Raw genomic sequence first — 72089 nt, forward strand, 5'->3', positions numbered from 1 at the left:
AATAAGATCTCACCTTTTTTCACACCGAATACAACACATCCTTTATGCAAAGAATCCGAGCACAACTCTTACCTACTCCGAGCGCTCACGTCTGTTCGTTACTTCACTTTACTTTCCACAAAGCTAAAAAGACTTCCGTTAAAAAAGAAAAAAAAAAACATGTCACCAAAAAAAAACTAAAAGCACCATCTTAAAGCTTTTTTCCCCCCCAGAATCCTGGGATATAAAGTGTCCACTGTGTGTATCCTGAGGTAAAAATGTAATGTGGCTATTTGGAAACCAATACTATTCCTGGACCTCAAAGGTGTCATTTGTCTGAGGTGTTTTTTTTTTTTTATTCACTTTGGTATGGTGTCCTTGTATTTTCCATAGGCATTACTAAGCTAATTTAGGATTAGTGAAGCAATTTGCACTTGAATGATTCCACAGACATAAGTGGAGAGAAATAGCGCTTTCTGTGTTTGGAGAAGACTGATTTGGTGCGCACTTGAAGACTAGTGCAGCCTGAAGTAGAGGACTCTGGGGTATGATTGGGGTCAGTTCGGGGCAGTTAGAGAAAAGAATAAATTACAATGAGTTCAGCAGCGCTCAAATAAGCAGAACGTAATCAGTAATTTGCCGTGCTAGACTATATAGTATTTTGTAGTGCAGTATACTGTAGCATTTCTTATCAGAACACTATTCCCAGCCAAGCACAACATAAAATCACAGCTTCTCCAATATTACACCACTGGCCTTCTTTACTGTCGTGACTTCAATATGTAAATATATGCCCAGGTAACGATCAGGGTCCTGACACTGGTGCGAACTGTCAGCTTTTGAACATGGACGAGTGAAAATGGTCGACCGCCTCCTGTATGTTTTTTACAGTGTGTTTTGCACCTCTGGCTTTATTCAGCACTTGTCTGAGCCAATTAAGCATGTTGAATAGACTTCAGACACCATTTCAAGAAAGCGTTCCAGGATTGGTCGCTGAACAGACCAAATATGTACCAGAGAATTGAAAAGGAGGTGAGCAAAGCATGCAGATGCCCCTTTCAGGAGGGCTCACATGCTGCTCATTTGCTGGCTATATTTGGATTCTGAGAGTGAATTCTGAGTCATGCAAAAACTGTAATCGGTGCTTTGGAAAAACTATCCATCCAAAGTTGCAATAGTTTTAACAGTTCAACTTTTAAAAGCTTACCCCCCAGCATTTATATAAGGAATATGATGGAGTATGTAATATAAGTAATATAATGGAATATGTAATATAATATATGTAATATAATGGTGCTTTTAAACTTGGAGAAGATTAAATTTAGAATGCAGTGACCTGTTGACTATTTATTAACCATACATTTTATATATAGAATGTTTGTGGAAGAGGACCTTCCCCTGTGGTGCCTAGCTTCAAATGTCTTTTCAGCCCTCACGCTCTTTGTCTGTCTGGTAGTTTGGAAGTTGTCAAATGACCAACTGGAAGAAAATAGGGACTTAAGGGGAAAAAAACTGTATGCTGTTATGCATCCTGCTTTAATACCGGTAGATGATCATTTACATGCTATTTATAACAGTGTCCGGTGTACAGACTGCTTTCACTTATAAATAAAAAAAATTATATAGTTGCGCAATATAGCGTTTTTCAACACAACATAGGCAATATGAGGAACTAAATTTTATGTCATTTTAACCAACTAAACGAGCACGGCTAAGCAAAAAAAATAAAAAATGTGTCACATGGGCAAACAAATAATACTTATACATATGTTCATGTGATTTTATGGTTGTTTCCAGTTGTTTCTGCAAACTAAAATCAATAATAATTTGAGCTTTTAGTGAGTTGTACATTTTTGCATTCTCATATAGTAAGTGTTAAATTTGTGTTTTTTAAAAAGTAATGATAATTTTATTTCTACCTGACATATCTGGCAAACCAAATGCCAAGTTTAATGTCTGATCCGTCCTCCATTGACACACACTGGAAATATCTGTATAAGCATTTTAAAATTTGCATCCCAGCAATATTTTTTTTCTTTTTGTACCGTATTTCCATTCTGCCCTGTTTGGCAATTGTTCCCAGGTGTCACTTGGTATGGTGCCTGAGATGTGTCCTTGGTAGTTTTAGTTTGGTGTGTTTAGGGTAGATCGCAGAAAGCACTACCAAATGCACTAATACTGTATGAAGGGAAAACAACAAATAAAAACCCCATGCAGAGGAAAAACAGAGACAAAGCAGTAATACAAGAAGAAAAGATGCATTCAGACACCTCGCTCAATCAGAAAGGAAAACAGCCTTCTTAGCTCGCTGAATAAATCTCTCAGCAGTTTATTTACTGGAGTCCAAATTCAGTCCAGTCTTTACTGTGCCAATCATAAATCTGTTAGCTGGGAAATGGCAATGCATTGCAGACAGCACTCCCTCACCTTTAAACTACATTATGAAGACATGAAAGCTTCAAACCTTTACTATTTTATACACACTTCCCAATAAACATTTTCTTTACTCTGTTAAATACTTTTCGATTACAATAGCCACATGGTCCGCTGTTATTCCAACATTGGAGAATAAATACATCATTAACCAATAAATGCAATAATTTAAATACCACTAATGCTTCAGAAATGTATATGCTGATAAGTAGGGGAAAATAGTAATATTTACAATTCAAAAGCATTATTTAGGATTAACATCATGGCATGACCTGAGCATCAGTCCTAAAGATTTCTAATCTTTAACAAGAGGAAGGACCATGTTTGATATTTTACCACGAGCTCAGCTCAAGCTAACCTCACTGTGCTGAACGTGTGTAATTAATTTGATGATGCTTCTGGCACTCTTTGTTGTTGTTGTTGTTTTTTCTCAATACACAGCGAAAGGACACAACTGGAACCACATGACTTGAGAGCAGGACTGTATGATTCTGCCAGATTGCTCATGTTCCACTGTTCATTTAAGTCCATCTGGACTTGTATAAACACCGTAGGTGTTAATTTAACACACCAAGGATTCTGCTGTGCAAAAATGATTTTTTAAATTAAAATCGTGCATGATGCTGAGATTGTAAAGGAGTACAGACCCGTCTTGCAATCTATTCAAGAGTAATCTCTTCTTTGGGGATGTGCAGGTCCAAGTTGTATATTATAGGTTTGATATGCTGAATAATTTTTTGCATTAATGTGTATTTTTTGAATACCATGACACGGATCTGACACATACGCATTCGACGGGGTGGCATACTGTAAGTGCTGGCAAGCTACACATTATATATTAACTTAGAAAGCTGCATGTACAGTACTGTATATTTAAATTCCAGCTCATTTATGTACCTTTAATCATTAGTTTAAGTAAAAAAAAATCCATGCTCCCAAGTGAAAAAAGACAAAATAAAAGTGTAACAGATAAGGGCACCACTTTAGCAAAAAAAAAATTATTAAAAACTTTTTCTGAAAGTGAACAAAAATTGTCTTAATGCAAGTTCTGATGAACTTGCAAAGAGTGTGCTTAGTGATTAAAAGATGTCAGTTGGAGAGAATTATCATGCATCAGAGAATATACACTGATCAGCCATAACATTAGAAACACTGGTGACAGGCGAGCATAAGGAACTGAGCAACTTTAAAAAAAAAAAAATAAAAAAAAAAACTTTGATCCAAACAGGATTAGTCCATCTCCAAAACAACAGATCTTGGGGGGTGTTCCAGGTAACTAGTGGTTAGTATCTACTCAAAGTGCTAAAAGTGATCCAACAAAGGACGATCTGTCATAGATTCCCTGGAAGAAGGTGATTTTTTTGTTTGTTTGTTTTTACATTATGTGGGCAATCGGGTGCATGTGCGAGTACCCGCGGGACAGATGGCACCAGGGTGCATTATGGGAAGCTGGTAAGATACTCTCTGAGCGATAGACCTTGGATCCTGGCATTTGACACGATCTACACCCTTTCATGGTAAAAGTATAGCAGTAGCCACATTCGGCCAGATAATGCATCCTGCCACACTGCAAAAAATATACAGGAATGATTTGAAAAACATGAGCTCATGAGTTTAAGATGTTGACTTGGCCTATAGATTCCCAAGGTCTCAATCTGATCAAACAAGTCTGATTCATGGAGGCACGACCTTGCAACTTACAGTACAAGATTTAAAAGGTGTTTGTCTTGCATCTTGGTTCGAGACACTGCAGCACACCTTCAGAGGTCTTGTGAAGTCCATGCCCTGGTGAGTCAGTGCTGTTTTGGCAGCACATGGGGCGACTACAGAGTTTTAAGCAGGTGGTTGTAATGTTATGGCTGTTCGGTGTGTGTATAGTTCTGATACTACAATCATATTAAAAATGAAAAAACTAACAAAATCAGGATTAGTTTTATTTTGTTCTCAGTGACTTACAAATCTTACACAACCATGAATTCTATATGTGATGTAGAAAGATTTGGCATTGAGAATTATAAATCTACAAAAAAAAAGATGCATAAACTTTTTTTTTAATGCAAATCTCTAGTCGCTTGAATTAAAAACCGTGAGGAGTAAAGAGCGCGCTTTGTCCCGTACCTTTGCCGTAGTTGAAGTGCAGTCGGATGGACTTGCCCTGGTTGATGTGCAGGTAGGTGAACCACACGGCGAAAGTAAGCAGCACCAGTAACAGCAGCAGCTTGAACTGCTTCCTGATTTTCTTCACCGGGAAGCGCAGCATCCTCGCAGCGGGGAAGAAAAAAAATCAAAACGGACAGCGCGCGCGCTCACCTCCGCCACACCGGGCTCGTGCTCAACGACATTCCCCGCCGAGGAGCGCCGCGTCAACAGGTCCGGCTCTCAGCGCGCGCTGGGGTTCTCTCTCTCCCTCTCTCTCTCTCTCTCACACACACACACACACACAGCTACGTCCGTCTGAGTGCTCGAGTCATTTTGCCCGCGCTGGAGATACTCGAGGTGAAGATCCGCACTGGTGACTTTTAGATTTGACCGCGTCACCGGGGGACAAATAACGGACCTGGTGCGTAAAATCAAAAGCACTTCATAGCGAGCCTCCAGACTCGTGTGGAAGTGTTAGTGCGGTCGCGCGCTAATCCGGAGCAATCCTCTTTCTGCGTGGCCTCGCTGACTCTGATTAAACTCCGATCATGACTCGGGATCACAGAGCACTCGCACCTCCAGCACTTCTACATCCTTCAGCTCTCTTTCTGCACCGTTAGGCCACAAAGCTGCTCCTCTTACAGCGCTCTCCAGCTTCGTGCGATCTTTTAGTGCAACACAGTTCCTACTATTGCACCAATAAATGTTTAAACATGACTGTCACTAAGTATCTAACAGCGTCGTGAGAAACAAATACAGGCTATAAACACGGTGTACACACTATCTGCGCTGGATGTTGTGTTACACACATACACACGAGATTTTTTTGTCTTTTATTCCTGCACACTTCCATTGCAAACCTCATCCAGTTCTAATCCCCGGTTTCTCCGGGACAAGCAGATGCACTCATTACCCAGGTGCGATCTCTCACCCCGGGTGCTGGGTTAAACACACACACACACACACACACACACATACAGTGATATGCACAAGTCAATGGATCCTATGGGAACATTAGCACGGTGGGAATCGCTCGTGCCTAGCTCCAACTCTCGGCAAGTGCAGAATAAAACGCGCTGTTTTTGTCAGTTTGTGGCTCGACATCATCGCGGAGGTGTGCACGCGCCTCTCACACGCGCTTTATCTCCATTCCCCACCTAACATGTTTCACAACACTCGCGCATCCGATATTTACAGTAACCTGTCAAACACACCACCGGAAACGAACGCACGCTCCTCTTTCGCGAGAATAGGACTGCTACAAACACCGCGAGCTCCGTTTCCAGTCGCGCGCTCGTCTCCTCCGCTTCCTTTCCTTCCGTCACGAGTCGCAATTTAGGAAAGTGCCTCCGGCTCCTGCGGCTCGTTTTCAAAGAAATTCATTTATTTGAATCCTCCAAAGCCAAGGAGCCTCCACTCCATTCCCAGCATAATCTGATCTCCTGCTCCCGTTTCCGTCGCTCCTCACTTGAGCATCCATGACGCTGCCGGGCAACCGAACTTGGGCGGGGCCGTGATGAGCTATGACCTATCATAGGCCGAGCTGCGAGCGTCACCGGAGCAACGGACCAACGGCCCAATCTCAAATGTCTTTTCAGGTCCTATCTAAGTGAACTACTCAGGGCATAAATGTACCGGCGCCTGTGTTCTGTGTAGTGCACTATAAGTGGAATCCGGCGCCATTTGCAATCTTCTCAACGGTATGTTTACTACAGCACCTGTTAATAAAGAAAAGCAGCTCAAACTGACAACTTTGTCAAAACACAGTACATCTGTAGTTCTTGCATTGTTAATGTGTTTTAGAAGTAAGTACAGTTCAATTTAATAATTATTTGCACCCATTTATTCCAGGTCCTTGAGCTGTTTTTCCATCCATCCATCTAGGAACCTCTTTAGTCCAAATATGGACTGTGAAGGCCAGTGATGATCATTGTATTTATTCACATTATTTACGACCCTTGTAGGACCTCCGGTCAACATTCACACACTATGGGCAATTCGGGGCCACCAGTTAATCTAATCTGCAAATCTTTGGACTGAGTGAGGAAACCGGAGTACTCAAAGGAAACCCGCCAGGCACTGGGAGAACACGCAAACCCAGGACGGGAATCGAACCCAGACCCTGGGAGTGCAAGGCGACAGTGCTAACCACTACGCCACAGTGCTGCCATTAGCTGTTATTATAACACTGTTGTTAATATTATTATTATTGATGTTGTTGTTGTATACTTTTGTGCAGGCTTTGTGCATTTTTATCATTTAAAAGAAATGTGCATGTATGTGTTACATGTTACATCCTTTTTTTATATTCGGTAATCACTTTATTCTCATAAACTTTGTGGTAGATCCTTTGAACATTGGGCATTTTGGCAACTTACCACCTGCCAAAGGATTTTTTGGTACTGTATATTTTTGGCAGTGAAAGGAAACCAGTCCAGAGGAAACCCACTCAGACCTGTCAAAAACATGAAACTTCACAAAGACATTACAAGCTCAAGATCCAAAACTCTGTAAGGTGTCAACACTATATTATTTCTACCTTCAAATTTTTACATACATAATAGTTTGTTCTTCAATCCTATTAATATTGACAACATCATTGTGCTATTGAATATTGTAGTATTACATTTAGGCATTTGGCAGACGCTCTTATCCAGAGCGACTTACATTTTTTAAATCTCATATACAGTACATCTGAGCAGTTGAGAGTTAAGGGCCTTGCTCAAGGGCCCAACAGTGGCAACTCTGTGGTTGTGGGGTTTGATCCTGGGATCTTCTAAAGTCCAATGCCTTAACCACTGAGCTACCCCTGTAGTATTGGTAATTAAAGTAAAATTACAAATATATAAGGAGGCAGAGTCCAGTGAAGAGAATATTATTAATTAGTAAGCATTTTAAATATATTGTTTCTTTTATAGGTAAGCATAAGCATATAGGAAGCACAATAGTGAAATAAGCCATGACACCCAAACTCAACTTAAATCACTCTCTGAGTCTCTGAGATATTTCATAAATCCCAACCTTTAATACAGACTTAATGAACTACAGTGTACAGTATTTAGATCATGTTAATTTTATCACAGAAACATTGAAGCTATTTTTAGAAACTATAGAGAACTGCATAGTGTGACATCATTATCATCATTTACAGCATTCGTTTCTTACCTAAGGAACATGTTGTTTTAAAAAAACAATTTCTACGATTAAAAATCAGGTGTTGCCATTTTTTATTGTTCTTTTTCTCTCAGTTACCCACGCAGTCCCCAGAAACCTAGACTGAACTTAAATTATTTACTGAGGGGACAGTTTGAAGTGTTTTGATCTGTGCAAGGCCTGTGTGTTAGGTCACCTATCTCTCTTTCTGCGTCAAGCCACCAATCACTCAAAACTTTATCAGTGATCCTGACCACTTCTGCCCTCCGATCAGGTCTGATGCGTCCTTGTGCTCCCCTTCTGGTGGGAGTTCTCATCACACGAAGACGACTACCTGCTGCTGAGTCAGGCTCCATATGCTCTGCCTATTTATTTATTTGATAACTCAGAACAGTTTTACTTAATAACCACTAAAATGGCTTGGGTTACCCTTGAGTTCCTAAAATGGCTTATGAGGGCAATCTCCTAAATACTTTGAGGACTAAAATCATTGGCGGAATTTGATATCAGTGGTGGGGGACAACATTTTTTAAACTGATATCAGTACACAGTCCAGCTACTGCATGGTATGTACTGTATATACAAAGAACAGTAACAGAGAATAGAATATAGTGACAATCTTGCCATAAAAACAGTTAAAACAGCACACCAAATAATTTTGTTCATCACATTGTGCTGTATCACACTCACACCTGATTTGTTGCAGGGGATTTGTCTTTTACACGTGACAAGTCTGTTACAAGTAAATTTTTAGATTTCAGTTTACTGTATATTATACTTTTAGGCTTTCATTTTCCATGTAGTCTTTTAAGGCATTTAGTATGCCCATGTAATAATCTTATGTTAAAAAGAAAATTATTAAATATGCATACTCACTCAATTATAAATTTTAGTGCAAACACACACTAGTGTGTCATGTCACAAAAAATGAGCACTGAAAAATGAATTAATTACTTCCATTATTTTATAAAAAAGAATATATAACCGCAAAACAGGATACTGAATTAAGAATGTTTATGTTTTCATCTTAGTAAACGAACAAATTTTTAAAACATTTAATCATTAATTTACATACATATCTTCTTACACATTTCAGACTCGTTTACCTCATTTGCTTTTGTAAAGCTGCTTTGTGACAATGACCACGATTAAAAGTGCGATATGTGCTCGTATTCCAAAACATGCATAAATCAAAGCAAATTTTCCCATTAGAAATAATGAAAACTCAAATTATTTATTCCACAGCCCCAAGACATGAATACATAAAAATAATAAATACAAAATATAAAGTAAAAATAAAACTTTTTTTTACAGCAGTGTTTCTGTGTAGAGCAGAGTGTGTGTCTGAAGCCGAGGGGGGGTGGGGGGTGTAAAGATGAGAGTGTGTGTGTGAAGGGGTATGGTGCCAAATTACACGCGACCACACACATAATGACAGAGAGGGAGAAAATGGATTTTTAACCTCTTTAATAAGACTTTCTTTACCTTTACATGCGCTCACACACGTGTGTTATAAGAAACAGTACATGCGCATTGTACACACACGCTTACAAACACAAAACAAAATATGTTTTGGATGCACACATGGTCAAAGTGTTATAGTAAACAGTACATGCGACATGGATGTTGATTGTACCAGTGAGAGACGCGCACTAAGACCGAGCTGGGGATATTACCCAAAATTTAGCAGTGCAAGAGAGAGAAAAACCCTTAGCTCAGTTGTGATCACGTGACGCTCAACTTTAATACAAGAAATGCATGCATAATACATGATACTTGGTACTCGTAAAACAAGACTTGTTTGTTTTCCAAGTCACAATTTATTAAAATTCTTTGCTCGCCTTGCAAAATACTCGCAAACTGCGTTACTCGCAATTCGAGGTTCCACGGTACAAATAAAACTGAACTGAAAATTTAATAAAACTGAATTTAATTGAATTTTCCCAGCCCTAATATATGTACAACAAATGTTTTAATTGGACAAATTTTAGACTCCATGTACTCATGTTGTTGTTAGTCCTTAGGCTGCTCCCGTCAAGGGGTCACTACAGCAGAACATCTGATCCGCACAGCAACTTGGCACACGTTTACATTTACATTTAGACACTTGGCAGACACTCTTATCCAGAGTGATAAACAAACGTGCTTTGAAGTTTCTGTCATTACATCAATATCCTTACTAGGTTACCATCAGTCAAGGAATTTTATTTTGGGGGGTGGTTGGATTAACTCAAACATCTGAGAAACACATAGGTCTTTAGTCGTTGCTTGAAGATCGCTCGGCTCGACTCGGCTGTACCAACATCTAGAGGGAGTTAATTTCACCACCTAGTTGCCAAAAGAGAAAAAAGTCCAGATATATGTCTTCCTTAATCCCTGACTAATGGTAGGACCAGCCAAACAGTGCCAGAGAAATGGAGTGAATGTGGTGCAGTCCGAGGTGTGATTATAACTGTGAGGTAAGTGGGTGCTGGGCCGTTTTTAGCTTTGTAGGCAAGCATCAGTGTTTTGAATTTGATGTGTGCAGTTACAAGAAGCCAGTGGTGGGAGTGGAGAAGTGGGGCAGTGACGGAGAATTTAGAAAGGGATTGGGTAAGGCTTAGGTTTTATGCCGGATGACCTTTCTGACTCAACTCTTCCATTTTATTCGGGCTTGAGCCATTCTCAGCACTGGCTGAGAATCAAACCCAGGCCTTCCGCATGGTATGTGAGAAACCTACATACTGTATCTCAGCCAGTTGCACTTTTAACCTCAAAACACACAGCTATTGAAGGAACTCATTTATGATTGTACTATCTGGTATTACCCAAACAGTTCCCTTTTAAGTCTTTCAAGGTTTGCTCCGCCCATTCATCTCAGGACGTTTTTCTTTGCCATCATTGCCTTCAGCTTGCTCATTATGGATAATGTAATTTACATTCAGAATTTTTCTTCCAATAAAGCTGCTATGTGCCAATGTTAGTTTTTAAAAGATCTATGCATTCCTCATGAATAACCAGTTACTCATTGACTACACAATGTCAAACACAATTAAGAACACTTTTTTTTTGCATCTTGTGCTTATTATGAAACCCATTCTGATACCACAATGAATACTTTTACAACATCTAATAGACAACTATCGACAAATCAATTTCTTTGCTTCCTGATTTGTGCTACAGCAGCAGGTAATATTTTTTGGTGAGATTTTTTTTTTATTATTAAGGTGTGTTTAAAGCTGAGATGTGTGGTTCTTTAGGGCCTTTCTTTGCTACCAGCAGTAAATTCAGACAAAATAATATAACAAATCTCACTAATAGGCACTAACTCAAAATGAAGCCAGGTAAGATGCATCTGGAAAAAAAAAACCCACATCATTTAATACTGAAGAGAACTGCAAATTAAAATCATGTAGATTAATTGAGAGAGAGAGAAAATGCTGACACATCATTGAAGGAGTCATTATGTAAAAATTGCCTTTGTTACAAAAGATATTTTAGTCGCTGGTTATATAGATTTATGATGTTATATGGGAAATAGAAGTGCATGTTGTGAAAATTCAGATGCATAAGAAATAATAACTGACTTCAGCTACAACAGCAATGTGTCAGAACACAGCCCTCTTTATAGCCATCCTAGTTGATTTATTTTTTTAAGAACATTCCTTACATACTGTTTAGAGCTTATGCTAAGCCAGACATCAATTTTAGATTACGCTGTGTGAGGAAACAGAAATAGCATCATGTCTGATCCACTCTATTAGCCTCTGAATTATTGTTTATTATGAATTGTATGACTATGTGAAGCTGTCAGTATTTTCTAAGATATTGAGGGGGGAAAGTAAATAATGCTAAGTAGGGAATAAAACAGAACAGGGTTTGCTGTCATAGGAAAATAATCAATGATGGTGTTGTGTGACAAGATATTTTTAATAATAGCAGATTGTGAATTGTCTTATTCTGCTGATGCTATATTAATAAGCCAATGTCTATAATTGGGAAATATTTTAAGGAATTACATCATATATTTTATATACTGTATTTTTTTTGTGAATATGTTAAATAATTATATATTAAAATATAGTTCTGTTTACAGAAAACTACATTACATCAATAACCAGAGGCATCATGTCTGTTCAACAGGAGGAGGCATGTGCCCATTAAATTTCTTTACTTTACTGTACATGGTTGTGGAAATTATTGAATCTATTTTCAAAGTAGCTGTTTTACCAACTTTATTAAAAAGGGGTTTTTGTCTATGCTTATATTCTAATTTGAAGTCTGAATCATGCACACAAAAGCTCCTCACTGTTTAGGGTATTTGGTTCACTTCAATTGGACTATGAGCTGAAAGAGTAGAGAGCGCTTGCCAGCATGACTGTATAAGTCAAGCAGAGATATTATGAGCTGATACACAACTGTGGTCACGTTGAACGGTATGAATGACAACACTATGACTGTGTGGAAATTATTAATAGTTTCAGAATTTCTATTTGTAAAGTTTCTTATTCATCAATAATCAACTCATAAGTGATTAACATTAGTGTTAAAGTTAGCTTGGCTTGATGTTCTTTGCTCTCATTAAGTTATTTTATTTGTCAAATAAAACTAACACTGAGGAGTAAATATATTCTTCAACAGAAGATGGAAAAAAGTTTTGTTTTTTAAGAAGAGGGATGAATTAAATAGAGTAAAAAACACTATTTGAGAAAAATGTTGAGAATGTCATTTAGATTGGTAAAAAGTCATACTGTTGTCATGTCATGAGCTGAGATTGCTTATTCATACCTCACACTGACCACAGTGGTGTATCAGCTCATAATATCTCTGCTTGACTCCTACAGCCATGCTAGTGTGAGCACATAGTAATATTGTTTTTTTGTAATACACAAGTAATACAACTTTTTCTGCTGTACCCATTGGAGAATCAACTTGGCCTTGTGCTTTAGATCATTGTCACGGTGTAACATTCAAGAGCATTCCTTGTGCATGTAGAATGCAAATTTTCTGCAAGTATTTTCTGATAAAATGCTGCATTTATCTTGACATCAATATTGACTAACTTTCCTGTGCCACTGGAGCTCACACAGCCCCAAAACATAAGAGATGCACCAGCATGCTTTACAGTAGGGTTGGTGTATTTTTAACCATAAGTATAGCATGTATGGTTGCGACTTTAAAGTTAAATTTTGTTCTCCAGAAGCCGTGAGGTTTGTTTAGGTGCTGTCTGGTGTACTGCAAGCAGGCTTTTTTGTGGCATACTGTAGGCGCAGTAACTTGACCATGCATGTCATTTGTGTTCATGTACCTCCCTATTGTACAGTACCACTTTTTTTCTAGAGCAGCCTGTATTTCTTCCAAAGTTGTTTCTGGGTTTTTCGTTGCATCCCCAACAATTCTTTTAGCAGTAGTGGGTGAAATCTTTTTTGGGCTACATGACCATAGCATAGTATCAACAGAACCTTTTATTTTTCACCTCTTTACTAGAGTTTGAACAGTACTGACTGGCATTTTCAAGTGTTGAGAGATCTTTTTTATATCCTTTTCCTGCTTTATAAAGTTCAACTACCTTATTACACAAATCCATTGGCAGTACTTTTGTCTTCCCCATGGTGCAGTGTCTAGCCAGGTCAGTGCGCACAGACACCAAGTACAGTTGCAACTGTACAGTGTGTATTATAATTATTATATTTATTAATACACATTGTATTATACTGTAATTATTATGTGTATTATAATTCCAAACAGGTGTGGAAACTTCTCTTCAATAGCCATTTAAACCTTTGTGTGTCAATCAGTGTGTTTATAATGTAAGAATATGTAAACTTCTGATCAGATTTGTTTGGGTGATTTAAGTTATCATTAGGTTTTAAAAAGATGTCAAACAACTATGGATCATTAATGATGTCACATCATCCTTATATAAAAAATATTTTGCATTATCAGCCCTATTTTCCAAATAAAGGATATTAATTTTCCAAATTAACTGTTTATCAGTTCCTTTCAGGGTATGCAAACTTTTGAACATAACAGTATGTACAAATGTTTGAGAAGCAGCCACTACAGTTAAATGTTAAACTGATATTAGTTAGCAGAAAATAGCTTTATGACACCAATTAGCCAAAACAACATTTTGTTAGGGCTTATAATGTGGTGACTATTTGAAATCCTTATCCTGTCCTGTGTGTTTTTATTTCTTTATGTCCCAAAGCGTCCATCACCTTGGGAGACAAGTGTTGCTAACATGACAGGCCTGGATGAGCTTGCTGTCCAGCCCAAGTCGATTTTGGCTCTGTAAGTAGTACTCAGGATGACATGTCTAGTTGTCATCAGTGTTATATTTATTACAACAAGGGAGCAAAGTTAAAACTGCATGGGAAAAAACGAGAAAGAGAGAGAGAAAGGAAGCGACTGTCTTGCACTATGAAAGGTCAATTCTACTTCTGTGGTCACAAGCTCTGCTTTTTGTATATCCACTCCACTCAAGGAGAATCCTGTTTCTCATTGTTTTCCTCTCTCTAAAGCAGGTGTGGTATTACTGTAATCTTGCCGACCTCCGATGAAATGTCAGGCGGATTATGAATTTGGACATGTTTAAAGCTGAGGCCTCAGAAACACTGGCGCACCAACAGGTGCAGCTTACAAGCTACTTTCCCTCCATGGTGACACTGAGCTTCCTTGATTAAATCTTTTTAATTAATCTGGTACTTTAGGTAATTACTATACTTGAAATGCATGCCTGCTGATTGGTTTCTACTTCCGTTTGTGCTGAAACCTAAACTACCAGATTAATACCTGTACAATCTTAAGCATATTACTTGGTAACTACAATGTAATAATCTTGTAACTACTCTGAAACCAATAGGAAGGATGTGTAATTACAAAGGTCCTGGGAATGTTGGATAATAGAGTGGCACCTGTACTAATTTTTATACAAAGAAGATAATAACAGTAAAAATATAAAGATGGATTCACAATTGCTATAGACCTCAGTTTTACTTACCTTGGAATTTCTTTTCATGTTTTCACTGGTTGTTTTCGCATGTGGTAGTGAATGTAAGATATAATTGTCCTTAGACTGGATGTGAGGATTCTACTACTCATTAGTGGTTTCTCTCTTTCTCTCTCTCTCTCTCTCTCTCTCTGTATGTACAGTATTTGTGTATTTGTGTATATTTATATAACTTAAAAATCCTTTATGTTTCTCCATGTCAGAGCGATGTTGTGCTACAATATAAAATCAATGTCACTGTACCATTCTTACAGTTAATTAATTAATGAATAAATTTATTATATTATTTCTGTATTATGTAACATTATCTAGTTTTAATAGAAACACAGTCATCGAACAAACACACTTGTGCTTCTATCTTCAAACATGGTTGGAGAACAGTATTGTATCTACCCTAGAGATCTACAGTAGGAGCTCAAAGACATCTAGAATACCATCGCTCCCCTTGCACAAGCTATAATTCTGTCATCTTTAAGAACATTGCTGTTCCTTAGAGAAATTGCAAGTTATCAATCAGCCACTGGAATGTACGGCACTCGAGCTTGCCCATCTCTCTGAATCACTCTGTTTAAGGCTCTTTCTAAGTCTAATTACAGATGATGGTCTCTACACAAAGAGCAGCTAAAGCTTTTAAGAGCTTTTAAATGATTACTAATTTACTTTAATGATTTGCCATCCCTTATTGTGTTTTAACATTCTATTGTAATTTCATAGACATTATCAATCCTGCATTTTACCATTACAGATGAGTGCAGAATAAGGGGAAGGAATTGATACCCCAGTGCTTTTGAATGCTTAATTCTGATCAGAGAGACAAAGAGAGCTTTGTGATTGCTAGATAGTATGACAAGTGTAATTTTATTATTGATAGAAAAGATTAAAAGGATGCTGGTGGAGAAATGACTCTGAATTTATAGCATGGTGTGATAACAGAAATGCGCTTCATAGATGTTTCACTTTAAAAAACTTTAAATATGGACAAATAGCCTTTATAGAATGTATACACTTTTGTTTCAATTCTATACACAATTGTGTGTTCAGACAATATTTCTTCAATAGTTATTGAATTAAATTGAAATTATTTAGATTACATATTCCAAGTTAATTGTTTACATGCACAAAGAATTTAATCAAAATCTATTTTTTATACAGTATGCATAAAGTGGTTCTGCCTGCTGTAAGGCATTTAATCTGCCAGAAATATGAGCGAAGAAAAACTCTGAGGTTAGATCAGGCTTGCAATCTTTTCCTTCAAATCTATTCTTCAAATCTCTTTTACAAGAAGTTAATCTAATTTATCATTAATTAAATACTACATTTGAAAAATGAGCCAATCAGTGACCCTACCTCAGGCAAAAACACAGGTGTCAAAAAGTAGTTCTCACTGAGTTTACAGATTGGAAAAGAAAGCCAAATTTTCTTCCAGGAAACGTATCAAGTCACATAATTTTACCCCTTACCTGGCGCAAATGTGCAGGAAGTATATAATTTCAACAAGAGAAAAACTGTTAGATCAAGTGTTTCCATGGGTATTATCTTTCTAATGATCATGAAAGATTATCAAAGGTTTACAATCATATCTCTCATTACCATTGAAAATTTGGGCCAAATTGGGTCAGACTGTTCTAACTGAGGTGTTTACATGTTGCATTCTTTTCCTGATTGGCGTATTATTCTCATTATTAGTGGAATATTATGGTCCATTTAAGTGTCTATGAGTGTATTGTAGGATTCCTCCATATTTCATTTAATCACTTGGATTACAACTGCTAGTACTACTACTACTTTTACCACTGCTACTACTAATAAACAAATAAATATCACCATCAGCATTACCACCATCATCTTAAAAAATCATAAGAAAGCAAATAAAACTGCATATTTAGAAGACACAAAATGCAGATTTTTTTTTTATTCTGAATACATTGTGGATACCAAACTTTCAGCAATGTATTATATGATGTTATTTAAATACTTTAAAAATATCAATCATTACAGTGATAGGTTTTTTACTACAGTACATCTAAATGAAAATAAAATTTCTTTAAACAAAGGTTCTATAATGAATTAACATTTAATAAAAGAAAAAAATAAATAAATAATGAAGTGCTTGGTAGCAGTCCTGAAATATCACGCCTGCAGTTGCCTGGATGCAGCGGGTAAAGATGTGAGATAGGTCAGAAAATGTCAATGGTTCACATGGGGATGCTGTACTGGCCAGGGTCACACTCACATGCCTTATATGTGCAGTAGCTAAACTGACCTGTGCTGAAAGAAGAGCAGAAGCTAAAGCTTTGCCATCCCAGGCCAAAGAAATTAGAACAACATTGTGCTTGAATTTACATCGTTAAGACACAAATATTCTATCAATTTGTTCAGCACAAAGATCTCCGTGAAACAGGTATAAAGTGCTGTTGTATTGCATGGGTTTGGTGTTGGAATTGCAAAATGTATGAAAAAAGGAAATTAAGTTCAGATAGAATGTGAACTGAGCCTGAATATTCAATGCTGATTAGCCTGAGGCTGAAATAAATATTAATATGCGTATGTGACTGATGTCCTGTGTCCTTTTGGATTTGCATAGAAAATGGGACGATGATAACATTTAGCATCCTTGGCTCAAAGGGGTAATTAACTCATTTAGGTGGCTGTGTTAATTGCACAAAAGAAACAAGCCATAAACAAGTTCTGTTTTGCCTAAATCCATTCAATTAGTCTAACCCCTTGCATGTCATAAGACTTCAAAGGCAAACAAGTGCACTCTGACGTGCCCTTGCTCCACTTTAACCTACCCTTTTGGATAGGTTCTGTGACAGGGTGTTTTAAATATTCATTATGAGAGTGAAAGAGGGAAGAACGGAAAAGCTTTCACCCTCTTGTCAGGGTATCACAAATTCAAATCCTGACAAGGCCACAGCTATCTGTGGATGGGAGTCTGAAAGAGCAAATTTACCATGATTTCTGGGTGGAAGGAAGAACACATTACTCTCTCACCTGTCAATGACAGTAACACACCCTAATTATAGGCATGTATATATGAGATAATGTAGAGTCCATAGAAGAGGCTGTGTTGTAATGGCTTGGCCTGTAATGTACAGTATCATGAGCATACAGTTGGCTGGTTTACATATTTCAGAGGAAAAAAATCCTTCCGTATTAGCCTTCACCCTTGGTAGTTGTCATATGATAGCGAAGAACTGGCTGGTGGGTTGGAATTGGCAGTTGATCAAACTGGGTGCAAAAAATGTTTCAGGGGGTGGGTGAGGTTGGGAGGCTTGCATAAAAGGCTTACGTAAGGCTAAAAAATAGTTCTATGCAATGTCTGTGTCTCAGTCCAGAGCTGGAGGAATTGATACAAGAAATAGCTAAGCAAAATTGAGCCATGATTCAAAAGACAGATGAGGCAGTCTTCCACAATTGGTTATTTGTCTGTTGGCTGCAGAAATCTGCTCCCTGCTATTGAGTGTGAGATAGGCAGAGAGTGAGACAGGCAAAAAGGGTCAGCCAGTGAAACGACTCATGCTAATGAACGCGGTGCACTTTTACAAATAACAGAGAAAGGTTTTCACAGCATGGAGAATAAGGTGCTGCTCCCAATCTTTCTCTCCTTTTGTTCTTTTTGATTATGCAGTGAAAAGACGATCTCATCTCAAAGCAGGTCAAAAATGAATGTAAAGATTTAAAAAAAGAATGGTGGGAAAATGACACCTGGGCCGTGACAATAGCACATCTCTCTTTTTAAAAATTTTTTTAAACCAAATCTAAAAAGCAATTTTTTTTAATATTATTCTTTATTGTTTGTGTGCCCTTTAATTTAATTTAGTTTTGTATGTATAGTGTTTTTAACACTGGACACTGTTACATAGAGGCTTTACAAAAATTAGGAATAATTATATTTTCAATTCGATTTTTAATTTATAAATCTCTTCCTAACGAGCAAGCCAGATGTAATTGCAAGGAAAAAATCTTCGGGACAGCATGAGGAAGAAATCTTAACAGGAACCTGACTCAAAAGCAAACCTGTGTGATAGCAGATATTATAGATAATTTCCCTTCTATAAATGTTTACCACTGTGCAACTAGGAAATTCATTTTATTTTTAATATGAAGACTAATTTGTTGAAGTTATCAGCTGTTCACTGATAGAGACTTGAATGCAGAATTATTTGTGGCAATTGCATTTCTAAGTCTATCTCAGCAATTGCAGTTGAAAACCATCTTCAAAGTGTCTGTCTAGCATCCACATCCACATATGACTAATCTTTTCTCGTTATTGCTAGTATTTTATCAAGGGTCTTTCCATTGCTTCTCATTTCTTTAAACTGTCACTGTTTATTCCCTTATTCTCGTTCTTTCTCATTTATTTAAGACAGAACCCAGAATGTCTACTGAGATTATCCAGTCCAGTGAAAGCAGAAAAGAGCAGAGCTCAGAGTTCCACATGACCTCATCTCTTGTTCGATCAGTTCAACTCGTCTACGCAAGGGCACGCACACCTCCAAGGTCCTCGGAGGTAAGACCAAAATATAGGAGATCCAGTGTTGTAATAAAGTCACTCACTATCAGGTCTATTTCAAGTCTCAAGTTGTACAGCAGTGTAGCTCAGGATATGTCTAAATCTTATCCTTGTACCCTAGTCGAGCCCAAGGTCCCAAAGCTGATACTAACGTGAAGTGCTGATTAAGGTACTGGATAAGTGTGAAGAGTGGAGGGTCTCTGGTTATCTTAATTAAGTGGGGTAGGCTGTTGTTGTTCTCCAGACACAAGGACTGGGTTATTATGATTTGATGTTTTTTCAGTGTCCATGTTAACATTAATTTAAAAACATTATTTATGAGCCATACTTCTACATAAATATCTTGTGTGATTTTTTTTTCTATAGGAAATGTCTGTTTGTATTCAAATTTCAGAGTATGAACACTGCTATAATGCTCATTTAAAATCCATCCATTTCCTTACACAGTATAATCCCCTGCAGGGCCGCTGCTGGCCAAATGGGTGCCCTAAGCAGAAATGTACTTTTGTGCCCCTCCCCCAAATATTACGGAAGTAAAAATAAAATAATAATAATAATAAAAACACCTACTATAGGGGCCAAAATAGAACTTTATTCAAATAAAAGTAAATACATAAATAAATTGTATCATTTATAAATTACAATTGCAGCTCTACAGTAAAAAAAATACAAACTAAATTTTTTTGTCAATAAAGCAGACAAGGGTTATGATGTCCACATATTTTTGTTGGAAAGATCATGTGAATATTTTAATTAAATGTTTAGTCGATATTAAACAAAGAATTCGATCATCATGTAATTGTAACAACTGCATTTACCAGGCCTTTTGAGCCCTTCTCAGGCATTTCTATTAAAATTGTTATGTAAACTGTTAATTTTGTATTAGATTATGTATTTTAACACTGTTATTTAATGGCACCATATGGTCATTATTAATCAATAATTATAATTGCCTCTGTGTTTTAATATAATGCATTTTAAGTCATTTTGTTAATTTAGATCTGCTTGTATTCATATTAAGAAAGATGCATTAGTCGTGAAATTATTACCGACATTAAAACACATTATTAACGTCGACAGAATAAAATAAAGTTTCACAGGATTACGAACATACCTGAAAGTGATGCACGGACTTCATCTTGGGCTTTTTTTTTCTTTCGTTACTTGGCTCCGGACTGTTAATGTTTTTTTCCCAGGACCAGGCATATCGTTTAATTATTGTACATTTTTGGCCGAATAAGCAGCCATAACAGTGGTGCTATATTATTAAAATTAATTTATTACTATAATATATAAAAACGATTATTTTCACCTGGGAGTTGGTGCCCTACACAGCCTGCGTACTCTGCGTATAGGGAGCGGCGGTACTGATACACTAATGCACTTATCCCAGTGTTTCACAAGTGCTTGTGCACATGGTGCAAGTGATGTTTGTGAATTATGGTGTGTACAGTTCCCACAAACAGACGAGTCTTTTCCCTGAATTGGTGATCCACTGGTGATTAAGTTATCCATTGTTTTTTTTAGGATTAGGTGTTCCACTCACTGAATGTACACAGGAACAACTGGAACTTTACAAGTAATTTATCACAATTCTTGTTTTTACTTGAAGGCACCTTGAAAAATCGAACGTGGCGAGTAGTCAAACAGTAATTTACCAATAGATATTAGCAAAAATCCAGCATAATCATGGATCAAAGACTCATTATGGTGAAGCCAGAAACAAACAGTAGGAAACGTTTCTACTTTTATCATGACTATGGATCTTGAAAGCGCTTTTTTTGTAGAACTAAGCACTAGCTGTCAGTGGAAGATACTGCAGAAATGGACTAGATCAATAAACATTGTTTTGTTGATTTTTCAGATTAATTTGATATTCTTTGTTAGTTTTTTTTTTTTACATCAAACATGGCAGATGTTCAACAAGCTCTGTTTTGCCTAAGTCTGCAATGATTCATTGACTGGGATAATTAGAATGATAATGATAAACAGGCAGCTATGGACTTTTTCTTATTGTATTCATTTACAATAATTAGATGTAAAAATTACAGTGGCTTATGCATATGTGCATAAGGACGAATAAGTATTTAAAAAAATTCCATTTTATATTTCTTGTTTGTACGCACTATTCAAACCATATACTTTTGTCATGCAAAGCAGACAGCAGTGCAGCGAAAGACCTCGGCTGTTATGGAGTCTGTTATTTAGACTTGATACCTATTTCAACTCAGGAAAGTGAGAAGATGTCACAAGTCACATTAATGGAAGAATATAGATCAAATATTCATGCTTATATAGTCCACTTTTATTATATGCATAATGTACAGTTACACTATAATCATTAGTCATATAGTCAGTTATTCTCTAAAATCTATGATAAAAGCTGATAGTGGCTTTAAATAAAAATAAACTGTTTAAATCTCAGGAGAGAAGACAACATAATTTAAATAGTTTGTTATAACAGTCACCTCTAAATTCACATCTATATTCAAATAGACAGCTAATACCTAATGATTTTCTGTCTATTGTCTATTCTATCAGTTACAGATCACAAATAGTGTCAAAAAAGCAACACCAAACGCTTTTCATTCAAATTAAATTCTTTCTCACATATTAACAATCACTTCATCCTACATAAACACATTACACAGGGATGGTGAGAAATATCACACATCGCAGAAAAACAGAACAACATGGCTAACAATGTTAACAGAAAACATTCCCAACACTCATAAACAAGAAACCGATATTCTGCTGGCATTTTGAAAAAGATTATAAAAAGCTGTGAGAACAGCTGTAATTTCTAAGCAATATTTATGTATACAGTATATGTATACTTATACACATATTAATACAACGTGCAAATGCCGGATTCTAATGCTGAGACACAACACAGTATGGAGTTTTCCAAGCAGCATATTTGCCATTAGCACAGTTATTATTATGCTAGCTACTGTAGCATTTGAGACAAGCTGTTTGTTAACAAGTGGTATTATCATTAGCAAAATTCTCAGAGGTTTCAATGAATCAGTCCAGGAGCATAATGATAGACAGTGGGTGTCCTGTAATGCTGTCCTGATTGGGAATAAACCTAATTTTGGAAAATCCTCAACAAGACAGAGTTTATAGCCTGAAACAGCTTTGAACAGTCTGTTCAAGCATGCAGTGAACAACATGTAGTGTCCTCCCCCGACACAAGGTCATAGTCATTTTTTGAGTGTACATAATGCATATTTCATATTCATATATTATTTTTTATCAATTAACATTCATTACCAATATATATTAGCATGTATATACTAGCTATACTAGCTAATATTAATATATGCCAATAACTCTTAATGATGCAATGAATATTTGAGCACTTCTTTAAATATGTATGTACATATGTATGTATGTCAGTTAAATGTTTAAAAAAAGGTATGACTAATTTTACATAACAAATTCACAAGTATTTGTTGTCTGTATTTCCTTAGAACTTCCCAAAGTACTTCATTAGCATTTATTTACTTAATACTTTTAGTATTTAGTAGATATAGTAATATAAAATACTCATTTTAATAATATTATGCACATTAATAATGAGAAGCACTAAAATGCTTAAAAATGTGACTTTTAAAATTAATATTTCATGTTGTGGAAAGGAATGATTAAAAGTAGAGTTCGTAATTTGGAAAGGAACAATACCATATTTTAAAGAGACATTTATCATAAACAAAATGATCAGTGTGCAGATTTTACTTGGACTATTTGCTGTTGCTGAAATGTTAACAATGGGCTTCATTGTGCCGCATGAACAGAAGAAACCTTATAAGGCCTTAGCTTCAGTACTAAAGAAGCCATTTCTGCTGGTCAAAAACACATCGCCTGAAATGCAAGTAGTAAAATTCTTTTTATACAGACCTAGAAGATGTGCTTTTAAATTATACATTAAGGCCATCAGTACACAGTAATGTGGGTCACAGCTGAGCTTTTGAACTGAATTTTATAAGTTACACTACCCAACCAATGCATGCAGTGCTGATCCCAAGCCTGTTTAGAAAAACCAGAGGGTTGGATCAGGAAGGGCATCCGGCATAAAATCTGTGCCAAGTTGTGTGTGCAGCTGAAATTGTCCACTGTGGCAAACCAATCGGACGAATCAACCAGAGACTTTAGTTTATATTCAAAGGTATTTTTGAGCAAGAAAACAACGTTTCTAATCAATCCAATAAGTTACAGTACTTTTAATAACCTATCATAATATGATCTCACAGGGGATAGTGCTGTCTTCAAAGCCAAGGTGTCTGGCAACCCCAATCCTGATGGGACCTGGGCCAGAGAAAGTGGCAAGCAGCTGACCAAGGGATTTTCCATGATGACATCAATAAGCATTATATATTAAAGGTAAGAGACCAGTCAGCCCTATGTATATTAGAGTCTGTTCCGTGTTTCTGGATGCACACAGGAAAATTATTGGATCAGGGTATAGAAACCAAGGCAGTGGCATTTATGACAGTGATATTTTAAGTTTTCGGAAGACGTAAAAGATGGAATGCATCACATAACGTATAATGATGCGATGATACAGTTCTTTATATTCATAATGTCAGCATGTCCCTGACAAACTCATACTGTAGCAGACCAAAGAAATATGGTTTATTAATATAGTGTGATGTCATTTCCCATGTCTAAGACAATTAATCAAGTTCCAATGAAAAATGAATGAGACACCTCGCTGCAATAAAAAAAGATTATGTATTTAGGTTGACACATATTATATTCTTCAACCTCTAAGGAGCATATTACAATAAACAAAGGTTCTTCCATGGGACAATGAGAGAAACCCTGAAATGCTCTTATGCTGAACTGGTTTCACTTTTATGTGGCTATGCGGCTTAGTGGTTGCAGTGGTCACCTTGCACCTTCAGGGTCTGGGTTTGATTCCCATCTTGGCGCCTGCGTGTGTGGAGTTTTCATGTTCTCCCTGTGCCTGGGGTGTTTCCCCCAGGGACTCCGGTTTCCTCCCACAGTCCAAAGACATGCATTTTAGGCTAATTGGGTTTTTCCAGATTGCCCATAGTGTGTGAATGTTGACTGGGGGTCTTACCGTGTTTGTAAAATGGAGATAAATACAATGGTAATCACCATTGGCCTCCACCATTCCTAGTTAGCTGGATGCATGGATTAAGTACACAATAGTAAGAACCTGTGAGTTCAAACATGGTGAAAAGCACATATGAACCACTTACCTTAGCAAGATGCAAGATAGTTCTTTTTATTTTTATTTTTATTTTTATTTGCTCTTATACAACAGTTCTGTTGAATTCTTGGTTTTGTTTGGTCAGGATGTCTTTTAGAATTTTCTATAACAGCATATCTGTCCTGCATGTCTAAATTTCTATAACAGTATACAGTATGTCTTCCAGTAGGTCTTACTGAAAGATAAATCACAGGATTATATTTATGTTCTAAAGTTTTTTTTTTTTTTTGCTTTTGGCATGGGAAAATCTTTAGGACAAGGTCTGTGCTTTTTGGTTTCTTGTTTTGTTACAATGCAACTGTTAGTAGAGTGTAGATTGCAAAGAATAAAACCATTATTATGGGATGTTTGGGAAATTAATCAAGTTCAAGTTGTTAAGAGCAACTGATGTGCTGTAGGATGATTCAGACATTGGGTTAGCTCTCCATTTCCAATTACTGCATGACTGTCTCCTCTACCGGCAGCTGTTTTACAAAAAAAAAAAAAAAAAGATATTTTTTGTATTTTTACAATAGTAGTACAATAGAAAATAGGAGATTTTACATTTTATATTTTTAATTTTTTCCTATTAGCATTTATACCTTCTTACTTTCCTTTTTTTTTTTAAGGTTACAAACAGTTGTGTAAGCATTTGACTGTGTATCATACTGTGTATGGCTGTGTATGTGAAAAATGCAATTTTTTATTTGAATATCTGCCTACATAGCAAAAACAAATCTTACAGTTCTCAGTGGTTGACAAACCTTTCTTACATTGATTGACAGCAATGTGACTGGAACATAGGGTTTAATATCCATATTATATATGCATATTTACAGATGTTATTTATACATACTTATAAAAAATCCCATGTGACGTGTACACATGATTCTTTCCATATTTTTATATGAATAATTAGTTTGCACACATGATCACATATCCGTAAGTCTTCCTTGCCAACTGCTGTCAGACTTTACAACTTACGACTCTGACCACATACGCACAAATGTACAAACACACACATCAAATACACCATGGTAGTTATGTGCAATATTATGACGGAACATGTACAAGTTATAGTAATGTGCAATATCTCTAGTCATGTGCAATACTATGGTGGAATGCACAATTTTTCTTTCTGTCTTGGGGGAACCACCACAACTGAGCAAAGTGCAATTTAAAACATTTAAAATATTATTGTAAATGCCTGTCACTCACTCCCTGTATGTATACATATACTCATTGTCTACAGACATATTACTTAATCAACTTTGCTTACTTATAGTCTAAATATGTTTTTATGTAAATGCCAGACTGTGTACATTTTATACTGTTAGTATTCGATTTTTACTATTTTATTTTATTTTATTTTATTTTATTTTACTTTATTCTTTATTCTGTTGTTTCTTAATTTTAAACTTTGTACTGTTCACTTGCTGCCGTGGCAAAACAAATTTCCCACTTGTGGTACTAATAAAGGTTTATCTTATCTTATCTTATCTTATCTTATCTTATCTTATCTTATCTTGTTCACATGATGTCCAATGTTTAGTTCATATTTGCAATTTTAGGGGTAACATACTGGCATTTTATTTATATTATCGATATCATTATCGTATGTGTTTTTTCAGTACAGGAGAGTCAGCGCCGTTAGTTTTGTGCTCACAGTCTGAAAGCCACAACAACACTTCTATTTAACAAAAAGCATGGTTAATAAATATTTAAAGAAAGTAAATGAGTAGATTTTGCCCTGTGTGCTATTTCCAGTCTTGTGCCTTAAGAGAAGCTTAATTTGCCATTAGGAAGTAATTAAGATGTACATGCTGACATATTCATTGTCTTCCACCATCTGTTTCATGACTGAGAAAAGCCTCAATAGTGCAGAATCAATCCAGAGATGCCAAGCTGCTCCCTGATGGCCATGAAGAGTACTGCAGCTTGTAACTCCAATTAGAGTGTGTTTTTTTTTTGAAGGTCATTATGTCTTTTTCCTCATATTTTCCCTTTCATTTGTCTTATTATATGCATTCATTAGGTTAAAAAAAAACTATTTCTGTAGGATGGTGATGTGTACAAGTGCATTGCATCTAACGACCATGGGGATGCGATTTACTCCATCTCACTTATTGTTGCTGAAAGTAAGTTTGTGATTCAGATACAGCAAGAATTTTGATAAAAACAGGACGATTCACTTCCATAAACGATTCACTTTTATGTTTTTTTCCTCTGTTTTCTTTTTTACTGGACTTTAAGAAAAAGCTGAAGAAACGGTAAAATAAAGACATATGGATTTGCCAGATTTACATTTTGTCCGATGTGCAGATATAGACTTATTTCCAGTCCAGGGAAAAGCTCAGACTGCTTTCCAAGACATGCAAGAATGGCATTATTAATAAAGATGTGCATGTGTTACCTTCTACAGTACCATCTGTTATAATAAATACACGTTCTGGTAAATCCCTGCCAGGGTGAATATGTTGTATGCTTTGCTTGAGGATTTTGAAAAGCAGTAATTATGTGATGCAGGAGTGTAGAGAAGCGAGAGAAGAAGCCTCCATCTGAAGAGGAGATGCTGAAGATTCTGGCTGGAGCTGATAAGAGGGACTACGAGCGCATCTGCGCTGAATACGGCTTCACTGATTTCAGAGGTATCCTCGAGGAAATGAAAAAAAATGCGGACGTGGAAGTGGGTATCAAGCGAAACAGAAATAGCAGAAATAGTCCTAAATGAAGTTCATTTTAGATTGCTCTCCTTTCAAATGGTTAACCTTCAGCATCTGTTGGTGATCCAGTAATACATTTTTTACTTCCAAACCTACAGTATACCTTTTTGTTGTTTTCCCTCTAGATGGATCAAAATGATCCATGTAGAATAATAAGTTGTTTAATATATGATATATTATTATATGCACAAAAATATCAAAATAAACCTAGGGACATATATACACCCCATAAAAAAATCAGGATTTAAAAATACATTTATGTACTATTTACAAAAACCTTTTCTCGTCCTGATGTTTTATAGGCCATAATATCACAAGCTATCTAGCATTTTTAATTGCTGTTGGCAAACAACTTGGAAACAAGCTGCTTTCTCCGTCACAGGTCAGCTTTAAAAAGAGGTATTTTATTATTACATTGTCATATTTTTATTTATAAATTTTTCAGTAGCTGAGCCGGTTTAATCTACTATAACAATTAGGAACAATTTTAAATAAGCATCATTAGCCTCCTCTTTTTATTCCTATCATACAGTAGGACAGGTTTATATTGTATAACATCCGTTGGACGTGGGTTCTGTGAGTAAACATTTAGCACATTAAAGTCTATTGTATAATTTTGCTGCTTTTCTTATCTCCTTAGTAATTCAGTAATGCTTAAACACATTAATCACTGTCTGTTACCAGATGGATAAAGTATTGAACCCTTCGGAGGACGTAACAGCGATGATAGACTTCAGTGTAGCTTTTGACACAATTTCGGAGTTGAAAGATCCAAATATGAAGATGCTTTGGTTTAAGGTAAACCTACATCTGTCTACAGTCTTTAGGCAACTTGTTCATCAGCTTGTTTAGATTTTAAGAAAGAGACAGATATGTAAAACTGATGGATATGATAATTTACATTTTTTGATGGCATATGTCATCTTGTATGGGAATAACAGCAGAAACAATACCTTTGTTTTATGACTTGAATTATTATTATTATTATTATTATTATTATTTACAACAGTAACAAAAGCCTTTTACAAACTGTAGCATGTTGTTTTCATTATAACATACAGTTGATGAAAACAAAACAAAAAAAAAACTGTTTTGTTTTCTTTGTTTGTTTGGAATAGCACAAATGTTAAAATATTCTGCTAAATAATTGTATATGGAATCTGTGTAAGTTTTGTGTGATTTTCTCCCTAATTTAGTGGTATCCAATTCCTCCCCGTCACTAGGGGGCTCCCACATTAAGGCTACTACCACTCAGCCGGGAGGGCGAAAGATTATCACGTGTTTTCTCCGAACCACGTGACACCAGCCGACGGCATCTTTTTGAACTGCCCGCTCACGCACCATTGGGGGCGGCGTAACACACTTGGAGAACAGCGCTATCCGCTCCTTCCACTTACGTGAGCTCACAGATGCCCCTGATTGGCTGTAGAGCCATGCAGCTCAAGTCTCTTGTGTACAAAGTGCTTATGTATTTGCTAAGTTTGTTAAAGTTATTGCTTTGTTAGCTAAGTGTATCCAATGCAGCAAAACAGTAGAAGTGAGAACAGCAACAAAAGAGGAAAAAAGAGTTTGGTGTTGAAAGTGAAACAGACTAAACAGACTACAGATCTACAATTTAAAGTTACCACATTGCTTACGCTATAGTATTACACGTAGTTTTATTGAGTACATACAAAGCACAAGGTCCAGATTGTGTAATGTCCTATATCATAGAACATATTGAGGAGGTTAAGCGATGTATACTGTACCTGTAGTTCATTAATGCTGGGATAAGTCTGCATAGACATCCTTTTTCTTGCTATAAAAATCACAGCAGGTACTGTAGTTCAACTTTAGTGATCATGTGACAGAAAGAAGAGATGGGATTGGCATGTTCAAAGCTTTTAAAGCATATGTAGTTGTTTTAAATAATAATTTGTAAGAATGTGTAAAAATCTGAAACATATATACTTGTAGTATTCTGCTGTCAAACTGTTCACTTGTATCTTCTATTTCAATCTGATATAAATATTCTGTGTTTGGTTCTTTTAAATGTAGTTACCTGTAGATGTTACCTTATTTTTGTCTTTTTCTAATTTTATGAGCTACAAGGAAAAATACTCTAAAAGTCTACCACATTAGTTAAATAAAAGTTTAATATATTCTGTCTGGCCTGTATGTTTGTATAGACTCTCTCTCTCTCTCTCTCTCTCTCTCTCTCTCTCACTGTGTGTGTGTGTGTGTGTGTGTGTGTGTGTGGACTTGTGCTCTTTCTTTCTTTCTGTGTGTGTGTGTGTGCGCGCGCGCGTGCATGCGTGCGTGCATGTGTGTGTGTGTGTGCACACATAACAATTTGTTATTCAGGGCAACGAGCTGCTGCGGATCCAATACTCTCTTGGGAAGTATGAAGTTAAACAGCTGGGTACTAAACACATGCTTTGCATCATCAGTGTGTGTATGGCTGACTCTGGCACATACACTTTAAAGGTTGAAGAAAATATTCTATCTGCCAAGCTCACTGTCACTGGCAAGTGTCCACACGCCACGTCATCTGCAATTGTCTCCTTTCAAAATACAAGAGCACTGTTTAAAAAGTATACTTTACTCAGGTACACATATTCAAGCTTCTTCAACTTATTCTTTCTGACATTTACAAAAAAAATCAAAAGTTATTTTAAAATCAGAAAAACACTTAATTTCAATATTATGCCAGTGTCTGTATTCTACCATTGGTAGATGAACCGCTGAAGTTCCTGACAGATGTAAAGCCTTTAAGGGCAATAGAGAGACAGACTGCTGTGTTTGAGTTGCGTCTCTCTAAGAAGACTGACAACCCTCTGTTATGGCAGTTTAAAGGGAAAGACTTAAAGCGAGATGAAAATTTTGATGTGTGTCTGTCTGACGATGGCCTCACATACACTTGTGCATCCGAGTGATACTGGCGACTATTCCATCAGTACTGGAGATTTGACCTACAGCCTGAAAGTAAGAGTTGTAACATATTTATATCATGATATATAAACATATACGTAATAAGCAATTAAAACCTATAAAGAAGCTAAATTACAAGTCAAGTTTTTGAGGCATCTAAAGAACATACACGTAAAGGAGAAAAGCCAGGCCAGGTTGGAGGCTGAGATGAACTCGAAGGATTTTTATGTGAGGTGGTTAAAGGATGGAAAAGACATCACTAACAACCAACGATACATCTTTCTGAGGGAGGGCAAAAGAGCTGAGCTCGTACAGAGGACTGTGAGCTTTCCGACAGTGAAGAAACACCGTAGTGTGCACTCAGGCGCAATGACACCCAGGAACATACCAGCTCCTTAAATCTCACAGTGGATGGTAAGTAGCCATATCTGATGGGATTAGATTTTGTTTAAATTGAAAATGCATGGATAGATGGATGGATAAGTGGGTGGATAGATGATAGGTCTAATAGATGTTTAATAGATCCTGATAAACTTTACTGTGATGAGTAAAAAAGAAATACACCTTGACGTTTTGCTAAACTTTTTTTTTAAATAAATATTTGCAGAAAGATTTAAAAAAGTGGAATGGCAGACGTTCAGTGCATACAATGACTATGCGTTCTGTGTGCCTTGACAGTGAATATATTTAGGTACTTTTGCACTGGAGAGTGCAGCATTAATAGTTTGTTAATAACTAGTTAATGATGATATTTTTTTCAGAGACGTGTAAAGGGCAGTATCATGTCGCACAAGATTCTGTTAATAGCATTCTTTTTTTCTCTCTTTAATTTTAAACCTATAAACACAGAATTTTATCTTTCAGATTATTCTTACTCCTGTGCTTATTATGATTCTTAATTAAAGTGCCATGTTTTCAACTACATTTTGATTTGGTTTTACAGTGTTGTTATTCCTTACCCATTAGGGGCTAAGATCAATTACAGCCCACCTCAACTTCCAATTTGTTATGTGATCCATTACTTTTTTTAATGAATGAAATCAATGTAGTGCTATATTACATGTGAATCTGAGCTGTGTAAAATTGTCCCTGTAGATCCTCCTGTTATTGATCCAACAATGCTGGAAATGCTATCCAGCCAGCCGGTGACAGTGAAAGCTGGTAAGACAGCCACCATCAGAATTCCTTTCTTGCCCCGAAGGTGACATGGTATAGGGATGGACTGGAGCTTGTGGAAGACTGTAGAACAATGTTCGCACGCAATGGAGCCTCCAGTACTTTGATACTCAGTGTGTTAGAGAAGATAGTGGCGCTGTCATGCTTAAACTTAGAAATGACTACGGCTCAGCTACTGCCAACATCCAGCTTAGTGTAATTGGTAAAAAGCTGACTAAAATACCTGCTCTAGAGGTTAACAGTACAGTGAAACCTTGGATTGCAAGTAAGTTAGACTTGGAGCGCTTTGCAAGCCAAGAAAAGTTTTAAAATTAATTTTTACTTGTTTAATGAGCAAGGTCATGAAATACAAGTAGTATGCATGCGCTTTGTTGAATGAGCTTCTTGTGATCACAACTGAGCCAATGGTTCTTCTCTCTCTTGTGCTGCGGGATTGTCGGTAATCATCACCCCTGCTTAGTGCCAGTGCTCTTATCCTACACAGTAGCCTCCCTCCTCCTTCTCCTCCTCTCTTTCATTTTATTCCAGCTACAATTCTTTTCAAAGGTACTGTGCATGTTATTATGTTTTATTTTTACTTTATATTTTGTATTAATCATTTTATATGAATATTTTTGGGCTATGGAATGAAGTTTCCATTATTTCTTATGGGGAAATTCACTTTGATATATGGGAGCTTTGGATTACAAGGACGCTTCCGGAACAAATTACACTCGCAATGCAAGGTTTAAATGTATTACAATTCTCTTAGGATGTTTAATTAAAGTTGTGAATATACATATGTACTGTATTTCCACTTCTAAACCTCATGAGATTTTCATTAAATTGCCCATACATTTTTAGGCACAACAAATAGGATTTTTACTCAGGGACTACCCATTGGAGTGTTTCAGGTCACCAAATACAGTAAGATCTAAGGATGTCCTTCTTTTGCTCTTTAGACCGTCCTAAACCCCCTCAGGGTAAAATGGATTTTATGGAGTGTAGCGAGAAGTGCATAACCATGAAGTGAAAAGCACCTCGAGATAATGGGGGGCAGAAGGTGACCAGCTATGTTATAAAGAGAAAATGTTATAGGCTGGAAAAAAGTCCTGGACTAAGGTTGGAGAGGTGGGCGGAGAAACCACCACCTTCTGTAATGACAAGGTTGAGAAAGGGGAGGCATATGAATATCGCATCAGAGCACTCAACCCTCAGGGTTTGAGTGATGCTTCAGAAACCAAGCAGGCTCACGCTGGAGAGCCTATTGGTAAGTACCAATGGTTTAATCAAATATTGCTGCATAATTCCAACTGTACGTACAATAAGTCATTGTATTGTTCAGAGCCACCTGGTATGGCTCAGCAACCTCAGATCACTGAAGTGACTAAAGATGAGGTCACAGTGATGTGGACTCCTCCAGCGCAAGATGGTGGTGCTCTTGTTCTGGGGTACATAGTAGAGAGAAGAAAAAAAGGAAGCAGCATGTGAGTGCCTTTCTTTGGATTACAAGGACGCTTCCGGAACAAATTACACTCGCAATGCAAGGTTTAAATGTATTACAATTCTCTTAGGATATTATGTTGTGAATATACATATGTACTGTATTTCCATTTCTAAACCTCATGAGTTTTTCATTAAATTGCCCATTCATTTTTAGGCACAACAAATAGGATTTTTACTCAGGGACTACCCATTGGAGTGTTTCAGGTCTCCAAACTCTGTAAAAAAAATTTCTGTAGGGAGCTAATCCAAGGTAATTTTTTTTTTATTACCCGAAACTCCCTTACCAAATTTCTTACAGACATGTGCAACAGATTCTTTAGAATTTTGCTTTGTCTTTATTTCCAGAGCATCTTCCTTGATTCAATAGGATACAATAAGTTCAGGTAAGGCATAAGATCTGTACTGTATATAAAAAAACAAATATATGAAGTTAGGTGCTTGTTACAAACCTTCAGGAAAAATCAGCTACAGTCAGTATATTATTACACCGTAAAGATAATTATCCTAATATCTTACATAAATATATGATTACAGTATATACTGTAAATACATGATATAAGCCTTTTAAGTGGAAGTAAAGGTTACAACCCATTCTTGTTTTGTCTTGTGTCTCAGACACAAAGTATGCAGTAGGAGGTCAAGTAGAAGACATGGAGTATGAACTCAGAGTGATTGCTGAAAACAGAGCTGGAGAGGGAAGTCCCAGTACAGCATCAAACTCAGTACTGGTCAAAGACTCCACACATGAGACTATATATACCAACAGTGTTAGCGCTATGTTCTAGTACCTCCTATATTTGTCCTCTTTTCTCTTTGTCTTGTTGCCATTTCGCCTTCTCTTAGGTGTCCCAGGCCTTGTTAGAAACCTTCATGTAACAGACTCCTTTAACATCTCCATCTCATTGGCATGGTGTCCCCCCGAGATGGGAGACGATCTCTCTGGCTATATCCTAGAAATTTGTTCTGAACATGCAAAGGAATGGACCAAGTGCACCAAAATTCCCATCACCAGCACCTTATATATTGTTGGCTGCCTGCAAGAGAGGATGAAGTCCTTTTTCCGTATCAGAGCTGTTAATGATGGGGTGTTGGAGAACCAACAGAACTTGAACAAGGAGTTCTGTGCTCCTGGTAATAATGGATATTTAATGGCAAAGTCTCACTAAATATTTTACTTGACATTTTGAAGGTTTTAAGCCAACTAGGTTATTAGATATGCAAGTAGTAAGTACTGCTTTGGTGAGCTAAATGAGTTTAATGGGTTATGTGAAGATACATTGGTTGATGATCTATTGCTTTGTTAGAAACAATTTTTTGCTGTCTTGCAATTATGTACAGAAATGCCAAAGTTTGATCTCCAGGCCAAGGTGAGAAATCTGGTTGTGGTGCATGCTGGATGTGCCCTATGTATTCCAGTTTCCTTCAGTGTAAGTGTTTCTATTCCAAGCACCCATGAGCAATAGTTACTACTTTTTTAAATGTCAGTGTGTTTAATAATGTAGTGCCAGGTTTCAACAAAAGGTCATCTTAATCCAAGCATAAAGTCCTCTCCGCATTGCTACATTAATTAAATAAGGTGTTCAAACTTGGTTCGGGAAGTGTGGACTGTAATGTAACCCAACACAATGCTTTGAAATTGTCTCCTGTATTTTAAGGGCTCTCCTTCCCCAGAAGTGACCTGGCTTAAAGATGACATTGTGCCTAATGGTCGAGAGGTCATCACTAAGGAAAAGTTCTCTATTCTCAGTTCCTGATCAGCTCTTGCCAGCGTTCTGACTCTGAAACTACAGTATCAACCTTCGCAATGACTGTGGGGCGGTTCACTATGACATCACTGTCCATGTCACTGGTACTAGTTTCTATTTTTTGTATATATTTTCTAGGTCTATTTTTCCACACACTGTCGAGGCATAATCACTCACTCACTTTTACTCATCGTCTATACCGCTTAATCCTGTATTCAGAGTCGTGGGGGGCCTGGAGCCTGTCCCAGAAGGCTTAGGACATAAGGCGGGGTACACCCTGGACAGGGTGCCAATCCATCGCAGGGCACACATCCATAGACTCACTCACACACTCATTTACACACTATGGGCAATTTGGGAATGTCAGTTAGCCTAGCCAGCCTACCCTGGCCAGGAATCGAACCCAGACCCTGGAGGTGCAAGGTGACAGTGCTAACCACCACACCACCGTGCCGCCTCGAGGCATTATAATAACCCAGTATTATTATACACATTTTTTTTCTACGTAGATGTCCTTTGGCCTCCTAAGAATTTATGTCTGGTGGAGAATGTCCAAGGCACCGTGACACTGCAGTGGGATTACTACCAATCCCACTGATGAACACACATTACATTATCCTCAAGAAAGACACCAGCACTCCCACCTGGTTCACAGCTGCCGAGGAAATACACAGTTACTGGTCTCTCCAGGAGGCAAGTACTACTTCCTGGTTGTTGCTCGCAATCAGATTGGAGAGAGTGACCCTCTGGACACAAAGGAGCCTTTTACATTTAAGAAGGAGCATGGTAAGACAGCAATAGATAAATAGTAAATATCAAAAATTGGGAGATCAGAACTTGAGTCACTCCAATTTCACAAATTGACGAATCAGATCAAACTATGAAGCTCAATTGTGACATTTTATGATGTCATGACAAATTCTAACTCACTCACTTACTCACTTACAGCATGAGTCTACAGTATACTGCTTTATCCTGTATTCGGGGTCATGGGGTGCCAATCCACTGCAAGGCACACACACACACACACACACACACATGTCTTTGTACTGTGGCAGAAAACCAGAGTACCTGGAGGAAACCAAAGCAAGCAAACTCCATGCACACAGAGACAGGAATCGAACCCTGACCCTGGAGGTGCAAGGCGACAGTTTTAAACACTAAGCCACTGTACTGCCTCCAATTCTGATTCCTAGCTGAAAAATCAGTTGTTGTTACAGTCTGTTATAAATGTTATGGAAATCTGATTTACTTTGGAAATTCTCTAAAATGTGCACTAACACTCAGCTCTTATCACATAAGCCGCCATTTTAAAAGAATAATACCTTGAATAATCCCCATTAAAATATACAGTAGATGTAAATAAAGGTGGTTGCGTGTAAACAGCCTATTTAATTAATTTTAGTCTTTATTAATAATCAGTCAGCACAATAAATCCATGAAAATAATATATAGTCTAATAGATTCTATTTAGTTTTTAAATGTATAAGATAATAAAATGAAAATGACATGAACGTGTACAGTACAGGTATAGTATTAAAAAATCTGATTCATGTCTTGTAAATCTAAACATACTTCGCAGAAAAAAATATTTACTTTAATCATGATTAAAATGTTCCCTTTGCTGCAGATAAAGATAATAATATCCAGCTGGAATGCCTGACTCAGGGTACTGGAAAAGAAAAACCCATTACTTAAGTAGAGTACAAAGGCAACAAACTTATCCGCAAATCTCAAAAAGCACCATCAATTATAAAATCACGAGGGTTTTTTTTTTTTCCCAAAATGTGTCTTTTTTTATCAACAGACAAAATTAATGCAAAATGCTACAAAAATCCAATTTCACAAATCATCAGATTTGAATATCTCATCTATCATATCATGCATAAAATACATCAAACAGAAAAAATACAAGATACAGTAGCCTTGTAGTTCGAGACATAATCAGAAAATCATTTATCAGTAAATTGCACCACAATGTGTTTTCTGACTTGGAAATGCTGTGAGAAAAGCTGCAGTTTCATTTTAATAGCAGGCACCACCACCGCTTTGAACATAATAAAATCCCTGACAGCAGTTTAAAATATAGTGCTGATGCTGAAAGCATTCAAACTAAATTTGTGATTCTGAGCAATAGTTTTTCCTCCCACACTAACCAGTCTCCTAAATTCAAAGTGCTTTATTGCTGTATTCTGAATCGATATACAATACAGTAAGTCTTATTAGTGATATCTTGTTATTACAGATAAATAAAATCAGCATTTGTCAACAAATGCTATAGTTTTCATGGTGTTGCTTTTCCCACAATAATAGTAACCTGTGTTACAGATCATTAACTGCAAAATATTGTTTTGGATGTGACCTTACTGCACGCATGCAGTGAGCAGGACAGCATGATCTGTTAATCATGTAACAGTTCCATCAGGAGTGTTAGAGGAAAAAACCCACATGATCAGCATTAATAAACAAGTAACAAGGGTTTAAGGTGACCACTTATATAATGGGTGAGCTTACAGTACGTTTAAACACCTGGAGGGAAATGTAGTGAATATTCCCTCTGACCTAAAGCAGGCCTGAATCATTTAGACAGCTGTGGACATGTTTGAAGGTGTCGTGTACTGTGTGTACGGTGTGAATCTGATGGGACATTTTCATGTGATGTATATTTAAAACAATACTATATAATGGTCATAAGAGGGCAGCATCTTCTCTGTGTGAAGATGAGCAGCAGGAGGATGTGATGTTTTGACCAATTTATATGGATGCAAATTAGCATCATAATTATTTGAACTATAGCAGCCTTTAAAACACATTTTGAGATTTTATTACTGTTGAATAATTAATTTCAAAATTGAATTACTACAGAACTTCTTAAACTGAAAATTTTTTTTTGTTCTCAATGGGGTTCAGATCAGGTGAACAAGGAGGCCATGTCATTAGTTTTTCTTCTTTTATACCCTTTCTTGCCAGCCACGCTGTGGAGTACTTGGACGCGTGTGATGGAGCATTGTCCTGCATGAAAATCATGTTTTTCTTGAAGGATGCAGACTTCTTCCTGTACCACTGCTTGAAGAAGGTGTCTTCCAGAAACTGGCAGTACGACTGGGAGTTGAGCTTGACTCCATCCTCAACCCGAAAAGGCCCCACAAGCTCATCTTTGATGATACCAGCCCAAACCAGTACTCCACCTCCACCTTGCTGGCGTCTGAGTCGGACTGAACCCTCTGCCCTTTACCAATCCAGCCACGGGCCCATCTATCTGGCCCATTAAGACTTACTCTCATTTCATCAGTCCATAAAACCTTAGAAAAATCAGTCTTGAGATATTTCTTGGCCCAGTCTTGACGTTTCAGCTTGTGTGTCTTGTTCAGTGGTGGTCGTCTTTCAGCCCTCCTTACCTCGGCCATGTCTCTGCGTATTGCACACCTTGTGCTTTTGGGCACTCCAGTGATGTTGCAGCTCTGAAATATGGCGAAACTGGTGGCAAGTGGCATCTTGGCAGCTGCACGCTTGACTTTTCTCAGTTTATGGGCAGTTATTTTGCGCCTTGGTTTTTCCACACGCTTCTTGCGACCCTGTTGACTATTTTGAATGAAACGCTTGATGGTTCGATGATCACGCTTCAGAAGCTTTGCAATTTTAAGAGTGCTGCTTCCCTCTGCAAGATATCTCACTATTTTTGACTTTTCTGAGCCTGTCAAGTCCTTCTTTTGACCCATTTTGCCAAAGGAAAGGAAGTTGCCTAATAATTATGCACACCTGATATAGGGTGTTGATGTCATTAGACCACACCCCTTCTCATTACAGAGATGCACATCACCTAATATGCTTAATTGGTAGTAGGCTTTTGAGCCTATACAGCTTGGAGTAAGACAACATGCATAAAGAGGATGATGTGGACAAAATACTCATTTGCCTAATAATTCTGCACTCCCTGTATCGCGCTACCCCTGTGAGTCCATGGACTTACTATTGCTAAACGTTCCAATGCTACTGTTGCTCTGCTACAGCAACAAGGTCCCAAGTTAATGATCCAGAATCACCTTCTGCACCGTGTCACCAAAGGTTTTTGTGGGAGAGACAAGAAACAGTTTGTCTTACCCCAAAAGTACTGTGATCCTTGCATAGAGAGAGCAACTGAACTTCTGAGAGACTGCTTCTATTGGCTTGAAATGTCCAAATTTATTGAGCAGTACATCAAGAATTTCTAATGTCCATAGCGCTTAAGACAACAACCAAGAATGTGGCACCTTTAAATTACTGTACATGACCAAGAGGGGCCTTTTGACTTGGTCATTGACTTTTTATCAATCAAGCCAGACTCTAAAGGTATTAGCAATGTCCTTATTATAACTATTTCACCATGACCATTTCACATGCTATGCCCAAGTGTTCCCAGTTAAGGATCAAAAAGGATCTTGACTGTGGCCAAAATACTGTGTGATAAGTTATTGTTCACTACGGCTTACCATCTCCTATTCATTCAAGAAAGAGATTTTGAGAGGGGTCTCATAAAAGATCAGCTGAGGATGTTAGAAATTCGAAAATCTAGAACATCTCCATACCATCCCCAAGGAGACTTACAGCCTAAAAGATTCAACAGAACACTTCTTTTAATGCTTGGTATGCTGGACCAGCAGAGAAACGCAGACGGAGTCAACCCATCACCTGATTAGTACATGCTTACATCTATACTAAGAACAAAGCAATCAAGTGCTCACCATATTATCTTCTGTTTGGAAGAGAGGCTCATCTGCCAGTGGATGTGTGTTTCAGGACATCACCTAATGGAAAGGGAGCTGTTAGCCATCAACAATATGTGCCAACAATAAAAGCAGAGTTGCAGAGAGCGTATCAGTTAGCAACTGAAACGGCCCAAAAAAGTCAGCAAAGAAACAAACATTCATATGACAAGCATGTGAAACACGACACTTTGGCTGTAGGAGAGTGTGTGGTGATAAAAAATCTGGCATTGACTGGAAAGCACAAGCTTGCTGACAAATGGAATTATGTTCCTTACCTGGTGGTGGAAAAGTTACCAAATTTACTTGTGTGCCAGAAACCAGAATCTGGTACAGGAGGTGTGAGTTGTCAGTCTTCACCATGAACTGCCCATTTGAGCGCAAGAAACTTCAGTTGATGAACCTGAAGCACTTAACTTCATACTTGTATAAGCATCTCTTACCTGTTAGGGATGATGTGAGGTTGTCTGATTCAGGAGAATGCTAGGATGTGTCTGCATTGCCAGAAACCTGGACATAAGTGGAGAGAATACAGAGGAGGGGATTAAGAAAAGGGAATGTGGCCATGGCAGAAAGTGAATGGGGGAATAACAAGAGGATGACCTGTGGTATTACCACCAGAACAGGATAGAAAGACAGCCCGGGCCAGAGAGTGATACACCAGATGAATCTTCTTTGGTGGAGGACACAGTCAGATTGAGCTATAAAATGTTTGTGCTGGCCCACTTACCGACCTTTAATCCTAGTTCATAGAGGAATGGTCATTAATGTTGAGGTCTGGAAAGAATCAGAGAAGAAACCTTGTAGCACAGTGTGGTGTCATCCTATCGCATGGTGTACTCAGTGTGCTTAAGTAAGTGCTCCCATGGAGCCCAGAGTTACAATTAAAGTGTAAATAAAGTCATGAGATGTTTAGAAGGGACAGATGTAACCAACTAGAATATTATTCTACAGCATAGTGGGTTATATCGCTTCCAATATTGTTTTGTTTCTTTTAATCTCTCATGCAGAGTAAATGGAATCTAACACTTTTAAATTATTAAAATGTGTATAAAGTGTGTGTTTACACAAGTTGTTAAGTTAATTGTTATTTACATATAACAATGCAAGTTTTTCCGCCGTTACATCATTCGCTTCAACTTATCATCAAAATAATTTCCAAAAGGACACTGGGATTAAAATTAGCATAAGTAAAATCAACCCGATGGAGACCTGATAGCGCTCCAAATCACCAGGAGATCTGCGGTTCCTCTGGCTCCGTTGGAATGCGACCAAATTGGCTGCTGGAGACAGCACAGCGGGAGGGCTGGCAGAGGCCTACCACAGTGTTTTGCAAACACATCACATTTTCAGAAGGAATCCAGGTACATTTTTTTATTTTTGTTTACACTCAGGAGAGTGAAAGGCCAGTTTTTAGTTTCCACGATCGCAACAAACTGGAGCCCTGATCCAGGCCTGCAAGAGGGTAGCTGTGTGTGTGAGTTAGCTGTGTGTTTGAGGGCCCACAAGTGTCTCATTTGAGTTTGTATTGTGTTATTTAGTATATTAAGTAAAAGTTTGCTGAGTATTCAGAGTAATACACCAAAAGAGAGTTATTTTGTACATTTGAATTCAAGTGCGCTAGTTTGATCAACTGATTCAAAGTGATCAGTTTGTGGATTCAAGTGTCAGTTTACTCAATTAATTTAAAGTGTATTTGATAGAAAGCTTAATTGGGTAATTTTGTAAATTGTCTCTAAACCGTTAGACCTGTCAAACTCAAAGCCCACGGGATTTTGTGAATACTTGACACTTCGAAATTTAATATTTTAAACTACGTATTCAAACTTCCCTTTTAAATAAAATCTTTACATTTTGTTACTTATCAAAGTGTTTAATTTATTCAGATTATTCTTAACTAATTAATTTTGTGTTTGTTTTAAATCCCTAAAAACTTAGACATGTAAGTATTTCATTCAGTGACAACAGAGAGGCCTGCTATACACTATCTATTAGGCATTAGTTTATTGAACCTAGTGCTGCTCCTTAAGCTCTTAAAAAGGAAGAAAAGGGGCACTACAATTGCTTCAATCAGGGACATTTTTTTCCCTCTAAATACTTTTATTTTTTTAACTGCAGCTACAGAGACAATCTTACTCTATTGGCCGCAGTCATATACCTATTTCTCTTTTATTCGTGAAAAATGCTTCATTTGCTGAATCACTTCCTTATTCTCGTTAAAAGAATTAGCATGAAAACATTAAAAGAAGTGAAAGCTTCTTTTCATGTAAAAAGAAGTTTTAGGAAGAAGAGGAAGCATCACTAAGCCTTTACAGCCTTCGCATGAGAGCAGCCCTTTAATGGTCTCTGGGCTTAAAATTGTGCTTAAAATTAGAGAACAATTTAAAGACTTTGCATTATCAATTTGGGCTATCCCAAAAATGTGACAGTAGTAATCTTGCTGTTAAAGGGCAAACTTGCCCCAGTGGAAAAAAAAAAAAAAAACACTTTAGTTTATAACAAATATATTGAAATTCTCGATAGTATATTGCAAATAAAAAAAAGTTGTACCATCAGTTAATATATGAAAAGTAGACTAACATCATGCTCTTAACAAATTTTGGAATTATACTTTAAATATACTTCAAAATAATTGTATTATAGTACACTTTTCAGAAATATATTGTAGCGTTTTTTTCACCGCTAGGAAGGAACTTGGAGAGACGAGTGAGCTTCCTTGCTGCCCAATGCAAATGGCTGGGAGTACTTTATTAAGTTCGCAGTTGTACAAAAGCATGGACAACAAAACCACATCCAATTTAGCCTTAGTGTGGTGGAGCGCAGAGGCAAAAAAAGGTTTATTAGAATTAGAATTCCGATTACGCCACCCTGGATAAAGGCCAGGGACCCCAATTAAGTAAATTTCGTCTAAAGACACACAGGTCAGCTCACGAGATAAAGCAGGAGACAAGGATATCCAAAAGTACTGTAATAAATTTTATTACACATACTATTTAAAACAACTTAATTATAACAAATAAACAAAAGGAAAGGAAAGGACTCATGAGCAACCTGAAAATCCAGAGCCTCAAGTTCAGGAACCGAGGCCGGGCGGCGGGACCTAAGGGCGCATTTGGCCTACACAGCACAGCAACTTGCAATCACACAAGTGACTCACCACACACACATGTGCTCGTATTCCAACCACTCAAAAAGGAAAAACTAGAATTCCACCGCTGCCATAAGAACCCGGCTCCTGTACAAAAAGAATCTGATGAAAGTACTAGACAAATACAGTCACACAAATAATGAACAAAGGTTGCCCACCCTTACAGCTGGCCCAGGATTACAATACATTAATCTAAACAAAAAAAATATATATATATATTCACATACAAAGACCTACAAGAAAATCTCCTTGGCCAAAGGCCAATAAGGTTTCCCCATGGTCTTATTCGAAATGCGTTTTCTCTACACACACACCCAACATATAACAATCCGATACTTACTCACATTCATTCACAAAAACAAAAAGGGAAAAATGCGCATACGCGCACACACACACACACACACACACACACACACACACACACACACACACAGTGACTTACAACCTGAAGGCTGTAAATTCCGGCACAGAAAGTAATAATTAAGCTCCAAGGCATGGTCTGGAAGCACACAAGACAAGAGAAACGCACCCAAAAGAAGAACACAGAAACCAAATACTTTGAACAATGTAAATAACACAAACTTGAAAAAATAAATAAATAAATAAGAAATTGCAACCGCCGCTACTACCAAGCGACACTGCTAACAACGTTAGCAAACAAATTGTAACAAACAAACAAAACATAAAACAGAATAAAACCGCCTAAAACAAAACAGCAGCGCCCGCCGATAATGCACTTTGCGTTGCAGCACCTCAGGAATCTAGCACACGTCACGCCACCCCAATCTGTTGCATAAAAATGACAATTAAAACCGGCAAAGCATGCTGCATAAACATAAGCAACTTAATTACATACCACGCAATATAGTACCAAGTCTCACCAGAAGGGCATTTAAGCCAGGTTCCGGGAAGCTGAAAGCTCAATCAGTTCTACAGGAAGACTGCCAGTTTGTTGGGAGGAACAATCACTTCCACAACAGGTGAATGCCCGTATCTGGTGACTTAAATCAGGCTTGCTGAACTGTGTAAACACCACAGACAAAACACCGCTATAATATACAAAACCCACCGAAAACATACACCGCAACTAACACCCTTACCTGCAACACAATCACCTCCGACTTCCCGGTTCTGTTCTGGGTGTGACGACACACAATGAAAGCTAGGGGGCGGGACCTGTAAGCCCAAGCCACCTTACCCCCAGCTTGAATAGTATTGGACCAACCCCCAATAGGACAATCAATTAGGAACACAGCCAACCAGAGACAGGTAGGAAGAATTTTACTCATCCTGCCACATTAGCATAAACCAGAGCACATTTAATAAAACACACACCTTACACACACACAAAACATGGCCGAAGCCACCAACAGAAACACCTTTCCCCAACAGGGTGAACACACAGCAACCCCTTTTGCAAGGCATGATGGTTGCCAGCCGAAACCCCGCCCACGCCACACTGCCCCCACCCGAGCTGTGACCGTCCCCGGTCACCATGACGAACACCACGAGTCCTATTGCGGGGGAGGGAGGGGCGCAACCATCTCTCTGAGGCGGACCGGCCTCCACAACGTTCGATGTTTCGCTGGCGTGGGGCTGATAGGGAGCAAGACGTCTTGGTGGAGCACGACCACTCGCGCCCGCCCCGCCAACCGCACCTGGTAGACAACATCGGAGAGCTGGGCAAATACCGTACAGGGGCCCACCCAGTGAGACATAAGCTTAGGCGAGAGCCCCCTTTTCCTTCCGGGGGAATACACCCAAACCTGCTCTCCAGTAGCAAAGTCCCGGTGCACACGGCGCTGCTTAACACCAGCGTCCGCCAAGTGTTTATGCGGCAATTCGTGAAAACGGAACAATTTGTCTTTCAAATAACAAAAATAATCCAACCCAGGCTTCGTGAGTAAGTCCAATTGGGGAGGTGGTCTGAACACAAGGTCCACGGGAGTGCGCAACTCGCGGCCAAACATTAAAGCAGCCGGCGTCAACTGTGAGGACTCCTGCATTGCTGTGCGATATGCCCAGAGCACGAGAGGCAAATGTTCGTCCCAATCCTTCTGCCGATCGCTGGTAAGCATGGCAAGTTGTGTGGTGAGCGTCCGATTGAACCATTTCACGAGGCCGTCACCGTCAGGTGCAGGTCTTTTTCACCCCGAGGCGCTCGCACACCGCCGCAAACACCTCCGCCTCAAAGTTGCACCCCTGATCGCTGTGTAACTGCTCCGGGGGGCCGAATCGGCTGAACACCTCATCCACTCAAGCACTCGAGCCGTGGTGGAAGCGCTTTGGTCAGGAACAGCAAAAGCCTCCGGCCATTTGGTGAAATAATCCATGGCCACCAGCACATACCGGTTACCGCGATCGGAAATGGGAAAACGGCCCGAAAATGTCCACGTCCATATGCTCCATAGGTGCCCCCACCCGAAAGTTCTGTAGGGGTGCTCGCAAGCGCTGCACGCCGGCTTAGACGGCTGATTACCGACGGGGGGTCCAGAGGATTTTGCAGAGTGTCCGATGTCGCAACCACCCACGTGCTCTTCAACCCGTTCGCAGTACCGGCAGCGCGCTTTGCTGCACGGCCGGCGGGATAAAGCATCGGCATTAGCATGCAGTTTTCCCGCTCGGTGCTGAACGGTGAAATTGTAGTCCTGTAACCGCTCGAGCTAGCGTGCTAACTGCTCCTTGGAGTCTTTAAAACTAAGCAGCCAACCCAGCGAAGCGTGATCGGTCCGCAGGAAGAAGTGTTGCCCGTATAATTATGCCAGGAAATGCTTAAGAGCCGCGACGACCGCTAGCAGATTGCGCCGCGTGACGCAGTAATTCTTCTCAGGTCCAGACAACGCGCGGCTGAAGTAGGCGATAACACGCTCTTTATTCTCCGAAACCTGAGACAATACAGCCCCCAGCCCTACATCCGCGTCCGTGTCGAGGATGAACATGGCGACATGACCAAGTCTTCACGCAACTGAGCGAAAGCACACGCATGCACACTGTCCCAACGAAATGACTGGTCGAAATCTTTCACGAACCGGCGGTAATAAGAGGCTAACCCGAGGAAGGTGCGTAGCTGCAACACATTTAGCGGTTCGGGCCAAGTCTTTACTGCAGCGATTTTGGCTGGATCGGTAGCAATCACTTGGGCACTAATTAAGCAGCAGTTTCGCCCGCCGGATAGCCAGAAACACCTCGCGTAGGTTAGATAGCGCGCCTTCAAACTCCGTCCCGTGCACCAACAAATCATCGAGGTAAACCACACAACGGTTGCGAGGAATATCTGCCAGCACTTTCTCCATTAACCGTTCAAAGGTAGCTGGAGCGTTACATAGGCCGAAAGGCATGCGCCGGAATTGCCATAGCCCTTGCCCGATCGAAAACGCGGTACACTTTTAAATACACTTTAAGTAAAAGGTTGGTCTAATTTCCAAAGTATACTAATATGCTCAAAATAATCATTGTACAAATGTACAGAAAGTATACATTAAAATAAATTTTTTAATATAGTGGTCTCCGTATATTATCAGTTAAATTGAAATGTACTTATTCATATGTACTTATATTTACTGCACTCTCAACTTGTTTTCGTGCGCTGAAAATCACTTTTGCCCGTTCAAGATCATTTATATTTGCACTCTCTTACTCTTCTATGCGCTCACTGTCATAAAGCTACACTTGCACAAACTGCAGCAGCCTTATAACCCTGCAACTATTCCAGCCAACTGGATTAGGACTGTCTGTTCTCTGATTGGCTCCCAAGTGCTCCGCTTCTAGTTTGAATTAACGGCTGGAAGCTGCATCATTGCGTGCGGTAGTTCGTATAGTTATTATTTTATTTTCATCGGCATAAGATAAATTTAATGGTTTTTGTTAGGTAATTTGTAATTAAGTACATACTTTAATCTATAGAATGTATTGTCTTATGTGTTGCTAAATCGTATGTACTTTGCTTGTGGTATAATGCTCTGTAGTGTTTTTAGTCTCGGTGTAACAGCTAGAATCAACACACCAGGTTTGTACTAATACTGTACCTGTGTATTCTAATACTAATGTCTGTCTGTGTTCAGACAACAGTTTAAACTTGAGTTTGTGTTTGTGAACACGTTTTGTTGAACACAAAAAAACTATAGTAGTGCTTTTTTGTAACCTCTGTTGAACTCATGAATAAAATATCCCACATAATTACTGATGTAATGTGTTTCAAAAACATGTTATAGTGTAGAAAATGCATTTAGCATTTGTATGAGGCGCCGGGTAGGGCTTAAATCAAACATCACTCATGCACACACACATGAAACACTTGAAAACACATATATGAAACAGTCACACATACATATATACTGTATACTTCTAACTGCTCAAACGACTACATAGGAAATGCGTGCACACACACCTAAGAGATGCGTGCACACACACCTATGAAATGCGCGCACATACATACAAAAACTTTCCGTGCACACACGACTGCACAGAGTAGCAAACTGTATGCGTGTAGGGAACTAGTGAACAACGGAACTTCACTTTAGCGGAAGGGGAATGAAAAATTATCAGTCATTACATATCGCTAAAGCGTGAAAAAATTTAACTTGAAAAATTATTTATATATTTATTATAATCATTATAGAGGACGACATCATATAAATAGGACACAGTAATTTACATTTTAATTTAGAAACCCTTAGTATTATATACTTTAGGCTTGTAATCTGTAAAAAAAAAAATAATAAAATAAATACATCTCTGTACATCTTGTAAAGTAATCGAATCATTTTCGATAAGTTATAAACGTTTCAATACGTTATATATTTTATAATGGTATTAGTCTGTAGATGCAAGGCGACAGTGCTAACAACTACACCACCGTGCCGCCTAGTACAAAATTAGTTGTTCCAAAATAGCAAACTTTAGGTATATTAATCCTTAGTCTGCTGCAAGCATACTTAAATATGCTTGAATTTAATATACTTTATATAATATATATTTTATTATTATAAAATATATAATATATATTTTTACCCTGATGTACTTTTATGTGTACAGATAGGATGACCTGATGATTGAGAGGTGTCAGGCTGTAAAGGTTGTGAAGCTCACATCACATCGGTATCCGGACCGTATCAATGTCCACCTGAGGTGAAATATAAATGGAGCTGACTATGACCAATGTAAATTCCAGAGAAAGATACAAAGAACAAGAGTTAATCAGTAGCTTGATTCGGTCAGTAGTTCCAGGTTGGGTGTGCAGGAGCGTGTGAGAGGTATGCTGCTCAGCTGTTGTTTACCATTATACACATGCCGCTTCCTCTTGATTCCAAAGTTCTGTCCATGTGGAGAACCAAAAAGAACTTGGCGGGCTGGATGACATGGTCTGACACTGCTGGGTTCAGCCACGTTTTAGTGAAGCAGAAGAGATTGCAGTCCCGAATGTCTCTCTGGAACTTAACCCTGGCCCTGAGGACATCAATCTTGTTTTCCAGTGACTGGATGTTTGCGAACAGGATGCTAGGTAGAGGTGTGCATGAGCATTCAGCCTGTTCCTGACACCGGCTCCTTTCCCCCTGGGCCGCCACTTCAGGTTGTGTTTTGTCCTTTAAGAAATTTAACTTGTAAATAGTTTCTTTTAATATTTTTTGGTACATTTTTCCCAAGTGGAAATGTAAAGTTTATAATTACTTTTCCTTTATCTACCTCATTTTGTAAACATATTATTCATTTTATGTGATGACATCACTTTCTGTTTAATCGCAGTTCTGGGTGACATAGTCATAGTGTGCTCAACAATCCATTGCATCCACTAAAAAGCATCATAGAGGCAATGCCGTAAGTTCATTTCTTTGGCATGAAACATGTTAAAGAGTCTATATTAGTAATTATTTTGTTAAATACACGATGTTTGATAAGTTGCTAAAACAGTTGTTTACCATTGTGTACAAGCTTTCAGTGATGCTAATAGCCATTGTAATTGCTATTTAAAGGAGAACAGTAGTTTATGTTAAAAACATGCATAGTAAAACAATGTACTGTAAGACACGGACAATGAATGTTGCTGTATTGTTTTATTACAGTTTTCACTGTAAATGTTAATGAGGAAGAGTGACAGTAAATGATCAATCTTACCACGACTCTGTCTTCATTGGCTACAGTTTAACTTGGTGTTCAGTCAGAGTTCAACACTCTGCACGAGAACATTATAGGTTGTGTCCTTTGTTCTCCCTCAGAATCTCACTCAGCCAGATCCAGGTCTAAAATTGTTACTTTTTGTGAACAATAAAAAATGAAAGTATCTGTGAACAATAAAAAATGAGAGTAAAAATGAGAGTATCATACCTAGTGTAATCAATGGTTAAGAAATTACAGGCTTAAAGTTATAGAAAGTTAACTTAAAAAACTAAAACAAAAAAAGAAAGGTCGGTGCAGTCATGGCATCAGCTGCCTTCACGAGCACCATCTTGAAATCTCATCACACCATGGTCTTATACTACTGAACAAAATTAAACAAACTAATCTATGAAGAAGAATACTATAATCAAGGGTGTTAAAAGCTGCACTAAGGTCAAGCAACACAAGCAAATAGGCGCAACCCTGATCAGAGACCAGTAGGTCATTTACTACTTTAACCAGCGCTGCCACTGTTTTGTGATAACATCTAAATTCTGATAGATACATTTTATGTAAGCTATTCCAATGTGGATATAAGCATAGCTGCTGCGCTACTACCTTTTCCAAGATCTAAAAGAAGAAGGAAAGGTTTGAAATCGGCCTGTAGGGGTCAAGGTCAGTTTTTTTTATATATATATATATTTGGTTTAATAGCGGCTAATTTAAAAGGTTTTGGTACATATCCACTGCTGAGTGAAAAGTAAAAATATTTTTAACAAGAGTTATTAAGTGTATAGGTATAGGATCTACTACACAATTTCATGATTTTTCAAAACAGTTGATTGAAATGAGTTCAGTCTCCTGAAGAGGATGAAACATTTTCCAATTGCTGATCTTATATTTGAAAAGGTTCATGAAGTCCTCACTATTGCATGTTATTGATGTGGAGGTTTGTGGTGGTCTTATTACTGGCTAATTTTGCAACAGTATTAAATAAGAATCTAGACTTATTATTTTTGTTATTTTCTGTAAGAGTAGAGATATGTTGATCTAGCTACACTAAGAGCTTTTTTTTTTTTATAGTTAAGACGCTCTCCTTCCATGCTATTTGAAATAATAACAATTTAGTTTGATGCCTTTTACGTTCTAATTTCAGAGGGGTCTGTTTTACAGTGCCTGTGTGATCATTATACCAGGGAGCTTTTTTCTCCATAATTACTTTTCTTTTAACTGGAGCTACACCGAAAATCCCACTCTTTTGTGGGAAATCAAATACCTACTTCTCTTTTGTGGTGAAAGAATTCTTCATTTGCTGTGTGACATCCTTATTCTCTTTAAAAAAAATTGCCCACATGAAAAGAAGTGAAAGCATTGGTAAGAAGAGGGAGCATCACTAAGCGTTTTTACGACCTACACATGAGAGCAACCCTTTACCCGTATCAGGGCTTACAATTGTGCTTAAAAGAAGAGTTTAAACAATCTAAGACTTTACATTATGAATTTGGGCTATCCAAAAAATAGTATAATAGTTATCTTGGAGTTCAAAGACAAACACACACACGCACACAACAAGATATAGACACACACATTTCTCTTACATTACTGAGAAATTTGATATTCACCCTGATGGCCTTTTCTGTGTACAGATAAGATGACACGCTGATGGAGAGGTGTCAGGCTGTGAAGGTTACTCGGATAAAAACATGCTCAACTTTCTCTGTGTAAACTATAGACTCTACATGTTAACATTTGAGGTGTGTCTGTCATGAAACATATAGCACAATCTCTACTTTATAATGGACCATGATTGTTATTATTCTTATTACATTATTATTATTACATTATTATTATTACATTTTTATTATTACATCATTATTATTATTATTATTATTATTATTATTATTATTCTGTATGTACTTTACAATTAATGTATGTTTCCTATTAATTGTACTTAAAAACAATCTTTTAATTAAAATAAAATTCATGTTGACATTTATAATCATGATCCATTCGAGTGATGATTTATAATCATGATCCGTTCGATCTGTTTATCTTTATTTTCATCCAACTCTGCAGTCCAACTGGTGATTACCATTGTATTTATTCCCATTTAATAAAGTGGTGGTACCTTCTGTCAACATTCATGCATGCATTCACACACTACGGATAATTTGGGTAGCCTAATCTGCATGACTTTGGACTGTGGGAGGAATCTGGATGAACCAGAGAAAGCAATTTAAAGTATATTAGCCCCATATATTAGTTTTTATATTAGGATCATGGCAGCCAGAAAGTACAGCATAGTAATAAATAATAATTAATTAAATCAGACTTTATGTAAAAACAAATAAAATATACAAAGACGTTTAGGTTCAGAATCTTGTCCCCAGTAGATTTCTAAAATGTACCATAAATAATATTGCTAAGACATATCTTTTCCTTTCTAAAACACAGTAGCTTGAAGTAGCTTCCCGTTTATGGATGCTTTAGGATCTCTGAGGGCTATTAAAAGATGTACATGGAAACCTTGTATTACATGTAACGTGGTTTGAGAGTGTTCCGCAGGATGAGCAAAGATTTTAAATAAATTTTGACTTGAAAAACAAGCATTGTCTTGGTTTCTGAGTACCGAGTATCATGTATTACGCATGCACTTCTTGTTTTGACGCCGAGCGTCACTTGATCACAACAGAGCCAATGGTTTTTCTCTTTCTTGCGCTGTGGAATTGTGGGTAATTGTCTTCCCTGCTGGAGTCTTAGTGCTCGTCTCTTACTGGTATAATCAACAACCGTGCACGTGTGTACTGTTTACTATGTCACTGTGACCACGTGTGTGTGTAAAACATATTTTATTTTGTGCTTGTAAGCGTGTGTGTACAGCGCGTGTGTATTGTTTATTATAACGTGTGAACAGCGACCCATTTTTTCTCTCCCTCTCTGTATCTGCCTGTTACGCGAGAGTAATTAGCGTTGTTCCTTGCTTTTTCCGATAAAACAGTCTCTCCATTAATGTGTGTGTGTGTGTGTGTACGCACATTACACACACACACACACACACACACACACACACACACAGCGTCTGCGCACATAAACAGAAACACCTTATATGTTTGGATTTATTTTTACTTTTTTTAAAGGTAAAGTGCAGGTTAATTTGTTTTATTTTTACTTTATATTTTGTTTTACTTATTTTTTGTATTTATTTATTTTTGAGCTGTAGAATGAATAATTTGAGTTTTCATTATTTCTTATGAGAAAATGTAATTTGGTTTACGAGTTTTTTGGAATACGAGCCCACTTCCTAAACGAATTAAGCTCGTAATCCAGGGTTCCAGTGTAATTAATGATTATATGTAATAACCATATCATAGAAAGCGGTGGGGAGAAAAAGCAAATAAACAAAGCCTGTGAGTCAAGTTTTCTTTCTTGACTAAAAGCTATATATCCTCGCTTAAAAAGCCCCTCACAAAGGATTGGGTTTCGATGCAGCACAGTCTTTGACTGCATCTGTTCTTTGTTACAGGACAGCCTCCAAACAAAGGCTAGGTTCTATGAGGATGGGCTGTTTGTCTGCACCTGTGAACCTTACTTCTTAGGGGACAAACAAGCAGGGAAGTGTTTATTACGAGAGGCAGGAAACATAGATCGGTTGAATTTAAACAGTAAGCCTCACAATAAAATTATTTTGAATTGTTCACACATGAGAACATGTACTACAGTGTCATATACTAACTAATTTAATCTGACATCATCTAAGATTGTATTTGTCTTTGTTTTGAAGAATGCTTTATTACAGGGCCATTAAAAAATCTGACCATTATCACAATCTTAGAATAAAAAAAAGAAACTCTTTTATTTAGATTTCAGTTGGAAAACATGGCAACACATGATAGCTGCAAAGTGTCTTTTTAATGACAATGCAACGACTGGCATGCTTTCCATTGACTAAGCAAATGTTTTGCTGATCACATGACTGTCTACAGGGAAGGTGAAGCACGTGAAACTGCACTCAGCTCTGCAGTAAAGTACCTGGCATGTCGCAATGATGCAGCAGTAAATATGTGGTTTAGAATTGCACTGTTTAATGCACATACAGAAGTACAAATATCATCAATACTTTTTCATAAAAGCAATATCATTTTCAAAATATATTACAAAGGATTAACCACAACAATGAAATAACATATCTAAGAGACCTGTGTAAGAGACTGCAGGGGTGAGTGCTAGTGCTTAGGAAGGTGGAGAGCATATGTGCAAGTGATTTTAGATTAGATTAGATAGAGATTAGATTAATCAGCCAAAACTGTAGCAGGCTTTGGTATTTTTTTACACTACCATGTAAATAAGGCCTTGTTCACATTACAAGCCGCATCATTCAGTTTAGGTAATTTTTTTGGTCAGATTGGATTTGCATGTCATAGCGGTTCACATTCATAATTACAACTGACTTTTATCTGACTCTAATGTGGATGCATCTGTTTTCTGAAACTCACACATCGACATCTTTGCCCTCGTCAACTAGATTGAACACATTATATTTGTGCAACCACTCAACCACACTTGATTTCAAACAATGAATGCGATTTGGGCAAAAATAGGCCTGGGATTTTGCTCTGGAAGATGGCAAGCAGTTTGTTGGCTATAAAATCCCTGTGCTGCCAGTGCTGACGCACATCAGTGCCCTACGCATTCGCAAAGGCAAGAGGGAGGATAAATTCTGATCTGACAGTTCATATTCAGGGTATTGGATATATATCTGAAAGTGACTCAGTTTTAATCTAAAAAAATATTGTTTTTTTTTTGACATCCGTAAAAAATCTAATCTGTGTCACACTTAGGTATAAAACCGAATTTAATTTAGCTGGGTAATGTAAACCTAGACTAACAGTAATCATGGCGGCTACATAACAGACACAACTTCCATTTTTTAGACCAGCTGAGACTTTAGGAGAAACACAAAGTAGCCAATGTTGCAGTTTTTAAGCAATTTTATCCCCTCCTATACAGACAACTTAGAGAATACAATACCTTAATCAGATAAAGTCTTTCCTTTTTAATTTCATGTTGTGCCTGACTAATATTCTAATACTGGGCTCTAATATTAAAGCAAGGAAAACAGACTCTAGATCAGGATTCAACCATAAATCCAGCATTCAGTCCTTACATACTCCAGACCCCATAAACTCTCAAATAGTGGTCAAACCCTAACAGACACAAGACAGATAGAATTATGCTGGGGAGGGATGTTTAAGATGAATGGTTTAGAGGGGGGGTGGACCAAACCAGTAAAGCCGTTGCCATCTGCAGGTTTTAAGGCCGTCACACTTTTTTCTGGGTCAGCATCCTGGCACTCCACGGCTGAAAGAGCAATCAGCATCTGTGCTGCATAGTACGTAGCCATGATGATGGCACGTGAGTGTGGCACAGGAAAGCAATATTTGTTCACGGCAAGGGTGAAGTCTGACACCATGAATAGAACAGCTCCTAAGCAAGCCGACAGCTGGGACCATTTCCACAGGTCGTGGGCCAGCTGCACACCAGCGATGGCCCTCCAGGTCATAAAGCCTATCAGAAAGATGTACCCAGCCACCAGGAAAATGGAAATGCCAGAAAGATGAGGGTAGAGGAGGGCATAACAAAGGCCTGAGATAGTGCCCATGACCAGACCTGCTGGTAGGTTCAGTGGTTTCATCCCAAAAGCAGATGTAAACAAGATGTGTGTGATGGCAAACATCAGCAGCCCTGTTACAAACAATGGTTGAAGGTGTCATGGGTTTAATAAAACAACATAAATAAATATTATATATTCAAATATGATGCATGTGATAATTGATGAAACTAGAAAGAACGTCAATAATCAATTTAATTCTAACAGCTACATGTATGCCAAGTACTATGTCTGATTACATTATACTAAAGAGATCAAATGAAAAGTTTAATTCACCAGGAAAGAAGTAACCTTGCTCCTCCCAGACCAGAAAGGCGTCACCGAGAGCTGAGAATATGAGTCCTGCAAGGATCTTTCTAGCATTTGAGTGGGCTCTTAAAAAGCTGATGCCATGGGAAAGCAGAAAGCCCCAGAGACAAAAAAATGGGCAAACATTTAATAAAGGCACTGAACCAAGATGGGTTGGAGGTGGGCAGCCACAGGACAAAATAGACACAGGTGGCTATGAAGAAGGGCACCAGTTTTATAATTTCACTTTTCACCTGCAAAAAACAACAGAACATTTTAAGGAAATACACAAAATATATAATGCAGTTGGATTTAGTAGACAGTTCTACCATTTCTATATGTATAACAATAAAAATTAAGAAAAATAAAGTTCAATTTAGTGAGTTCAATAAAAAGTATTTCACGAGTGCTTGAACCAATCACCTGGTGCAAATCAGACCCATAAAAAAATAAAATGTTTTTCCAATTCGCTTTGGCATGGAACTAATGACGTTGTCTATCAAATGAAAAAAAGAAAAAAAAACTGCAGCCTGCACCCAAATACCAATAAACTGAGGGGGCAACCCCTGGGGCCAAATCCTACTGCAAGCTTATTGCCTGCAGAATTCATTATTATTAACAAAATGAAATGCTTATGCCATTGTTACAGACAGGGAATAGGTACGAGAAATTTGTGTTTTGTTGTTTTTGCTTTCTTTGTATGGCTAAGGTAGATAATTACCGGAGAGTGTTCAATATGATGATGACTGATACAGGATAAATGATACACTTCTGTTGCCTTTACTGGTTAATATACACATCCATAATTATCAGCAGAAAAAACATCACATAATATCCATACATATTAGGGCTGCACGGTACATCATTTCAGCATCAACATTGAAATGTGCGCATGGGCAATAACACATAGGAGGATTAACCCTTAAAACTCAAGCAGTGCAGGTCCAGGCAGCAACACAGCATGATTTAAAAAAAGCAATGCTTAACTGAAGTCCTGCTGGTGTGTAGAGGCTTCAGACATAACAAGGAGATTTCATACATCTTACAGTGCATTTGTGTTTTTCAGATATGTCAGAAACAACCAAAACCAACCAAAAACACACGTGATCTTTTGTGATTATTTTGATCAAACATTTTTGAATTAGGTCATGTTTGTATAGTTTGCTGAAATTCAGTTTATCATACTGCCTATGTTGTGCTAAAAAAAGGATAAAATGATATGACCTACATGTGTGTGTGTGTGTGTGTAAATATATGCCAACACTATAAAACTATATGTACATAGCCTCCCCATAACTTGATCACTTCTAGATGCCAGACTGCACTTCTCCTTCAAAAAGTAGCTCCTTTTTTTTAGGGTAAAGCAACATTCATTGTTATTATTATTACATATTAGATCCGTGGTTTGCGTGAATGGATAGTGAATAATGTTAGTCAAATAGTGTATAAACAACCCAAAATAAGGCAAAAAGTAAAAAGTAATTTTTCTAGGTTTTTATTATACTTTTTCTTATATTTATTTTCTATGAAGATACACAAACACACCCTATTTATTGTAAAAATATGATTTATTTATTTTTAAGGAATTCAAGATGTCTGATGAACATTCCTGTATTTCTACATATCGCAGTATATATTGCAGAAATAAACAATATCACAATGTCAATTTTTTTAATAATATTGTGGCGTGGCCGGGCGGCGGCTGACGACCAGCATGCCTTGCGGGGGTTTCTATGTGTTCACCCTGTTGGGGAAGGGTGTTTGGGGTAGTGGCTTCGGCCCTGTTTGTGTGTGGAGGTGTGTGTGACCTGTTGAATGTGCTCCGGTTTATGCGAAGGCCAAATCGGACGTGGTTTTTGTGCTGCTCATGCTATTCAAGTGCTGTGTCAAATAAAGTACTCCCAGCCATTGCATTGGGCAGCAATTAAGCTCACTCGTCTCTCCAACATTCTTTTTGATGGTGAAATGCTACAATATTGTGCATTTCTAATACACATAAACTTTGGTAATGATATAGTAGAAAGTTTCTGAAGCTTTAAAATTTTATGTAAATGTTCTAGCTAGGCTAAAGTTTTTAGTTCTATCTTTGCTGCTCATCTGTTACTTCTTTTAAATTCTAATGTTTGGATCATATCAGAATGTTTTAAAATCTGTATATTAACAGTATGTGTGTGAACATGCACACAAAGATGTTATAACATGCGTCATCCACAGGAACCCGCACAACACTGTTCTGAACAGGCAGATTCCCAGGCAGCTACGCTACAGAGTTCTGAATAGGCGGACCCTTGGCCACCCTCGTACACAATTTCTATCAACCTTATCTACTTCTGGGCCACATGCTGACTGATGGCATTCCATTCTTGCATTAAAATTTGTGGGGTTATTTTTGGTCCACCCGCCTCTTGACGGTTGACCAGAAGTTTTCAATGTGATTAAGGTCTGGGGAATTTCTTGGCCATGGATCCAGAATTTTAAAGTTTTGATCCCTGAGCCACTCAGTTGTCAAGTTTGCCCTATGGAAAGGTGCTTTATCATGCAGGAAAAAGCATTGCTCGTGTCCCTAAGTGAAGCAGTGGTAAAGTGCTTGCCCTATCATCCGGCGGTCGCTGGTTTGATTCCGGGGTGATGCTCTAGACTCTTCCAGCAAAGGGCCTAGTGAGAGCGGATTGGCCAAACTCACTCAGCGGGGTGGGATGAGGGAATCACTCCCATAACCTCATCTGCAAACGTGGCAAAAAGCTTGTTTCTATTTACCATCCCACTGTCATCCACTGCCTATAAAAGGGCTGAGGACTCAGACATCTCTGGATCTTATACAGACAGCCCAACAGACCCCGACCTACACTCTCCACTGTTTTTGTAGCGCGGGAAGAAGCCTGAGATCTATTATTGAGGATTAACCACCAATCTGCAGCCCCGCCCCTTTGCACACTTGCGAAAGGTGAGGCCACCTACCTAGTAAGCCCCAGAGTGAGCAAGAAGCAATGGACAATTTAGGCACATGCCACATCGCGCAGTGCGGCTAATAATCACACTGCACAACAAAAGATTAATGTTGGATGAGTGAATTAGGCAGGAATTTTTGTTGCCGTGCATATGTGCATACATATAAATATATATTACAGACATTTTACATTCTTCAAATGTTGCATCTGATCATTGCAGGGTCAAGAGAGCAATGATAAATAGTGCATCTGGATTTGCGCATTTTAAATATGTTTCAGAATTTGGCTGCTTGGCTCTTTAGAATTTTAGAGGAAATAAACTGAAATTATGTTGTTTCACTATATGATATAAGGTGTTTAAAATAAGACTTTTACTAGCTGTAATGTCATACAAAGTGGATGTATAAAAGCATGGTCTTCAAGATTTCCAATGTAACAGTTATATTCCAATGTATATGTCTTTGACAAAAGTTGTGTAAGTTGTCAGCTGTGTAAGTAGCTTCTGGTGCTGTGGGAAGTTAAACTTCGTAGTAAAGCTAAAGCACAGCTTTTGTCTTAAACACACTGTTTATGTGGAAACATTTATATATACAGTGGAACTTCGGATTGCGAGTAACGCTTTTAGCAAGTTTTCCACAAGACGAGCAAAGATTTTTAATAAATTTTGACTTGGAAAACAAATAAGTCTTGGCTTACGAATACCTAGTATCATGAAGCACGCATACGTTTTTTGTTTTGACTTTAAGCGTCACATGATCACAACTGAGCCAATGTCTTTTCTCTTCTCTCTCTCTTGCGCTGTGGAATTGCTGGGTCTTGGTGCGCGTCTCTTACTGGTATAATCAAAATCTGTGCATGCGTGTACTGTTTACTATAACACTGTGACCATGTGTGTGCGCGTAAAACATCTTTTATTTTGTGGTTGTATGCATATGTGTACAGCGCATGTGTACTGTTTATTATAACACACATGTGCGCGTGGTTAAAGCAAAATAAAGTCTCGTTAGAGGTTAGAGGTTAAGGATCTATTTTCTCCCTCTCTGTATCAGCCTGCACTTTGTCTACGCGCGCATCATTGGACACCATGCCCCTTCTCTCTCTCTCTCTCTCTCACACACACACACACACACACACACCCCTCCTCCCCTCACCTTCGCACATCTCTCTCTCTCTAATGGAAACACTGCTCTGTTACGATTTTTTTTAAAGGTAAAGTGCAGGTTAATTTGTTTTACTTTTACTTTGATTTCGTTGGTATGCACTCACGCGAATGATATTAGCTATGTTCCTTGCTGATTTTTCTGATAAAACAGTATTTCCGTTAATATGTGTGTGTGAGTGTGTATGTGTGTGTGTGTGCATGTGTAAAAAAACTCAAATAAGGGAGGAAGAAGGGTTACTGTGTAAGACTAGGTCTGATTCCTCCTCTCCTCTTACTTTAGCTTTACACACACACACACACACAGACACACACACATACACACACAGCGCCTGCACACACAAACGGAAACACTTATCTCTTGGGATTTATTTATTTGTATCTTGCAATCTTGCAATTTATTGCCCTAGCCACATCAGCAGTCCTCATGCCTCCCTGCAGCATGCCTAATGCACGTTCACGCAGATGAGCAGGGACCCTGGGCATCTTTCTTTGGGTGTTTTTCACAGTCGGTAGACAATTCTCTTTAGTGTCCTGCGTTTTTAGAACTGTGACCTTAAATGCCTACTTTCTGTAAGCTGTTAAGGTCTTAACGACCATTCCACAGGTGCATGTTAATTAATTGATTATGGTTAATTGAACATGCATGGAAAACATTGTTTAAACCCTTTACAATGAAGATCTGTAAAGTTATTTGGATTTTTACAACATTATTGTTGAAATACACAGTCCTAAAAAAGGGACGTTTCTTTTTTTGCTGAGTATATATACACACACATGCAGCTATCCACCTTAACCAGTGGGAAACGTGAGGATTAACATGTGTATTTTATATCTAGTTCGTTCAGGAAATAATATTTAGTTCTATAATTTTAATATATAAATAATATGCATGCACTTACCACACTAACACTTGAAAGCATGTTTATATTAGGATTCTATCCGTGATCTAACTTCTACACGTGATCCGTGATGATGCTCAGACTGAAACAAACCTGAAGTGAAGTGAAACCTGACGACAAGTGTATTTGTTCTCCTTTGTAAAGAAAAATGTTTGTCTCTTCTGTTTGGCACAGTTCAGCATTGAGGGGAGGAGAGAAATCAGCTGTAGCTGTAGTGGGTAGGGATGAAGAGGTAAGCGCGGATTGGTCAAAGGACGATGGGTAAACATCTGCCCAATGAAAATGTGAGCATATCAGTGACTGTTGCCGCCCACGCATGGGAGGGATCTCTCTGACTTATTTACCACCTCTTTCCCCACGCTTTATGTCATAAAGAAGGCTTAAAAACCTGACTAAATAGCACTAGAATTAATCCTATAATTGTATTTATATTTTCACATTATACTATAAACAATGCCATGTGCTTTTCTATGCTGCCTGGTAAGGTTTCATCTGTCCTTGAAGGCTGTAAATTACGTATATTTTTATAAGACCTGTATTAGACTGATCTAATGCACTGTTTTTGTCCAGTGTTGCCAACTCGTCAGTAAGGAAAGTAGCTATTGGCTGTCGTAGAAGTCGCTAGAAGTCACTAGATGGCGTCATCACGTAATTTGCATAATGCATGCTGCACAGTGTGAAAAAGCAGCTTTACATGCTTCTCCAATGTGATCACATGCCAGCATAGAACAGTGTTCAGTGATAACTAAATAAATAAATAAATGCCATGGTGGCTTCAGCTTTTTTTGAAGAGGTTTTTTTTTATTTTTTTTACCATAAATGGCAGTTTGTTTTGTGTGAAACTATTGTAAGGCTTTGCCTTTTGTGTATGTTTTTGAGTTGACATGTGTTTTTTTATATCGCAAAAAAAAAATCAGTCTTGCAATACAGGCAGTATGCCCGTGTATTATCTCCAATAAAGGCTTCAACCATCCGTTGAATTCAGGATTTGATTCCCACTCCTTTCTGAATTTCTGAGAGTATAGTTTTGACTGTGACATGATGAACTAGCAAGCTATATGTTTATGCTAAAGTCACAGAGAAGCACACACACAGTGGATGAGGTAAGTAATGAGGCTGTTTGAGTCAAATGCAGCGATTTATATTTTTATTTTAGACAAAGAACATTTTTTAATATGCATCGGAACAGGATATTTTAAATTTGCATCCCGCTTACAAGCCACGGCGGGATCACTTGACGGCGGATTCGCGCATGGGCAATTCATTTGCAGTCGGGACTCAGCTGGGGGCGGGACTCCTGCGAGAGGACAGGCCTGTCTGTGAGTGCTTTGGGACAGGGGGGGAGGGGGAATGGGGGGGGGGGGGGGGGCGGTTGGGGAAGGGTCAGTACAGACACATCAGAGTCTCCAAAAGTCTCCAGTAACACAAGAAAAAGTCGCCAGATTTGTCGCTAGTCGCTTTTTAAAAAAATTGTCGCTAGAGGGATTTGAAAAGTCGCTAAATATAGCGACAAAGTCGCCAAGTTGGCAACACTGTTTTTGTCAGCAATTACGAAAATCCTAACAATTATATTCTAATATAATTAATATAATATAATATATATTCTAATATAATAATATCTATATCTAATAAATATATTTTAAAAAATAGAGTTAAATTTTTTCACACTCCAGTGATATGTAATGACTTATAGGAAATTATTCATTCCCTTTTTCGCTAAACTGAAGATGCATGCACTGAAAGTATGTGTGTGTGTGTGTGTGTGTGTGTGTGCGGGAAGTATGTATTGTGTGTGCGGAAAGTATGTATGTGTGTGTGCGGAAAATATGAATGTATGTTCGTGAAAAGTATGTATGTGTGTGTGTGGAAAGTATGTATGTGCGCTCATTTCATATGTAGTTGTTTGAGCAGTTAGTAGTATATATATATATATATATATGTATGTGTGAGTATTTCATATATGTGTATGCAAGTGTTTCATATGTGTGTGCATGAGTGAAGTTTGATTTAAGCCCTATACGGCGCCTCATAGTATCAAGCCCTATTCGGACGGGACTAGTTTTCCAAACGACGTTTGAGTAAGAATTTTTTTCAGACGATGTCTGTCATTTCATGTATGCATTCGGACGGGACTAACATCTCCATGTTTATTACAGAGGTAGGAGTGTCTGTATTTTACATGGGCGTTGCACAAGACCACATGTCTAATACACAAAAATGACCATTTGCATTTTTTTTTTTTACTCTGGAGTGGACAGAGAAGCTATTACAAATAAATATATTTTTAGATCTTCTTCTGTTACAGCCTGCTGGAGCTAAATCTGTCAGAAACGCTGCTTACTGGAGCTTTATAGCGATGGAGTCACTAAGGGACCGTATGACCAAGACCCAACAGTTTGTTTACAAAAGAATACACAAGATTACAGAGAAATACCTCACAGGACATTAAACATATTACACTGTTAGGCCACAGTATGGATTATTTGTTTATTTGTTTGTTTAATTAATTAATAATTATTTCAATGTACATTTAAACTAAATGATACATACATAAATGATTACACAGACAATTCTTGTGGCAATAAAACAGATAATTTGTTAAATAAGAGTTGGGGTGTTTTTTATTATTAAAATAATAATAATAATAATAATAATAATAATAATAATAATAATAATTGTAAAGATATGTATGAAAATGCACTTCGGTACAGTCTATTATGAGTTGCAAAAAATGACAATTGAGGTAACAAAATTAAATAACTTTTATGCTATAGAAATTTAGCATTTAGAAAACGTAAAACCAACTGTACTATAATGATGTACTCTATCCTTGCTAATAACTACAATCCTTCCCATTGCAATTATCAGTTTGATATTCATTCAGTTATTTTTTTATTCATTTAAAAAAAGAAAGAAAAGAAATCAAACTAAATGAGAAAAAGGTTGTAGTTATTACCAGTGATAGAGTGGATTATAGTACAACTGGTTTTACATGTGTAATCCACATAACGAAAAGGCTTTTGATTTTTTTTTAATGTTATGCGCTAAAATGCCTCCCTGCCACGGATTGCCCCGCCCCCTCCCACATAACCTCTATCAGATATTATATTAGAACATAATTTAATAAGTTTATGATTTACAAATTGCACCAAACGAATTTGATTATAAAATAAGCTATATAAAAAAGAATTGTTGTATAGGGGAAAAAAATACATTTATATTTTTATATTGCTTATTTATAATCAAAATCGCTTCGTGTAATTTTTTATCATAAACAATATTTATTTAGTGTAAACATTTTTGAATGCCAACCCCCTGCAAAATAAATGTGCCACAAAATAAACATTATATGAAAATTGTATTACGTGTCTGTAAGGGTCCTCCACTAGAGGTCACTGTTTTTATTTTGTAGTTTTTTTTGTTGGCCGACTCAGTTTCCCAGCAGGCACCTCGGTCAGGTGATGCAGTGCACACCTGAACCGAGGTAGCCATCAATCAATCTATAAATAGCTGTTTAGACTGGGAAACTGGGTCGAGCATTTTTGGGAATACCACTGTCAGTTATGTGGGCATTTTGGTTTGTTTTTGTGATCTGTTTAATTTGTATTTTGATTTTAGTTGTGTTGACTTGGGCTCTCTTATTGGCAATGTCTCTGTGTATGTTTTGTGTGTCTGTGTTAGTGGAGCTGATTCCGTCCTGTCCTCCTGTGTTCGTGTGGTTAGCTAGAGCAGGTAAGCAGTTAGGTGTATGTGTGGCTAGGAGCATGATTAGCTAAATGCTATGTTAAGTTTATAGTACAGTTACAGTACTAGCATGCTTCTAGCCATAGCCCCTCTGTGTCTCTAGCTATCCTGTGTTTCCACCCCCTCCTAGTTGCCCAGTGTGCCTAGCCTTTGATGTGTCCTGAGCCTAGCCTTTGATGTGTCCTGAGCCTAGCCTTTGATGTGTCCTGAGCCTAGCCTTTGATGTGTCCTGAGCCTAGCCTTTGATGTGTCCTGAGCCTAGCCTTTGATGTGTCCTGAGCCTAGCCTTTGATGTGTCCTGAGCCTAGCCTTTGATGTGTCCTGAGCCTAGCCTTTGATGTGTCCTGAGCCTAGCCACTGGGTATCCCTTGTCCTGTGTTTCCTCTCCCCCTATTGTCCCAGTGCGCCTAGGGTTAGAGTGCTGTCCCTCCTGACTGGGGAGTAACGACTAGCTTGTGAGTGCCGCCTCGCTTAGTCTAGGAGGGCTGCCTCGCCTAGCCACTGGGTACCCTTTGTCTGTGTTTCTGTGCCCCTATTCCCTAGTGTGTTTAAGCTATTAGGTAAGTATAGCTTAGTGCATGTTGGGGCTAAAGACATGCTTAGCTAGGTGTATGTGTAGCTAACTGCCATGGTTAAGCAATGCTTAGCCATGTTTAGCTAAAAGCCATGCCTAGCTGATTGCCATGTCTTTAGCCCTTGTCCTGTCCCTCTCTTGGTCTCTCGTCTAGTCTCTAGTGTCTCCCGTTCCTCTCTAGTGTCTCCCGTTCCTCTCTAGTGTCTCCCGTTCCTCTCTAGTGTCTCCCGTTCCTCTCTAGTGTCTCCCGTTCCTCTCTAGTGTCTCCCGTTCCTCTCTAGTGTCTCCCGTTCCTCTCTAGTGTGTCCAGTTTCAGCTCCACGCCTCGTTAGTGTCTTGTTACGTTTGTCCCCTGCCTGTGTCTCGCCACAGGACGTGTTTCGTGTGACCCCCTGCCTGTGTCTCGCCACAGGACGTGTTTCGTGTCTCCTCCTGCCTGTGTCTCGCCACAGGACGTGTTTCGTGTCTCCTCCTGCCTGTGTCTCGCCACAGGACGTGTTTTGTGTTTCCTCCTGCCTGTGTCTCGTCACAGGACGTGTGTTTGTTCCCCTGTCTGTGTCTTGCCAGAGAGCCCCTGTTAGCACAAAGTTAAGTATGGTTTAAGTTTGTTTGTTCCTTTGTATCTTTATTTATACTTTGTTTAACCTTTATTAAAGACTCTTTTTTGGTTAACACCACCCCTCTGCCTCTATGCCTGCTCCTTCCGCCCACGGCGTGCAACACCTTGCCACAACACCCCATTCATGACAGTGTCTTAATTTTTGTGTATTAATTTGTCACGTGCCTAGGGTTAATTATAAAAGTAATAATATATTTGATAATAATAATATAATATATTTGATAATAATAATATAAATTTTTGATTGTGATGTCCTCATACATTTGATAGAGATTTTGTGGGGGTGCAATCCGTGGCAGGAATTTTAGCGCATAACACCGGCGCCTGTGTTCTGTGTAGTGCACTACAAGTGGAATCCGGTGCCATTTGCAATCTTCAGTGGTATCTTTACTACAGCACCTGTTAATTAGGAAAGCAGTTAAATCTGAAAGTCGTCAAAACACAGTAAATCTGTAGTTCATGCATTGTTCATGTGTTTTAGAAATAAGTACAGTTCAGTTTAATAATTATTTGTTCCCATTTATTCCAGTTTCATAAGCTGTTATTCCAATTTGGAAACGCCAGACAATCTCATCTGCATGTATTTGGACTGAGGGAGGATATTGGAGTATGTGTGTGGATGACCCAGTGATGGTTAAGATTCTTTATTGGCCAGAAAGGAACAACCTAAGGCAGGGTTTCACCGCCACTGGACACCTGACCAGGAAGGGAGATGTTATCTGAGAAAAAATTATTGTGATGCTTCTTGTGGGCCAAGAGCATTATTGGGGTTACTGTAAGAAATTAGTGGGCCATCAAGAGCATTGGCAGTAGTGGGCCATTGAGAACCATACTGTACTGTGATCAAAAGGATACATGACTTTCAGGTCTATTCAGATATGGAAGAACAGGATGTTCTCTCTCTATTGTTTCATCCATCTTACATTTAAAATAAATTCTCATTTACATGAAGAGCAGGAAGGTTTGTGTAAAATGTTATAAAGGTTTAGTCAAAGATAGCTCAGTATTCAGTTTGACTCTGAATACATTCAGTTTGACGCTGAATCCAGAGTGCTGCATGTATTTTGTTACTGTTACGTTGTAATAAACTTTGTCTTCGTGAAGATATCCGATGTTCTCTTCATTTTTTCTTACATAGCTTTGTTTTAAAAAATAGGACTTTTTACTCAAGTTAAAGTCCTTAATACATGATGTTCTAAAATGTATTGTAAAAAGTATATAAGTGCAAAAGTACTACAAGTACTGTACTCCACAAGCAAAACAGTGTACTTAAACATTATTGAATTTGCTGTTGATGACAAACATGCTAATTTACTAGTAACTAAAGCTGTGAAATAAATTTAGTACAACATTTCTTTTAGAATTATTGGGGGGAAGTTGGGGGTAGTAATATAAGTGAAATACTGTATGTACACTACTGTTCAAAAGTTTTAGAACACTTGCAAATTTATTTTTTTTGTTTAGTGATTTATTTTCTATGTTCTACAACAATACTGGGGATTTCAAAACTATAAAATAACAAGAAAAACAACAGTTAGTTGTTATTTTAAGACACAGAGGTCAGCCTTTCTGTAATAGTTCTTGCAAGAACAGTATTGTCAAGTGCATTTGCAAAATCCGGCAAGCACCATAATAAAACTCTCATGAAGGCCATCCCAGGAGGGCGAGACCAAAACCTACCACTGCTGCAGACGAGAAGTTCATTTAGAGTTATCAGCCTGAAAAATGACCAATTAACAGGACCTCAGATTAGAGGCGTTATGAAGTCTTTACAGAGCATAAGCAGCAGAAACATCAAAATATGAACTGTTCAAAGGAGATTAATGCATTTTTTGGACACCTTCAGCATTCCTTTACAATGTAGAAGGAAATAAAATTCAGGAACCATCATGGAGTTAGAAAGTGTTCTAAAACTTTTGAACGGTAGTGTATGTTGGGGTAGGGTAGTGTAAATAAAAGTATTTTAAAACTGTTTTTTTTTATTGATTTCATTTTGTTTTTGTGAAACATCTTTTAATATCTCACAGCACCAAAACCACTTCAAGGTGAGAAGTAGAATGCAGATAAGAAAAACTTTTAATTTTACAGGGGTATTAAATGTGTAAACATTGAATCAAAGGACCCAACATATCATTTCAGTTAAGTTCAGGAAATTAACGAATAAGCAAAATAAATTGCACGTTGATTCTGGCTGTTTGAGTGCATTGGCCAGGGAGAATTTATTGCAAACAGAAACAGTGACTATATAAACATTTAGGTAATAATCATCAGGCCAAATGTTGATTTTGGCGTGGCATGGAGGCGATCAGTCTGTGGCACCGCTGAGGCGTTACTGGAGACCAGGTTGCTTTGATGGCTGCCTTCAGTCCATGGGTTGGGTGTTTCTCATCTTCCTGTTCTCAATATTGTTAAGATAAGGTGAGTTGTTCAAGTTCAATTTCAAGTAGGCTTTATTGTCACTTCAACCATATACAGTTAGTATACAGTGAAACAAAACAACGTTCCTCCAGGACCAAGGTGCTACATGCAACATAAAATTCTAAAATTCTACATCTAAACATAAAATTACAACATAAATTACCAGAAAAACTAAACTAGCTAACTAAGAGGCCTAGTTAGCTGGCTAGCAGAGACAAGACAGATTGACCTAACATAAATTACAACATAAATTAACAGAAACTAAGTAACTAAGGAAGACTATCTAAAGGGTTTTTTACAGACAACAGACAACATAAAGTGCACATGGAAATGTGCAAACAAAAGCAACAAAGTGACAGTGCGACAACATAACGTGATAATAAGGTGTTGAGGTGATGAGTTGAGGTAGTTACAAGAATTAAGAAGATAAGAAGCTAGTGCAAAAAGTAGTCCAGTAATGAATATTTTGCAAAAGAGCATTTACTGGCTGACCAGTCAAGCACAGTAATATCACATCAGCAAATCGGTTAGTGGTAGTTTTGGTACTGTGAGCATGTGCTAAATCCTACTTTTAAAAAAAAAATCAGCATCTCCTTAAAAGTTGTCAGCAGATGGAAGCATGAAGTGCTCTACAATCTCCTGGTAGGTTGCTGCATTGACTTTGAACTTAATAAAACACTGTTATATAACACCAGCAGATGGCATACCATCCTAAAATATCACTGACTATAGAAACTTCATACTGGACTTCAAGCAACCTAACAGTCATGTGTGAGAATTAATTTTGGACCAATATGCAATGGTTCAGTTCTTTTTCTTCTTAGACCAGGTAAGACACTACTCATGTTGCCTCTGGTTCAGGAGTTGCTTGCTGCTGGGGATGCAACACTTGTATCCCATTTCTTGAAGACATCTGTGCATGGTGTCTCTGGATTCACTGACTCCAGGTTCACTCCGCTGCTTGTTAAACTTTTCCATGATCTTAAATCAGTGTGCTTGACAATTTTCTTACACTGCCGCCATCTCTGTTGCTTGTGCATCTTCTTCTATCACACTTTTTCCTTCCAGTCCACTTTAAGAGAATATACTTTCAAACATACCTTCTGTGGCTTTTCCCTCCTTGTGGAAGGGGTTTATCATCATCTTCTAGTCAACTGTCAAGTCAGCAGTCTTCCCCATACATGTACAGAACTAGACCAAGAGTTTACAGCTAAACAGTAATTTACTTAAACTCGAAATAAAACTTTATTTCTCTATAGATTAGCTTGTGCATTGTTTTGCAAGGACAAAATGCCTTTGGTTATCAAATCAGTCAAATTATTTTCCTTTAAGGCAGGGGTGTCAAACTCATTTTAGGGTGAGGGCCGGATGAGAAGAAATGTGACCATGTGCGGGCCGAATTTGTTTCTTGTTTTTTTTTTATCATAGTGCATTAAATTACAACAAATACACTATATTCTGTAAAACTGCATTTAACAAGTCCTCAGAAACTGTTCATTAACACTCTTATTCCTTTTTTTGGGGGGGGAAAACAATGCCAAGTAATGGCAAGCAAAATCCTTTCCTTTGAACATAAATATTACTTGTCAGATACTTTTTAGTAATGATAAAATAAGAAATAAAAAATGCTGCAGACTCTGTGTACAGACAGTTACATTAAATATGAAGCTATAAGCTACAATATAATTTACAAACTAGAAAAACACTTCACAATTTAAAAAAACTGTCTTTAACAACTCAATAGTTTAGAAAAAAAAAATATATATATACAAAAGTAAATTATTTATGGTTAATGCAAATAAAAAATATATCATTCACTTTGGATATGAACATTAACGATAAACTACAAATGAGAACTTTCCTTTAACAAATAAAAATCTTGATGGTTTGACATACGCAAGTATACACACGTACGCATAATGCTTTTAACTCCGTTAAATGCCTTTTAATGTTGTATTCTTTTAAAACATATTGGCTTGCCGTTGACCTCACAGAAGAAATACTTCTCTTTCCATTTCTCCTGAAACATCCGCCCTTCCAGATTAATTTTTCTTTTTTTTTGACATTTCTTTAAAATCGCGAGTGCTTGCCACACATCTTCAAATAGCCGAAGAAATTTGATTTAGGCGCCAATTTAGAATGCGCATGCGTGTTAGAGGTTTCGGCAGAAGCGCAATAGAAGGGCAGTTAAATGATCAATGATAAAATAAAAAAATGAATAAAACCAAGGGCGTATATTTGCTCTGGACATTGGTTGGGACATATTTTTGTCAAAACAGGATAAACACATGCCATTTAAACAGCAATCATTTTATTTAACCTCTTCACTTTTTTTGAGTCTTAGTGTGCAAATCTCGAATCAAATCATTAATGTTTGCCAAGTCAGTGAATGCATTTTAAAAATTATTTGTGTGAAGTGGATTGTCTATTGGTGAACTGTCAACAAAATTCTAACATGGCAAGATTAGTATGTAGCACATCAATTTCTTTCACAAGACTGATTTCTGACAAATAGTCATTAGATTAGGAGAACTGACAGGGATCATATTTATACTTTTACATTTAGCTGTTTAATCTGCTGTTATTTTTAAGTCCGTATTCACGGACTATAGCCTGTCCTGCTATAATAAATGTGCGTCACAGCGGTAAAAAATAACGTTAACTGTTGTCGTTACTTAGATAGATTCACTAGCGAACTTAAAGTCACTTACACTTTTCTTTTTAAAAAAGCTCTTTATGTCCAGTTTTTTTTTTTTTTTTTTTTTTGCTGCCGCCATCCTCACATGTATGTCACCCAACACACCTTTTTGCACGGGGAAAAAAAAAGTCCACTTCATTTGGCGCTGCTTGTATCTGAACGCAGCCATAGGCTCTCACATGATAGCAATGAAAGGCACAGCCAATCAAAATGTTCATATGTGTTTTGGGGGCGGGAGGACTCAAGGAGAGAACGTGATTTATTCCTTTCTGCGTATCTAGGTTAATGTTGACAGCACGATTTTTTTTAAGTGGATTAAATTAATGGTGGTGACATTTTAATGGTCGGAGGATATTGGTGGGGACACATCCCCTCCGTCCACCCTAAATCTACGCCCCTGAATAAAACCAAACACAATATTGCAGCGAATACCCGGACATAGACTTTATTTAATACTACTACTACTAATAATAATAATGATAATAAAAAAAGATTTAATATTTAATATTATTGTTCAAATCATCCCACGGGCCGTATGTTTGACACCCCTGCCTTAAGGCATTCCACTGAAATGTTCAAAGGAACGACTGCAGGAAGCTCTGAGCTACATCAGCCAGGATTGTCATTCACAGCAGTCTACTTAAAAAAAAAAAAATGCACCATTCGAATATTTCCTGTTATCACCATTCTGTGCTTAAAGTCTTCTGTAAATGACAGAATTGAATCAGTTTTTATATCTTTATGGAAGTACTTTTTTGTCTGCTAACCTTTATAGTAGTGGGATGGCAGTGCAAGCTCTGCACATTTGTCGCATCATCTAAAGGATGTTCAATTATTATCGAGTGAAGCATGGTACCTTTTGTTATGGATATTCAGTGTCCTGTCTTCATTTATATTGTCACTGCTCCTTTAAGTAACAGGAAAATGAAAAGTGTGAAGATGTGCAATCTTTGAGATGTAAATTCAATTCAATTCAATTTTATTTATAAAGCGCTTTTCACAGTAGTCATTGTCTCAAAGCAGCTTCACAAAAATGAAAGAAAATTTTTAGAAAAGAAAATATTTGGAAATGTGTATGTGTGAGACAAATGTGTCAAGATAATAATGAGATGAATGAATGATGAATGAAATGTCTCTGATGAGCAAGCCAAGGGGGACGGCGACGGTGGCAAGGAAAAACTCCCTGAGATGGCAATAGGAAGAAACCTTGAAAGGAACCAGACTCAATCAGTGAACCCATCCTCATTTGGGTAATAACACATAGAAATTATATAACATCATGTGTGTTGTGCAGGTGAAAGTTCAATATGACAGAAGTTCTTTAAATTAACATGAAGTCCAGTTCAGCACTGGGATGAGTCTGTAGGTGCAGAGGGCAGATGGGGTCTGGATCACTGGAAGCACAGGAGCAGCATGCGTAGCTCCAACCATCATAAAGCAGAATCCAGCTGGAGCTGATCCTTGTCTGGATGCCTCAGAAACCTTGCAGGGTTGGCCTTAGTCCACTGAAGCTGGCACAATCTCCCGATGCCTCGGGATAGGTAGAAACATACAGAACAGACGGAGAAAATTAGCGTAGTTGCCATTCAGGATAGGTGTACTGGAGTATGAGGTTATGTGATGAGTTACGTGTATGCCAGATTAAAAAGATGCGTCTTGAGTCTACTTTTGAATTGGGAAACCGTGTCTGCTCCCCGAACACTGTCTGGAAGGCTATTCCAAACCTTTGGAGCTAAATATGAAAATGCCCTACCCCCTTTTGTAGATTTTGAAATTCTGGAAACTGTAGATTTTGAAAGTCTGGAGTTTTGTGATCTTAAGGAGCGTGGTGGATTGTAGCGTATCAGAAGACTGGTTAGGTATGTGGGAGCTAAACCATTTAAGGCCTTGTATGTAAGTAGTGCTATTTTGTAATTAATTCTAAACTGAACAGGTAGCCAGTGCAGGGATGATAATATTGGGGTTATATGATCATACAGTATTTTCTGGATCTTGTGAGAACCCTGGCGGCTGCATTTTGGACTAACTGAAGCTTATTTATTGAGTTGCAGGACAACCACCTAGTAATGCATTACAATAGTTCAGTCTGAGGGTCATGAATGCATGAACTAGCTTTTCTGCATCAGATACGGATAAGATGCTCCTAAGTTTGGCAATATTTCTAAAATGGAAAAAGGCTGTTTTAAACATTAAACTATTAATGTATTATATGTAAAATAATTATTAATTATCATTATTATTAATAATAATAATTAAATATTATTAACTGTTATTATAGTGCTGATGTTGAATGCATCCAAACTAAATTTGTGATTCTGAGCAATAGTTTTCTCCCACACTAACCATATACAAAATGGTTTGTTGCTATATTATATTATGTTATTACAGAGCAATAAAATTAGCATTTGTCAGCAAATGTTATGGTTTTTATGGTGTTTATTTTCCACAACCATAGTAACCTGGGTTACAGATCATTAATTGCAAAATATTGTTTTGGATGTGACCTTACTGCACGCAGTGAGCAAGACAGCATGATCTAATAAAAAAGCAGTTCTGACTCAGAAAGCTGTGGGCATGTTTAGACTTGCAGTGGGAAGCTTGGGAAGAAAAAAAAAAC

At 37.8% G+C, this 72089-nt stretch overlaps 1 protein-coding gene and 2 pseudogenes across 1 annotated transcript in view; 1 reads left to right on the forward strand and 2 right to left on the reverse strand.

Moving 5' to 3' along the window:
* Positions 1 to 4736, reverse strand: part of b4galnt4a (beta-1,4-N-acetyl-galactosaminyl transferase 4a) — a 149500-nt gene extending 144764 nt beyond the window's left edge. The window contains exon 1 of the mRNA XM_053491208.1: positions 4531 to 4736. Within this exon, the coding sequence (XP_053347183.1) occupies positions 4531 to 4672 (142 nt within the window). The 5' untranslated portion in view covers positions 4673 to 4736. The remainder of the gene's footprint in view (positions 1 to 4530) is intronic.
* A 14340-nt stretch (positions 4737 to 19076) lies between these two features.
* Positions 19077 to 36169, forward strand: LOC128540276 (immunoglobulin superfamily member 22-like; annotated as a pseudogene).
* Positions 36170 to 53271: 17102 nt separating this feature from the next.
* On the reverse strand, positions 53272 to 59540 carry LOC128514901 (lysoplasmalogenase-like protein TMEM86A; annotated as a pseudogene).
* Between the last annotated feature and the right edge of the window lie 12549 nt (positions 59541 to 72089).

This window comes from Clarias gariepinus, chromosome 2 (genome assembly GCF_024256425.1).
Source record: "Clarias gariepinus isolate MV-2021 ecotype Netherlands chromosome 2, CGAR_prim_01v2, whole genome shotgun sequence".
NCBI lineage: Eukaryota > Metazoa > Chordata > Actinopteri > Siluriformes > Clariidae > Clarias > Clarias gariepinus.